The 72,089-nt window shown below is 33.1% G+C and overlaps 1 protein-coding gene, 1 long non-coding RNA gene and 2 pseudogenes across 2 annotated transcripts; 1 reads left to right on the top strand and 3 right to left on the bottom strand.

The window, feature by feature from the left end:
- Nucleotides 1–34,431: 34,431 nt before the first annotated feature.
- LOC120125034 lies at nucleotides 34,432–36,886 on the top strand (annotated as a pseudogene).
- A 903-nt stretch (nucleotides 36,887–37,789) lies between these two features.
- On the bottom strand, nucleotides 37,790–42,658 carry LOC120124877 (annotated as a pseudogene).
- A 9,204-nt stretch (nucleotides 42,659–51,862) lies between these two features.
- On the bottom strand, nucleotides 51,863–53,780 carry LOC120124848. The gene is made up of 4 exons (XM_039143421.1): nucleotides 53,638–53,780; nucleotides 52,981–53,165; nucleotides 52,178–52,415; nucleotides 51,863–51,944 (listed from the first exon to the last, which is right to left on the bottom strand). Exons 1-3 carry the CDS (start codon nucleotides 53,771–53,773, stop codon nucleotides 52,353–52,355), a joined length of 384 nt encoding a protein of 127 aa, XP_038999352.1. The 5' UTR covers nucleotides 53,774–53,780; the 3' UTR covers nucleotides 51,863–51,944; nucleotides 52,178–52,352.
- A 218-nt stretch (nucleotides 53,781–53,998) lies between these two features.
- LOC120124849 lies at nucleotides 53,999–54,680 on the bottom strand. Its single transcript, XR_005516307.1, has 3 exons — nucleotides 54,605–54,680; nucleotides 54,429–54,520; nucleotides 53,999–54,324 (listed from the first exon to the last, which is right to left on the bottom strand). It is a non-coding gene; the product is annotated as an uncharacterized LOC120124849 (long non-coding RNA).
- Between the last annotated feature and the right edge of the window lie 17,409 nt (nucleotides 54,681–72,089).

Raw genomic sequence — 72,089 nt, 5'->3', positions numbered from 1 at the left:
TTAAATTTTGACTTGTATAAAAAGTGTCAAGGTGAGTGCAATGCATACATAACATGAAGCATGAATGTTTTATACATTATTATGAAGACTTGCGATGAGTCGAACTTATTTATATTGTCATGATATATATGTCATTTATCATGTATTTAACATGTTCTAGTTATGTCAAAAGTTGAATATAAATGCATGGATCACTATTTTATATATGATGTTTATCATGAATGTTATTTCTGGTATGAATTGTCCAATGTTAAATTATGTTGATATACTTTGCCATGGATAAAATAAATATAGACTATATGTCCAAGTATTTCATTGAAGGACAACGATATAATTGGCATGCCATAGAGTCTAGCAACAGGTTGCATATTTGAATTAGCATTATAGTGTATATAAATGAAACATGGTGTATATGGTAGGCACAACCTTGTGTGTATTATGGTGGGCACAACCTTATGTGTATTAGCACTTCGATGCATATTTTGAGTCGTATACTCAGGGTTCTCATAGGCTTATATTTGGGATATGGTTATCGGTTAATAAATTATAAATATGTGAAAAAGCTTATGAGCTTTTGGAATGAATGACAAGTATATTAGTAAGAAATTTTATATATAATTTATATCATGTTAATATATGGTAACATTACTGAAATATAGGTAAAGTGATCATAATGAATTAGGTAATGTTATTTATTTATATTTATATGTTGTATCATTGACTATTACTATGATTGCCTCACTAAGTGTATACCTGCATGTGATGATTTTCATGTGTAGGTAAAAAGCAGGAATTGTAGTAAGGAGTACTTGGTATCCTAATTATCGAGGAGTATATCTATGTATCAATTATGGCATCTATCTGATGTATTGTGATTTTACTAGTTGGCATGTATACAATAGTAATAGATTATCATAAACTAGTTTAGACTTAGTTGTAATAGTTTATGAATTAGTTTATGTTATTAAAATGAATGGAGATAGTTATATTAGTGTTGAAAATGTTTAAATGGATTAAAGGTATATATTCAGTAAAATATAATAAAAATGGAGAAACCATTTAAGGTTGAAATTAGGCAGTTTCTGAACTGCTAAGTTGCTGCTTGAAATCGAAATTAGTTTGAAAAAAATAAAACTGATATTACTCGATTAATAAATAAATTATTAATTGTAATTTTTCAATAAATGAATTCTAGTGAATGTTAGTAAATCAATATGTGACATTTTGAATCGTATTTAGGAATTATATAGGGTAAGGGTGTTACATTAGGAATGCTAGAGGGGTGTGCAGTCCGAGATGCAGAACCCTCATCTACACTATGATATCTACCTCAGCATGTCATATCAGCATTGTATGTCGTTATACCTATGGCACTTGCATGCTCATTTAGTGGTTCCTAGGACCCGTGGGATAGAGTTAGTCAAGCTCTATACGTGTACATGCCTCTAGAATGTCAAGAGTACTATACAGATTAGAATGACGATATTAACCTCTATTTCTTTCTAATTTTAGAGAAAACCTATTGTAGATGATCCATAATACAGTTAGGACTGTAGTGACAAGATTCATGCATCTTTAGCAGCCAACATCGGTGACGAGTTCGTCCCGGACACGGACCATCATGATGTACTAGTAGATGCATGGGTCAAGGAGGAAACCTTCTTTAGGAACCTTACCTCACCCCTTGGGTAGATAGTAAGGGCTATAACCAATGCAATTCCCCATTTTTGGTTAAGGACTAAAATGTAAGTTTTAATAGTTTAGTGACTAAAGTATAAACTTTGTGAAAGTTTATGGACCAAAAATGTAAAATTGAAAAGTTATATATTTTAGCCTGTAAATGAACCGTTTGGCCTAAAACAAGAATTTTTGTGGGAATCATATTTTTGGTACGAGATTCGTATTAAAATCTATAAAGCGATAAAGTTCGATATAGAAATCGGGTAATTGAATTGAATCAAAATTTCACGAAAATTTGACGGTACTATACAAAGGTTGGAAATATTATTTCCATACTTTAGATTAGTGAAATTTGGCATTGATCAGTGGAATTGAAGTCAATTTGTTGATTTGGCCGAACAATGGAAATTCAATGAATAAAATGCAATTTTTGAAGATTGCATGGCTAAAGTAGAAATTCAAAGACAATTTGGTTCATACATAACTAAGGAATATTTTAATGGAGGATATTGCAATGGTATGGTTGAAATTATCAAGTTTTATTAATAGTAAAATGGTAAACTAGTTATAAATGAATTTTAAATTCATTTATATTATTGTAAAGACGTGTATTAGTTAATTAATATAGAAAAGTCAAGAATTGTTCTCTTCTTCTCTAGAAAACCGTGAACACCATAGCTAAAAGACGTAAAAAAATTCAAGTTCATTTTTAAGTTTATTCGATTGATTTTTGGATTAAGCTATAAGATAGAGAATTAATCCTCTTGAAATTCTTTATCATTTGGTATAAAAATTTCATGGAAATCATGCTTTTATGATGAGTTTTGTGATTAGGATTTATGAAGAACATGTTTAATTTTGAAGATTTAATGGAAGATTATTATGCTTTTGATATTGTAGATTAATTTCCAAGTATGTCTAATGATTAAAAATCAAGTGTAAAGTTCTATAAGACATTCGACCATAACAGGGTTTATTAAGAATGATTGGATTTTGATTTAATTTGATGTTGTGATGATTGAAATAGCATGAATTTGATGCAAGAAAGTTGAATTCATGCTTGAAATTGAATGTAAATTAAGCCCTAGATGACTTGGGACATTCAACTATAAAGGGAAATTTAGGGCGGAATCTTGAAAAAATTCCTATGATTTAGAATTGATATTAGATGTGTCCTACACGCTTTGGAGATCAATTTGAAAGCTTGAAATAGAAAAAGGACTATTTTACAAGTTTTGAAAATTATGAGATATTATTGCATAATTGTGCTAATTGGGGTGTTCAATTTGAATTTTAATACTAAAATACTGGAATTTTAAGTTAGATTAATTGTTGAGGGTCAAAATGCAAATTTGGATAAGTATGATTATGGAATTCGAATAGTCTCAATAGATAGGACTTAATTGTGAGTTTTTAAAAGTGATAATATTATTTTGTTATGAAAATTACAATTCTGAAAAATTTATTAGCATGCTGATTTTTAGAGTTAAAATATTATTTTAGAATCAAATTGCAAGTTTATTGAAGTAGGTGGTTGAATTAGAAAAGTCTAAGGAAAAAGAGGATGAAATTGCAAGCCTTTGAATGTTGAGGTATTAAATTGAGTACATTATCAAGGTGCTGGAATTTTAGTAAATTATGTGAAATGATCATAATGGTGAAGGATCATTATGAATTAAATGGAAAGGTTGATATGAATTCTAAAAGAATTCATAATTAGTAATTTGAATGCAAAGTTGGTAAAAGTTGAAGTTTATGATGATAAAAATATTTATAGAATCGAATGAGTATTTTGAGAAGTTTGAAATTTATGATGGAAATATGATTGTGTTTTATATCTATTAAGTATCGATTTTATTTCTATAGACCTTTATATTATTAAGTTTAGATTATGTTAGTACGATACTAACATATAATTTGAATATTTTATGTTATTATATGATGTTGTCATACCACGATCAATCTAGTGACCCAAGTGACTTGAAAGTGAAGGAAAAAGTGTGGGATTGAGAAGATTATCGTAGGAAAAGTTCGATAGTGAGGCAAAGGTGAGTGCATATTTATTTTTTATTTATGTTATCGAACAAACATTGGCTTGAATGAGCCAGTGACGGAGTTACTATGGTAAGAAGTGACTCATAAATATTATGAGACTTGTGATTCATGTATAAAAGTCCATTTGGTACGTTAATAGAATTATGGAATAAGCTAAGGATGTTAATTAAGGAAAGTTGCCTAGAAATTATGATTTGAATAAAAAGTTTAGAAAATCATCATAATTTATACATAAGTGGTTAGAGAATGATATCTATACCGTTGGATTTTTATATCAGTATAATTTCATTTAAAACAAACGGATATTGATTTCGAGGTGTATACAAAAAGATATGAATTTTTAATCGAGGATAGGTCAGAAAATAGGGCAACAAATTATTCTCAAAACAGTTTCTGTAAGTCAACTTTGCAAATTCGCTATAAATTGTACAAGTTGAACTAGAAGAAGTAACTTATATGGTTAGATTTGTATTCGAGTCTAGTTTCCAGTGGTATAAATGGAATAATTTTTAAATATGTATATTAATACAGAATAATACTTCTTTGAAGGTAGTGCAAACTGCTAGATATTGAAATTTCGATAAATTTTGTAGTCGAAGCAATCGAAAACAAAGGATTAAACCTAAAGCTTAGTGAAACTTTTATTTTGATTTATAAATAAAGTTTCAAAATGAGTACAATTAGTTTATTTAATTAATTTGATTGAGTACGACTTGTGATAAGTCAATCTCGTATTATTTAAAGTATAATATCAATTTTAAATATTAATTATTTACACAGTGTTTGTATAAAGTTTTGTGGATGATTTAGGGTATGAACTGACCACATTCTATTTTGATGATGATGAAGTAAAAAATTGATTTGAATTTGAAATAATGATTATGAAGCAAATAAGATATAATCTGAAAGCCCATTTTATATTGCATTGAGAGTCGTAGGTACAATTGGCATGCCATGAGGTGGAGTGATTCTGATTATGATCTGGTACATTTGTGTACATTATGAGTAATATCGTTGGTGCAAATTATATAAATGCACATGGAGTGCATTATTCTGATACGATGATATCATCGTGGAGTGCTTATTTCGCATACTTATTTGACTCACGTAGTACCTTGTATTCTCTTGCATATACATTGGGCTATGAAGGTAAATGTGGGAGTGATGATAAGTATATGAAAGAAAAGAATATGGAAAATGGAATATAAAAGTTCTGAAGTATGAATGAAAAGAATATAATTGTTTATTGTATTTGATGTTAGTTTACATGATTGTTGATAAAATCATGAGATGATGATTTTCAGGTTTTCATGAGGAAAACAGCTTGAATAGTTCGGTTTGAAAGTTTAAATGTTTTTAATTAAATTATACATTTATGGTTTAAAGTATTTTATGATAATTATATTTTATCTTACCTTAGCTATGTTATTGCCTCACTAAGTATTTCTTAGCGCGTGATGATTTTCATGCGTAGGTTCGGATAGAAAAGGAACGTGAAGTGAGGAGCCTCTTGAGCATCTTTTCAGAAAATCATACCTAATATAAATAACAGTAACACATCTTATCTTTGACTTATTAGTGGCATATATATTATATATGTACGTTGCTTTATTGGATTTGTTTTTAAATGGTCTATAATTCTAAATTAGGACCACTTTATTTTGGTTAGTCTAGTTATGTTTGTATTTATGACTGAATAGTGTGTGTGTGTATATATATATATGTTTTAAATGGTTTTCTAATTAAGTAGTGTTTCATCAATTTTATACAATTTATGAAACAACAGCAAACTGCCTAATTGCTGCCTAAAATTAGATTTGTTTTAAGTGAAAAATTATTATTTTTATGACTTTACGCGATTAACGAAATAATTTAAAAGTTGTTAAAGGGATGTTTTGTAATGAAACAAAATTTTAAGTGTTTATCATCAATGAATGTCTATAGTGTTAATGTAACATCTTTAACTCGTATCTCGAGAAGTATACATGTTATGGGTGTTACACCCAACGCCTCAGCTACACCACCTCCCTCACCAGTACCTCCATCCCAATCAATAGTAGCATCTTAGTAGTCCCATTAAAGAGACTCTACGGATAAAAGATCACTGAGTTCTTTGGTTTAGGGGATAATGATCCCATAGAAGTAGATTAGTGGCTTAGAGAGACCCTCCACACCCTCCAACAATAATATCTTAACCCTAATAGTAAGCTCGAGTGCCTCATCGTCCTATTCAAGGGTGACACCATTGACTGGAGTGAGATGATAGAGTTGGCACTAGAGCCAGTGAGGTCGTCTTGGGAGATGTTCTTGTTTGAGTTCCACCAGAAACACGTAGGAGAGGCTCACACTGGTAATCTGAGGGAACAATTTATATATCTGGCTCAAGGGGATCGTATCGTGATAGAGTACAAGCGAGAGTTTCTCAAGTTGAGTAGATACGTTCCTGAGTTGGTTTTGATAGACGAGAACTACTTTCGTAGATTCAGAAAATACATATGCCTTGATATTTTATCGCTCCTTGCAGCTAACTCTCCTAGGGTCTGTGCTGAGTTGTCCTTCAAGGTGAAGGAAATCGAGAGGGTCTTGAGTAAGAGGGCTAGATAGTCCAGTAAGAATGTGGCACGGTCCAAGAGAGCTACGCAGTCGATAAGGCCATCATAGACTCTATCTAAGAGGCTTAGAGATAGTCAGGGTATGTGGATACCCCCAACAGTGCAGTCGAGAAAAGCTAGTCAGAGTTCAGACCACAGAGGTAGGTTTGAGTTTATGAGGAGACCCCTGATGTTAGTCTCTGGAGCAAGCATCATTGATTTAGTGAGAGTCTTCACTCGTCATATATGTTCTCAATATGGAAGAGGCACCCATGGATGTACCAGCATTGATCGAAGGGTTGCTTCAATTGTGGCTACTTTGATCACTTCATCAGAGACTGCCTAAGGACTCAGGAAGTAACTCTAGTAGTGACTCAGAGGTCGGCTTCGTCTGTGTAGAGTGGCCGAAGACCAGTGAGGGGTAGTAGTACTACATCTGAACAGTATAGCATATGGATAGCCAGATCAGTGGCCAATACAGATCTGAAGGTAACCTCCAAACAGTATATGGTGAGAGCCTGTGAAGAGTGTGATGCAACAGACATGATATTAGGTATATTCATAGTGTTTTTCATTCCAGTTACTGCATTGATAGATCTCAGTTCCACTCACTCCTATATCTTCTCCAACCTAGTTCAAGAGATGGAAATCCCAACCAAACACTTAGAGGTAAAAGTTTGAGTATCGAGCCCTCCAAATCTAGATGTTCTAGTAGATAAGATTCATCGGAGATGTCTAGTAGAAATTCAAGGTCGGACCTTCCTAGCGGACTTGATGAAGTTACTATTCCGAGAGTTTGACATAATCTTAGGTATGGATTGGTTAATTAAGCAAGATACCAGTTTGAAATAAAAAACCAAAAATGATGGTAATAAGATAGTAATGACTAGTGAGAAGTCGGGCCAATCCAAGATCGTACTAGCTATAAAAGCTCAACAGATGATCGATCGGGGATGTGAGGCCTTTTTAACTAATGTGGTCGACACTCAAATTTCAAATCCAACACTCGAGGATATCTGACGAGTGCTAGATTTCCCCAATGTGTTCCTAGAAGAATTATCGGGTTTACCACCCAACTGTGAACTAGAATTTGGCATCGAGGTAATTTCGGGTTTGCCTCTAGTGTCTATTACTCCCTATTGTATAGCTACAACGGAGTTGAAGTAGTTAAAGGCTCAAATTCAATAGTTATTAGAGAAAGGCTTTATATGACCGAGCATCTCTTTGTGGGGAGTGTTTGTCTTGTTTGTTAAGAAGAATGATGGGTCGATAAGGTTGTGCATTAACTATAGGCAGTTGAACAAGTTAACCATCAAGAACCGTTACACACTTCCTAGGATAGAATATCTCTTCGACCAGCTGAGGAGAGCATGTGTGTTTCCCAAGATTGATTTACGGTCAGGTTACTATTAGTTGAAGATGAAAGATACCGATGTGTTAAAGACAACCTTTAAGATGATGTATGATTATTATGAGTTATTCGTAATGTCATTTGGACTTACCAACGCTGCGACGGTATTCATGGACCTGATGAATCGAGTCTTTCACCCCTATCTAGATCAATTCATAGTGGTCTTCATGGATGACATCATTATGTATTCTCGATTAGAGGAGGAACATGGTCATCATCTTCGCATCATCTCGACTAGAATTGATTAAGGACTTCATAGTTTTTAGTGACGCTTCATTGAATGGTCTTGGATGCGTCTTGATGCAGAAAGGTAAGGTCATAGCTTATACATCTAACCAACTTAAACATCATGAGTGCAATTACCCCACCCACAACCATAAGCTAGTAACAGTGGTGCTTGCCTTGAAGATTTCGCGATACTACCTTTTTAGCGAGAAATGTCACATTTTCACTGATCACAAAAGTCTTAAGTATCTATTAGCATAGAAATAGTTAAAATTAAGACAACATAGGTGGGTCGCGCTGCTTAAGGACTATGACTGTATGATATAATATCATATGTGTAAAGAAAATGTTATGATTGAAGCCTTGAGCAGGAAGTTGATGATAGAGTTGCAAGCTCTCCAAGCACGATTGAGTTTGACTAGTGAATGTTGGTTGTTAATTGAGTTGTGAGTTAATTTAGAGTTAGTAGGCGAGACCAAGAGGCTACAGAGTTCAGATGATCAGTTAAGGGCTTAGTTTGAATAGGTTCGTCGAACCGAGGCTTCGGGCTTTGAGTTGCGTTATGAGGGTGTGTTATACTTTAAGGGTCAATTATGCATACCCACAGACGTTCATTTGCACAATATAATTCTTCACAAGGCACATTGCATTCCACTTTCAGTTAACCAATGCAGTAACAAGATGTATTAGGAGCTTCGACAGTTCTATTAGTGGACGGGTATAAAAAGGGAAATATCAGAGTTTGTCATTAGATGCTTAGTGTATCAGCAGGTTAAAGTGGAACACCAAGTTCATTCAATATTGCTTCAGACATTCAAATTCCTCAGTGGAAATGGAATAGGGTGACCATGGACTTCATGACCGGGTTACCCTTGATTAGACAGAGACATGACGCAGTTTGGATCATAGTAGACTATTTAATCAAATCAACTCATTTCCTCCCATTTAGATGGATTATACCTTAAAGTGGTTAGTTTACTTGTAAATCCGTGAGATAGTGAGGTTGTAAGGAGTACCAACTTCCATCATATCCAATAGAGATCCTCGATGCACTTCTCAATTTTGAAAAGCCCTTCATGAATCTGTAAGCACCAAACTAAACTTCAGTTTTTCTTTTCATCATTAGACAAACAGTTAGATAGAATGTGTCATCCAGATATTAGAGACATGCTTAGATGCACCATTATAGATCTCGAAGGTAGTTGGAGGGATCAATGGTTATTATTGGAGTTTACGTATAATAATAATTTTCAGTCGAGCATTCAAATGGTTCTGCTTGAGGCCCTGAATAGACGCAAGTTTAGAACTCCACTAAGTTGGAAAGAGCTCAGTAAGGGTAAGATAGTTAGTCCAGACTTGATCAGAGAAACCGGTAAGAAGGTTGGATTAATTCATAATCGATTAAAAGAAGTCTAATACATACAAAAATCGTATGAAGACCTGTAAGGACATAGAGTTTGAAGTGGGGGGAAATGTACCTCAAGGTTTCCCCATGGAAGAAAGTGCTTCATTTTGGGAAGGAGAGAAAGTTAACTCCGCACTTCATAGGACTTTATGAGATACTAGAGAGAGTTGGATCGGTGGCTTACCGGTTAGCCATACCGCCAGAGCTGGAGCCCATTCATAATGTTTTCCATGTATCCATGCTTATGAGATATCATTCCGATCCATCTCACATCATACCACTAGAATAGACCGAGTTGAGCCTAGACATAACCTAAGAGGAGGAACTTATCATAATCTTAGCAAGAGTTGAAAAGAGATAAGGAATAAGAGGATTCCTTTAGTAAAAATGTTGTAGAGGAACCATGGCCTTGAAGAAGCAGGTTGGGAAACCGAGGAAGACATGCAGATTTAGTACCTTCACCTCTTATATCTAGGTAAATTTCAAGGATGAAGTTTCTTTCTAGTAGTGGGAGTTGTAACGCTCTGAATCCTAGATAAATAGTTTCAGGTTAATCTGAGGGTGTGTTAGATAAGAACATTAGCCTTATAAGAAAACTTGACCCATGTAGTGCAAGTTTGGGCTTGGGTTGAGCCTAACTTGTTATAAATGGGGACACCTTTGTAATGGGGTTAAGACTTATGGGACCAAAGAAACAAATTTCCCATCACCTTTCTCAAAAGTTGAATTCCCTTAATATGGGATGATGTCAATGTGGAAGAGTTTTGTCACTTTTTCTCCACCCTTGTCTTCATCCTTCATCTTTCTCTCATTCTTCCTTCCTCTTTTGATCTTCAAAGGTGATAAATTAGTGGACTTCCAATCCTATTTTGTCATTTTAAATGTAAGAATCATAACCTCCACCATAAAGGCTTCAATTTAAGCCCTCAATCTCTTTATTTCACCATAGTATCCAAAATATGGGTTTAGTGGGGGTTTAAAAACCTAAGTGAAACCAACTTGTTTTTTGAGAGATTCAAGCCTCAAGAAACATTCTAAACTCTTTTATAAACTCCCCACCAATGTTATTAACAATTGTGATTGGTTATTGTCTAGTAAGAGAAGTTGGATAAAGCTCCAAAGCTAAGTGAAAGGAAGAGCTAGTGCTTGGTTGAACCTTGGGTGTTTCCAACAACTTAGGAATTCAAGGTAACTCACTTCTAACTCAACTATACCACATGTAGGACACTAGGTATGCTTTGGTAGCTTGCATGAGTCATGAAGCATGTTCATAATAGATTTCATTGTTTGGTGTTTTCAGCATGTTTATGGATTAATATGACCCCCTTTTCTCATACATAACACTTTAATAACATTTGGGTACCTTAGTAGAACTCATGTGAGTGTTGGAGGGGCATTTTTTTACCCAAAACAGAGTATTTATTTGCTTGAGTATCGGTACTAGAAGAACAATATCGATATTGTTCTTGAACTAGCCAAAAATAAGGGGATTTTAGGATAGAAGTATTGATACTATAATGGATATCGATATTGTAGGTAAGGTATCAATACTCACAGGGTGGTATCTATACCAAGTTCACTTAGTAGATTCTAGTAGCCATGTTTGGTATTGGTACTCATGGAAGTATCAATACCGATGGTAGAGTATCGATACTCTCCAATATGGATATCGATTCTTAGGTATTTTTTAGAACATCGAAGTCAAATTCGATATCGATACTCATGAAAGTATTAATACCACATATCACGAGTATCGATACTAGCCCTTTTTCTATCAACCTTCAATAAGTTAGTAGTATCGATATCTAGGGGTTAGTATTGTAATGCCCCAAATAGTAGGTCAATGACTAATTTGAAAGGAATTAAAAATTTGGAGGACTAAATTGAATAAAAGGGTAAAGTATATGAAATGACTTAAGTAAGACCAATGTGTAAGAGATAGAATATTGAAAGGACATTTTGGTCCTTTTAAGTGAAATGAATTTAAAATCCATTTAAATTCTAGGGATTTAAATAAAAAGGGGAAAGTAAGCTAAAGAAGCTATTCTTCTTCTTCTTCCTTCTTCCCCGTGGGTTTGCTATTCTCCATAGCTCTAAAGGTAAACTTTAATTATTTGATTTTTCCCTTTTAAAACTATGAAATGAAGGAAATATGGTAGATTTTAGAAAATGAGTTTTGAAATGATATGTTAGTATATTGGTTTGATTCTTAGAATTGAATTTTCTTGAAAGATTTTAGAGGTTTGATTATTAGAATTGAATGTTCTTGAAAGATTTTAGAGGTTTTAAGAGGCTAAATGAAGGAAAGTTAGTAAGGATAAGTATAGAAGAGTTAAATGGCATTGTTGGGTAAATATAAAGAAATTTGACCTCATTTGGCTAAAAATCGGGTTAAAAACTAGAAAATATGGGCAAGGGTATCGATACTGATAGAACAATACCGATACTATAGGCTAAAATGAGATGAATTAACTGACTAGTATCGGTATTGATTCAATCAGTATCGATACCGAAGAGGTAGTATCGATACCATGATAAGTGTATCAATACCAAGCAACATCGAATCAAAAATCGGTATCGATACCGTAAGGGGGTATCGGTACCATAGTATAGTATTATCGATACCATAGTAACAGTATCGATACTAGGGAACATCAAACCTAAAATCAGTATCGATACCAGAAGGGGGTATCGATACCATAGTATAGAAGTATCGGTACTAGGGTAGTAGTATCGATAATATAAAGTCAGAAATGTTAAAAATAGGCTGATATTGTTATAGAAAGTTAATGGTATGTCCTTTTGAGTATTGTTTAAGTTAATGGTTAGAGAAAAATACTAACTTTAGGTTTGGTGTCTGTTTTAATGGATGCTTGTGTAGATCAGAACCAAGCTCCCAAGAAAAGTAAAACTAAGGGAAAAAGGCAAAGTACCGGAGTAATAAGCCTTACGTTTTGGATACATAGCAAGAAAAGTCAGGTGAGTACATTTAATTATGTATGTATATGTTACGGTAAGCCTAGTTGTATGATTTATTAATGTAAGTATGGTGATTACCAAATGGCACTAGGTGTGCAAAAATTTAAGAAATTCATACTAAGTGTATGAATTTCTGTATGGGCACTTTGGGTGCAAAAATGAAAAATTCATACTAAGTGTAGGAATTTCAGTATGGGCACCATGGGTGCGAACTGAGAAATTCATGCTAAGTGTATGAATTTCCGTATGGGAAATAGATGTGAAATGGTAAAAAGTTCCTAATAGAAAGGTAAATTGTTGTAGTTGTAGTGGATAAGTAATCCATGTAAACTATAGAAAAATTGTGGTATTATTGCACTGGCATTATGAGTATAATTCATAGATTGTATAATAATTGAAAAGGTAAAATTGTATTAGGAATGATTATTATAGTAGAGTCTGCTCTAAAATAAACGATTATAGGCCTAATTGTGCAAATGACAGAAATGTGTCATTTATGCCACTTAGATGAAAGGCTAAGTGCCTTTGAGGCCTAACTGTGCAAATGACAGAAATATGTCATTTATGCCAGTTAGATGAAAGGCTAAGTGCCTTTGGGGCCTAACTGTGCAAATGACAGAAATGTGTCATTTATGCCAGTTAGATGAAAGGCTAAGTGCCTTTGAAGCCTAACTGTGCAAATGACAGAAAGGTGTCAATTACGACAGTTAGATGAACGATTGAATACCATTGAGTAAAAGAATAATGGCCTATCTGTGCAATTGGCAGAAAGGTGTCAATTATGTCAGTTAGATGAATGGTTAAATACCGTTGAGTAAAAGAATAATGGTCTAACTGTGCAATTGGCATAATAGTGCCAATTATGCCAGTTAGATGAACGGCTAAATACCGTTGAGTAAAAGAATAATGGCCTAACTATGCAATTGGAAGAAAAGTGTCAATTATGCCAGTTAGATGAACGTTAAATACCGTTGAGTAAAAGAATAATGGTCTAATTGTGCAATTGGTAGAAAGGTGTCAATTATGCCAGTTAGATGAATTGTTGAATACCGTTGAGTAAAAGAATAATGGCCTAACTGTGCAATTGGAAGAAAGGTGTCAATTATTCCAGTTAGATGAACGGTTAAATATTGTTGAGTAAAAGAATAATGGCCTAACTGTACAATTGACAGAAATGTGTTAACTATGTCAGTTAGATGTACGGTTAAACACTGTTGAGTAAAAGAATAAGGGATTAGTTGTGCATTTGATAGGAAAGTGTCAAATATGCAAGTTAAGTGAAAAGATAAATATCTTTGTGAAAAAGAATAAATGAATTAGAATGTAATGTGATATGAATGGTATATAAGTGATATGAAGGGAATATATATATATATATAATGTTCAAAAATGCATAATTAGTATGAAGGGATGTTATAAAGGAAAAATGTAAACAAATATAATGGGTATGAAAGGATACCCAAATGAAAATACAAACCGGTGTATTAACAGTATTTAATGTGCCACCATAAGGATTATAAAAAATATATGGTCAATGAGCACCTTGGTGAAATACATGTATAGTACTTTCACATGTAATGTACACTGGCAAATAAAGAATAAAGGGGGATAATATACAAAAGGATAAGTATGAGAGATATAATATGAATAATTTCCATGATGGTATGAAAGAATTATGGTTGAACTGAGGATGACTTAATTGGTCCTTATAAATAACGAAATTAAATTCTTTATTCAATATTCATAAGATACTGTTGTATAATTGTAATATCATTGCATTATTATGTCTCACTAAGTAATTACTTAACGTGTGATTATTTCACGATAGGTAAAGTCAAGGATTAGTTGTGTAAGGAGTGTAGCTATTGCAGCAGCTTTCATCAATTAAAGGTTGACTCACCAGTAACATTATGACAATCTTATTCATTTTGAGAACTTAGTTGGAATGTAATTAAACTATAGTAAATATTTTGTAATGTACTAAAGTGATAGTTTTAGTATGTTGTCTTTATAGACATCATGTTTTGTAGTTGATCAAATTGAAACAAATTTTTACGGGTTTTCAAATGACAAAAAAATTTATAACGTGATGTGACCTATGTATCTCGTGTACGGAAAGGTATACGAGATATGGTTGTTACAAGTATCGATACCCATAGGTTAGTACCAATACTGAGGGGCTTAGTATCGATACCTATGAACAGTACCCCAGGGTTTTAAGGGATATAATTGAGGGACCCAATAATGCCAGAATGCCATGAAAAAAACTACAAGTTCAAATACTTAGAAACAATAACAACTAGGATGAAATAAAACTAGCCTTGTTTGATGCTTGGGAAATAGTCAGGACACACGAGTCACTTTAGTAGACAACGATCGTTCAGTTCGGATATATCTCATTCAGTGTCAATATGCTTTAGATGCCAACTAGGTGTAGGTACTCCAAGACTCGACAGAATAAGTTGATCGGGTGTATGTTTTCAATGTAGTTTCGGATCTCACCCCAAATACCTGAGGTTATTTTAGGAAGGCTAGAGGGGTGTGCACTCTGAGATGCATAACCCTCAGCCACACCATGATGCCTACCCTAACATGTCATATTAACATCCTATGTCTTCATACCTACCACTAAAATGCTCATTTAGTGAATGAATTAGTATAATACATTTATTAGTGTGGCACTGAGCTCATAAGCTCAACGTTCAGAATGTGTTTCCGTGTGCAGGTTCTTAGGAGACCGTCCGTGGAGCGTTATCGTCGCCAAATATTCTAGCTCAGCAAAAATACTCAAAGTACGTCTTGATTTGTATTTTAGGGCATGTACTATTGTATACCCTTTTGTACTCAATTGTAACTCTATTTTGATTTAAACTCAGTGCATTATTTGGATGATTTAGGAGCTCCCTTGTATTGTAAACTCAAATTTATTACCTTTTATTTTATAAGTGTATTATTTGGATGATTTAGGAGCTTCGTTGTATTGTAAACTCAAATTTATTACTTTTTATTTTATATTGTTATGGATGACTTTTTATAACATGGAATACAACTCTTTTAAAAGAAATTTTTTGGGTTAGCCACTTTGATGGTCCCATGTGGAATTGTAATTCGTCGTTCTTCGGTCGGACTGGATTAGGGTGTTACATAACTATTCATAATGTTCCAAAGTTGTCCATTTTCTTTAGAATATTTATGACAATTTGAACTTTATTTTAATATGTTCTCTGAGATATGATAGTAGTTTGAGATTCTAGGATCAAATTTCATCATAACTCAGACAATAGATTAACATCCAGCTTAGACTATCGTCAATTTTTTAACAAAAATAACAAATTTGAAACATAATGAATTGTCGGGTGATCTTTTTGTAACTTTTAATAGTCGAGGGACTCAACAGAGCAATACGTCGAGGGATGATTTTATAACTTTTGATAGTTGAAGGACTTAATAAAATAACACTTTATACTCAGAGACCATTTGTGTACTTTACCCTAAATATAAATCGTCTTCACGAGGAATTGTGATTCATCATGTTCCATAGTGTTTTCCTTAAATATAGTGCATGGTGCAATCCAACCTTTGTTCGTGGAAAGTGAATTTTTGCACAAAACAAGGTGATTAAAGTCGAATTATTTATTAACTTTTTGTTCTAAAACAATGGAGGAATTATTGGACGTCTATTTGATTGTAAACGTAACGCATAATATATATATATATATATAAACATTTCTGACAAAAAATATTTCTAATATCTGAATAAAAAAATTAATATACTTTAAATAGTTGTGTGCTATAAACTTTTTATTTAAAAAAAAGAAAAACAAAGAAAAATGATCTTATTATTACAAGAGGACAACTGCAAAATATAAAAGAAACAGAACTTTCTCACAGGTCCTTGTTCTTAATTTATTTTACTTTTTTATTTTAAAAAAATTAAATTTTTGTCAAGTAAAATTTAGAGGGGTAAACTATGCATTAAGTACCTGAATTATAAGTTTTGAACCGTTTTAGTATCTAAACAATAAGTTTTGATCCATTTTAGTACCTAAACATTTAATTTTTTTTCAAAATCATACCTGATTTCAATTTTCATTTTATTTTAGTACTATGTCGTTAAAAACTTAAAGCGTTTAGTGCCTAAACTATCAGTTTTGCTCCGTTTTGGTATGTAAACTTTTAATTTTTTCAAAACTTAACGTTTAATTTTGCACAAATACTAAAATAAAACAAAAGCTAAAGTTTAGGTATGGTTTTAAAAAAAATTGAAAGTTTAAGTACTAAAATTGACTAAAATTAATAGTTTAGATACTAAATAAATAATTTACCAATTTAGAGTTTAAATTTTAAAGTTTAGAATTTAAGATTTAAGATATATGTTTCGTAAATGTAATTTCTGCTACAATATGGTCCAGTAGAATTATTTATACTTTTTTTATTTTCTCTCTCTTTTGTCATGATTCAAAAAATACATAAATAATAAGATTAGATTATATAAATTTTCAAATTGTATGTTTGAAAATATTTTTAAAACTAAAAGTATACTTTTTAATATTTTAACATTAATATTAAATATTTAAATCTTAAATCAAAAAATTGAAAAATCACTTTCTCACATCAATTTTCTACCACACTAAATTAATCTTAAATTTACGAGTTAAACATAATACATGAATTAATAATATAATTTAACTTAATAAATGTCCTTATGATTTGTAAATATAATTTACGAGCTTAAGAATGGATTAAAATATTTAAAAATTTAGAGATTAATTTAAAATAAAAATAATATTTTGGGGACATATGACACAATTAATTCAGTAGTTAACTAATGATATTATTATTTTTAAATATAATTAATAATAGTAATAACTATTATACATCATACCAAAATTAAAGTGAAAAGAAATGAAGGTTCACATGAATGAAAGGGTATGGGACCACATATTATTATTATTATTATTATTGAATGGGAGCCAATACATCATGAAACTATACGAGAGTAAGGCGGCCGTGTGAGTCTCTAAGAAGAATTGAAAGCAGACGATCCGGAAAAGGGTCGACTTTGACAGTTGCATCTGAGGGAAGGTCATCGAACTTAGCTAGAAAATCAACAGCCATATTTGTGTATCTATAGATTTTCCGAAAAAGAACAACCCAAGTTTGGTCAAGAAGGTGAGCGATAGCTCCAACAGCAACAAACGGACTCGAAGCTGACAGCGGTGAAAGAAGTTGGATGGCATCCTCACAATCGCTTTGAACAATTACTCTTTCAAAACCAAATTGCCAAGCTGAACGGAGCCCTTCATATATGCCCCATAATTCTGCTTCAAGAATTGTTGATGTCCCTAGCGATTTGTGAAAAACACCTAAACAATTCCTCGAATGATCCCTGAAGATACCCCCAATCAAACTTAAACCAGTTTGGGGTGACACAACCCCATCGTTATTAAGAGAGACCCACCCCAAATCCAGGGGGCAGTCTGTGTGAACTCCGAATGGGCGCACAGTCATCGTAAAGTTTGCTCCAGGATATGCTGACTTGAAGTATAGCTTCCGAACAAGGAGCGGCATCTTGAAAAACGAGAAGATTTTGAGCCTTCCAAAGCTGCCACAGCAATGAGGCGAAAAGAACGCACCAAGGGTCATTTGATGCGGCACAGCGGAAATAAGAACTGAGATTTTCCATGAGCCAAGCTTCACGATCGAAATCGAAGAAAGAGGGAAAAGGATAAGCTTGGAGGAGTCTCTGCCAAATGCTCCGAGCGGTGATACAATCTCAAAGGATATGGAGCAAAGTTTCATTCTCAACTCGACACAAACAACAAGAGGAATCATTTCCCAGACCTTGTCGGCATCGGTTAGAGTTGGTGAGCACTCTATTTCTCTTGGCGAGCCATAAAAAAACTCCTAATTCGTTCCGGAACATGTAAACGCCAAATTACAGACTAGCAACGATTCGTAGCGGCCCAAGAAGAGGAGCATAAGGATTTATAAGCACTTGAAACAATGAAAATCCTCTTTGGTGAAACCAACCAATAAACAATATCCGAACCAACCGTAAAAGATGGAGCAATAATATTTCTCATGTGATGAATAGCTACCGGGTCCAAGAGAGTGTTCAAAAGATCCCAATCCCAGCAACCATCTGAAGACACATCAGAGACAGTTAAGTAAACATCCATTGAAATGTTAGTCTTTGCAACGTTGAGGAGTGAGCCAATCGGGTGAACCCAATTATCAGTCCAAAAATTAATAGAGCGCATGTCCCCCACTGACTAAGCCAAATTGGTGTAGAAAGAACGCTATACGTTTGCAAAACTACGCCACAGATTAGAACAAGTGGAACGGTAGATCGAAAAAGGGCATAGTTCAATGATCTTATATTTCTCTCTCAGGAGGGAGATCCAGAAAATCGAGGGGGAGAGAATGAGATCATTGTAAATTTTGAATATGAGAGAAATGTTCTGAAAATTTATTCGAAGGCCCAGACCGCTCGTATGGAGAGGTTGACAGAGGTCTTCCCATTTAACTAGAGGAATGGGATTAGTCGAAGAGGAGGAGCCCCAAATAAAGCGCTTGACCATCCGCTGGATCTCATTACAGAGAGATGTCGGCAATTTACAAGCTTACATAATGGAGGGAATACAAAGAATAACTGATTTTGCAAGAGTGACTCGTTCGCAGAAAGAAATAGTTTTTACAGACCATCCATCGAGTCTTTAGCGAATTCTGACAAGGATAAAGTTGTAGAGGCTTTTAGTGGCACCAGAATGTCGAACTGGCATGCCCAGATACTTCCTCATATCTAAAACTTCACGAAAACAAAGCCTGGAATAGATCTCTTCTCGTGAGGCGAGAGGTGTATTCAGCGAGAAGAAGATGGTCGTTTTTTGTTTGTTCACGGAATGCCTTGAGAGATAACCAAAAGTAGCCAGAGTTGAGTCGATGGTGCAAGCATTAGAGATGTCCACCTTAGCATTTAAGATGAGATTATCCACAAAAAATAAGTGAGAAACCGGAGTGTCATGGCGGGACATCTTTATAGCGAACCAATTCCCAGAGCGATGTTGTGACTAAGCTTCTCCATGGTTAAATTAAATAAATAAGGGGATAAAGGGTCCCCTTGCCTGATGCCTCTTGCTGTAGAGAACGGGGAACTAAGACTTTCATTCCATTGAACCTGAAGCTTAGAAGATGTCACACAAAGCATAATAAGGTCAATAAGAGATTGGAGTAGACCGACTTCGATAAGAGTGTTGGAAATAAAATTCCATCTAATTCTGTCAAAATCTTTTTTGAGGTCCACTTTTATAGCCATCCACCCGGTTTTATCTTTCTTCAAATGCATAGACCACCTCCCGGTTGTAGGGGTGTAAAAAACTGACCCGACCTGCAAAACTGACTGAAACTGACTCGAGTCAAAACTGTTTTTGACATGCGCTGTGGCAATCCAAAACTGACTCGAGTCGGAACTGGTGTTGACCTGAACCCGAGTTGGACCTGGAAATTGTGGATCTGAACCCAACCTGCATCCGACCTGAGAACAATTTGAACCCGAATTGAACCGAAAATATGATACCTGAACCCGAACTGCATCCGACTGATATGAACCCGAACCCGAGATTGACCTGGTAAATAACTGGTATTACCCGACCTGTTTTCAACCTGATCTGTTTTCAACCTGACCTGTTTTTAACATGACCTGTAAATGATCCGACTTGTTAATGACATGATCTGATATTTACCTGACGTATATATTACCATGGACGAAATTATAAGATTTTAATAAAATTATGAGTTTTTTAGTTTTTGATGTAATTAAAAAATTAATATGATTACTTTTTAAATGTTATAATAAAATATTTATTATGATAATTAAATTAATAAATAGACCTATTATATAAAATTATTTAATAAAATAATAAAATTATTTAAATGTAAATTAGATAAAACATGATTAATAATGAAAAGGAAAATTAATATAGTTTAATTTATATAAATTATATAGTTTAATTTATATAAATTATATAGTTTAATTTATATAAAGAAAAAATAATATTAATAATGAAAGTATTTATTATGTAATATATATTAACGTTTTACATTATTAATATAAATAATTTTGGCAATACATTAATTTACATAGGCCCAATACATAAGCCCACTCTTTTATTACAAAAATATATGGATTAGTGCTAGTCTATTTACATTAGGGTTTATGGTTTAGTGTTTATTGTTTATGGTTTAAAGTTTAGGGTTTAGGGTTTAAAGTTTAGGGTTTAGAGTTTTTAGTTTAGGGTTTAGAGTTTTTAGTTTAGGGTTTAGGGTTTCTATAAACTATATACTTTATTACTTTATATAGTTTATGCATAGTGTTTCTATAAAATATATAAGTAATTTACTTTATATAGTTTATATATATATATATATAGGTTATATATATAGAGTTTATATATACTATACACGGTTTATACATACATATTATATAAAATTATTTAATAAAATTAATAAAATTATTTAAATGTAAATTATATAAAACATGATTAATTAGTTGTTAAATAATTAGTATGTCACATTGCATATTATATGGTTCATAAATAGTAGTACATGTCATATTAATTTCATTTGCATAATTATTATTTTAGTTGCATGTTAGGTTAATTCACATTAATAGCCCATTTATTTTGTTGTTATGGATAAGTAATAATAAAACCCAAAAATAAGTCCATTTGCAATAGTGCTAGTCCATTTACATTAGTTTACATAGGCCCAATACATAAGTTCACTCTTTTATTACAAATATATATGCATTAGTGCTAGTCCATTTACATTAGGGTTTAGGGTTTAGGGTTTAGGGTTTAGGGTTTATGATTTAGGGTTTCTATAAACTATATACTTTATTACTTTATATAGTTTATGCATAGTGTTTCTATAAACTATATAAGTAATTTACTTTATATAGTTTATATATATATATATATATATATATATATATAGGTTATATATATATATATAGTTTATATATACTATACATGGCTTATAGATACATATTATATAAAATTATTTAATAAAATTAATAAAATTATTTAAATGTAAATTATATAAAACATGATTAATTAGGTGTTAAATAATTAGTATGTCACATTGCATATTATATGATTCATAAATAGTAGTACATGTCATATTAATTTCATTTGCATAATTAGTATTTTAGTTTCATGTTAGGTTAATTAAAATTAATAGCCCATTTATTTTTTGTTATGAATAAGTAATAATAAAACCAAAAAATAAGTCCATTTGTAATAGTGCTAGTCCATTTACATTAGTTTACATAGGCCCAATACATAAGTCCACTCTTTTATTACTAATATATATATGCATTACTGCTAGTCCATTTATATTAGGATTTATGGTTTAGGGTTTAGTATTTATGGTTTAAGGTTTAGGGTTTAGGGTTTATGATTTAGGGTTTAGGGTTTAGGGTTTCTATAAACTATATACTTTATTACTTTATATAGTTTATGCATAGTGTTTCTATAAACTATATAAGTAATTTACTTTATATAGTTTATATATATAGGTTATATATATATATAGTTTATATATACTATACATGGTTTATACATACATATTATATAAAATTATTTAATAAAATTATTTAAATGTAAATTATATAAAACATGATTAATTAGGTGTTAAATAATTAGTATGTCACATTGCATATTATATGGTTCATAAATAGTAGTACATGTCATATTAATTTCATTTGCATAATTAGTATTTTAGTTGCATGTTAGGTTAATTCACATTGATAGCCCATTTATTTTGTTGTCATGAATAAGTTATAATAAAACTAAAAAATAAGTCCATTTGCAATAGTGTTAGTCCATTGACATTAGTTTACATAGGCCCAATACATAAGCACACTCATTTATTACAAATATATATATGTATTAGTGCTAGTCCATTTATATTAGGGTTTAGGGTTTAGGGTTTAGGGTTTATGGTTTAAAGTTTAGGGTATATGGTTTAAAGTTTAGGGTTTATGATTTATGATTTAGTGTTTCTATAAACTATATACTTTATTACTTTATATAGTTTATGCATAGTGTTTCTATAAACTATATAAGTAATTTACTTTATATAGTTTATATATATATATATAGGTTATATATATATAGTTTATATATATTATACATGGTTTATACATACATATTATATAAAATTATTTAAATGTAAATTATATAAAACATGATTAATTAGGTGTTAAATAATTAGTATGTCACATTGCATATTATATGGTTCATAAATAGTAGTACATGCCATATTAATTTCATTTACATAATTAGTATTTTAATTGCATGTTAGGTTAATTCACATTAATAGCTCATTTATTTTGTTGTTATGAATAAGTAATAATAAAACCAAAAAATAAGTCCATTTGCAATAGTGCTAGTCCATTTACATTAGTTTATATAGGCCCAATACATAAGCCCGCTCTTTTATTACAAATATATATGCATTAGTGCTAGTCTATTTACATTAGGGTTTATGGTTTAGGGTTTAGTGTTTATGGTTTAAAGTTTAGGTATTAGGGTTTAGGGTTTCTATAAACTATATAATTTATTACTTTATATTGTTTATGCATAGTGTTTCTATAAACTATATAAGTAATTTACTTTATATAGTTTATATATATATAGGTTATATATATATATATATGGTTTATATATACTATACATGGTTTATACATACATATTATATAAAATTATTTAATAAAATTAAAAAAAATTATTTAAATGTAAATTATATAAAACATGATTAATTAGGTGTTAGATAATTAGTATGTCACATTGCATATTATATGGTTCATAAATAGTAGTACATGCCATATTAATTTCATTTGTATAATTAGTATTTTAGTTGCATGTTAGGTTAATTCACATTAATAGTCCATTTATTTTGTTGTTATGAATAAGTAATAATAAAACCCAAAAATAAGTCTATTTGCATTAGTGCTAGTCCATTTACTTTAGTTTACATAGGCCCAATACATAAGCCCACTATTTTATTACAAATATATATGCATTAGTGCTAGTCCATTTATATATATAAAACTATATATTTTATTACTTTATATAGTTTATTCATAGTGTTTCTATAAACTATATAAGTAATTTACTTTATATAGTTTATATATATATAGTTTGTATATACTATACATGGTTTATACATACATATTATATAAAAATTTTTAATAAAAGTTTTTAAATGTAAATTATATAAAACATGATTAATTAGGTGTTAAATAATTAGTATGTCACATTGCATATTATATGGTTCATAAATAGTAGTATATGTCATATTAATTTCATTTGCATAATTAGTATTTTAGTTGCATGTTAGGTTAATTCACATTGATAACCCATTTATTTTGTTGTTGTAACCCCCTCAAACCGATGTGATTAACTCGATCCAATCTGGAGTGTCACATTAGGGCCACCGGAGCGACCCACTGTAAAAATAGCGGAAAATTTAAAACTTTTATTAAAACATGTAACTTATAAATTGATTTATCAGCATTTAGAAATAAAACAGATTTTCAGACTCGTATATAAAACAAAATACAATTACATGCCCCCTAAACACATGTACCATACTCTGCAAGCGACGCCGGAAGAACTCCCTTACTGATGTCGATAGCTGCGCTGGTACAATTATTTTAACCTGCAACGGTGAGTAATAGAGTGAGCTTCGGAAAGCTCAGTAATACAAAACTACCAATTGATGCTACAGGACATGCAGATAACTGAAAAGTCATATAATTTCCTTATTGAATCAGACGTATTCCGGTTTACAGGATATAAATCTGGAGCTCCACTGGTGATTCATCAAGTAGAAGTCATGAAGATCTTAGGTCATAGGAAGCATTCATAGTATGACATTTTCAAGAGATCGAATAGGATGTCTAGTGTGTTCCAACAGTACAATAAAATCATAATAGGTACACTTATCAAATGATAGTTCAATAAATCTCATAAAATCATAATGAAGTTTAACTTTTGAAACTCGTAGTTTAAATCATTCTCTTGTTCACCATCTGCAGTTCCCAGAACTGCGTCCATAGGGCTTACCTTAAGCACACAACAACAAGGAAACCAACCTAAGGATAGGCTTTGGGGCCTGTATCCTTAAGTCCGTAAGTCTGTAGGGCTTACCCTAAGCACACAGCAAAGGGAGCCAACCTAATGGAGCATCTTGGGGCCCGTGAGCCTACCCAAGAGTCACATTAGGTCTGTAAGGTTTACCAACTTGATCAGAGCTATACTCCGTAATTCAATCCATCCAAAATCAGTATTTCAAAATACAATTTATGCAGTAAGCATAATTTCCATAGATCTGTAATCATCGTTATCATATATCAGTGAAAACCAATAATCATATATTAGTCATATTCCATAAACCATCACCGGTAAGTCGGTGTATCAATAAACAGTAAATCATAGATTTCAATGTACCATATTTCAAACCAGATAAAACAATTATGTAGTACATAGGGAACACACTAGAGGATCCAAGTATTTTCAGAGGCCATTGTAGTTATCAGTATGTGTCGCAACCGTCTTTCGGTTGGGCCCCGAAATTGGGCTTCGACTTGAATTGATTGGGTTGGAGTCGCCACCGATCATTTATTTTAAACAAAATAGGTTAACCAGATACTTTATTTCTTACCTGATCTGTATCGTGCCAAAGATGTGTCGGATTCGGGAGTCGGTTACAGTCAAGGAAGGGTTAGCACCCTTGAACTGCCCTTTCGGTACTACGTAATTTCCAGTTGTCTTAAATTAAGAATGTTGAAAGTTTAAATTAAAAGGTAAAATAACGATCCAAATCTTACCTCTGATTTGATTGAAAATGTACCCTTAAAAGATCGAGAAATGTGTTAAAAAAAGGTAGTGAAAATAAAGAAAATATGAAAGATGAAATAAAAATAATCGAAAATGAAACAAGGTAAAGATAAAATAAAGTAAATAGATTACATAAAACAAAGAAAAAATAGAAGAGATTGAAATACAATAAAACAAGGTTAAACCTAAAGAAAATAAATCAGAAAAATATAGTAATATATATAATTAACACACACAAAATAATAAGTAAATGAAACACAAAGAGGTGAAAAAAAATATATATACACGGTAAATAAATAAAAATGGAAAAATACATCTATACCTATATATATAACAAATAATGATATAATATATATATATATAATAAAAATATAATATAAATAAAACAAAAAACAAAAAATAGAGGGATATAGAAAAGAAAAAGAAAAATATACTTAAAGTTATATATATACTAATATTAATAATAATATTAATAATAATAAAATAAATAAAGGTAAGAAAATAAATATATACATGTATAAAATGATAAAACATAATATTCAAATTAAAAAAATAGAAATAAAAATAAAAATAGTTCAAAAAATACATATATATATATAGTAAAATATTTAAATAAAAGTAAGGGAAATATCAGGGGACCGAATCGAAATAAAATGAAATTGGGGGCTCAATTCGAGAGGATCAGGGGGTAAGATGAAAGCTGCAAAATGAAGGGGGGACTAAAAACGGGATTTACCCTTTTCCCTCAAAAACACGCGGATCCCCTGGGGGATCCGCTCGGGTCATCGGGTCGGGTTGTGGGCTTACTCTAAAATCCAAAAAAAAATAAACTTCATTCTTCTCTTCTTCACGCAAGCCTCCCCTCTCTTTTCCTTCAAAATGCTCTCCAATGTTCTTCAACAATGAAGAACAACAGCTCCACTTTCCAGAAAAAGACCATCGGCCGCCCCCGCGCCGCCTCGCCGCCGTCGTTCATCGGCGGCGAAAATGTTTTTTTTTCTTTTTTTCGAAAGCTTCTCTTTTCCTTTCTTTGAAAACCAAAATATTTTTTAAAAAAACTTGGCCTCGGGGGTAGATATGAGAAAGAAAATTTTGAAAACATACCCCCCCGGTTCATCGGCCGAATCTCCTCTTAGCTTCCTTTCGAACCAAAACGCAAATAAAATGACCCACAACACACATGCAAACGAAGAAAAATAAATAAAGGTAAGGTCTTTCACCTTGTTTATTGCTTTTCGAAATGTATTACAAGGCTTGGACTTCTCTAGTTTCTCATATTTTCGGTATTACTTGCGTAGATCCTTTGTGTTTTTTTTCTAGATTTGTGATATGTGTGTCCTATTTATAGTACAAAATACCCTAAGTTTAGCCTATTTGATTCCGAGTGAAACTCGTTTTTGTTGTTGTTGACTAACACACGACTTTCACATGTCCACGTTCGTTGGTGGTGAGCGAAACGGCCGGCGAGTTGCGTGTTTGGTGGAGACTGTTGCGAGGAGGGAGTGTGCTGCGCGAGGGAACCTTGATCCAGCATTGCGGCGCTAGAGTAAGGTGTTTTCTAGGGTTTATGGAAACCCTGATTTGGGTTGGCTTGTTGGGCGTGTGGTGCCTGCTGGGCCGTGGTCTGGGCCAGTAAATTGGTCTTGTAACTTGGGTCGAATATCAGGCCTGCAAGTGTAATAAAATAATGAATAAATATACACATATATATACGTTTAAATAAACATATATATATATATATATTATAAAAAATGTGGGATGAAATAGTGTGTTCACAGTATGGATAACACGAAACTTATGAAATTTGATCGGATTCCAGGAACGAGGTCATATTGAAGAGAATCGATTAATAACCAATCTAATCAGACATTTAAGATTGATACTTTCGAATCCCTCTATGATTCATATATCTCAGGAAAGTGTTCAAGTATGACCAAAGTAATTTGAGTTGATAAAGTAGAAACGAAGATTCAGGGCACTTACCATCCATGTCAATCTATCGGACTATCAACAACTCCTAAAACTGATGTATTTCAACTGGTCAATTCATTTCCCTTCCAGGGTATTCACACTTTAATACCAACAATTCTTGTTTATAGATCATATTCAGAATTATCGCTGAATACATATAAAGGAAGCAATAGAGGATCCAAATAATCTTTATTTCTATCCACATGGCAACAATATCACGAATTGTCAACGTATTTAATTCTTGGTTCATAACCCATAGTAATCATACATCATGCAATATCATTGGAGTTCTCAGACTCATTCAATCACTTACTAAATTCTCAGTCATTAAAGTTACTCGGTTCATTTAGTAGTCAAATCAATATCCCAGTTACTTCAGAGTAATTCAGATGCTTCTGAGTTTCGGATACATGTTGTACTTCCGTTTAGTTCACTTTGTTCATTTACTAAAATCATTATTTTGTGTTCGTGGTTAATTTATCTCACGAATATCCACTTCTTAATATCGAATGCGCTCTAGCGTTGAGCTTAGTTGAGTACTTCCATAATTATCATCGAGCCAAACTTGAGAAGACGAACACGCATTCCAGTAATATCTATGTCATTCAGGTATTGACATAGCTTTAGGGTTGATCTACTCACTTAAATTATGTTTCATTACTTTTAAAGGTAGTCCAACACCTATGCTTATTTGGATTCCTTAATTAATCCAAGACATTTACTTAGTTTAGACCATAAGGTTATTTTGGTAATTTTGGTGTTCAATTTTATTCTATTCATTTCAGAGCTCGAGGATATCCAATTATTCCTGAGCTTGGTGATATTCTTGGGTCATTTCCATTACATGGGTATTCTGGTCATTCTACAGATCTGATGTATTTCAATCATTTCCTTCCATCCTGTCTTATTATTTAATTCCAATTTATCATCTATTTCAGTCCTTTCGAACAATTCTGATAAATGAGTACCCCGATAAATTGTTCTTCAGGTATTTACTCGTAACTCTGATATTTTCGGGTCAAGTGCCTTTTCAGATTTTTACCAACGGAATATCAAGAATTTTTTGCACTAAGTCAGGATCTTAACAATCAAATTCGTACTTAATCGAGTTAAGTACAAATCCTCAAAGTATTTTCTCATTCAGGGTCAACTCGGACTATTTTACCTCTCAGGGTATTTTCGTAATTTATTAACCAGATAATTTCAGTATTAACTCTTAACAAAAAATAATATAATATACAGATCCTATGATTAATTGCTTTCTTGAACATTCTCTGATCTTGAAATGATTCTCTTAATAGACTTCTAGTATCTTGCACAAACCCTTTTGGGGTTAAAAACTGATTATCCATATTTTCTAAGCAAACTAGCATTTCTTATACACATCTGTAGTTTTATCAGATCAATAAGTCTTTTAAGAGTTATTAATCAACTTCCAGGGACAATTCTTATCATTTTACAACATAGGGGTATTTTCGTAATTTTACCTAATCGAAATATTCTCATACCTTATCATCCAAATACCTTTAATGAGATAAATTATAATCTACATATCCATGGTTGATTCCTTTATCAATTAATTCCAGAACTTGAAATTTAATTCAACTGTTCCTCATTTCTTATAATAGTCATCTGAGCCATATTCAGTTACCTACTTTCTACCGCATTCATATCGAGTGTAGAACTTCATTAATTACACATATGAGACCAAACATTTCCATTCATGCATTTACCAATACCAACATGTTCTATAAAGCATAAAGAGGTAGTAATGTATTACCTCGATTTCCGTGTCATACTGATAGACCATAAAAATTCCATTCGAATGCCCTCGATCCTTAATTCAGCTTCTCATAACTCCTCAAATACATAACAATAAACATTTCATCAAAAACGGGGATTAATTCCAAAAAAATGGATCGAATCGGGTGATTAATCAGTGAAAACCAACTTATCAGTTTCGAATTTGACGAAACGGACCCCAAAAACGGATTCAGGACGTCGAAAAACGTCAGAATAGGTATACCCGGTCAAAGTCAAAGGTCGTTTAATGCCCGGTCAATGCCGGTCAAAGTTCTGGTCATCTGTGGTCAACGCCAGTCAACGGTCAACGCAGGTCAACGGTCAACAGTCGACCATTTTACAAAAATATCACCCTAACATAACTTAATTACAAAATTAGCCACATTAAGAAAATATTTACGAAACTAACACCCGAATTTTACACAAAAACACCCAAACAGAAATTAATTACAACATTAACACCCAGACGATTCCCACTCTCGGGGGTGGTGCGTGCGGCGAGTGAACAGCGATACGATGTCGGATAATTCCCGAAAAAATTCTTAAAAATTATGTTAAGGCTTTTAAGACACTTATCAAACTCGTTTCACAATTTTGAACAGCGGAGAGCTCGATTCCTAAACGTCAGAAACTTTGACGGTCTCACCCCTCCACTCACCGGCGACGACGTAGAAACGGAGGACACCGGTGGATGCGGAACGATGCAAGGAACACGATGGTGCGGGAGGTGTCGTAAATGGATGGCTGAATCGACAAAAAACCAACGAAAATCGAGTTATCACCGACGATACTTCTGACTGAAATTAACGACAAACAACGTCGATTCATAACGAAACGTTTGAGGGTTTTTGTTCTTCGGTCGACAAAGAACACGATGGTGGTTTCGGTTCGTTGATCGGAGGTCGGACGGCGAGTAGATCGGAGTTTAAAGGAGGGTTAAGGAGAAGAGAAAATGGAAACTGAAATCTGCAAAACTGATGCCCGGGGGAGAGATTTTAATTCTCTCCAAAATAAAAATGGTTAAATTAATAGCTTAGCCACTGAATTTCCTGCACTTTATAAAACGGTATTCTAACTTTTAGATTTTACAATTTAATCCTCAATTTCTTCCAAAATACCAATTAATTCCACCACTTTATAATTTTTAAAATTTAGCCCCTAAATTGGGGTGTTACAGTTGTCATGAATAAGTAATAATAAAACTAAAAAATAAGTCCATTTGCAATAGTGTTAGTCCATTTACATTAGTTTACATAGGCCTGGTACATAAGCACACTCATTTATTACAAATATATATGCATTAGTGCTAGTCCATTTATATTAGGGTTTATGGTTTATGGTTTAAAGTTTAGGGTTTAGGATTTAGGATTTAGGATTTCTATAAACTATATATTTTATTACTTTATATAGTTTATGCATAGTGTTTCTATAAACTATATAAGTAATTTACTTTATATAGTTTATATATATATATATAGTTTATATATACTATACATGGTTTATACATACATATTATATAAAATTATTTAAATGTAAATTATATAAAACATGATTAATTAGGTGTTAAATAATTAGTATGTCACATTGCATATTATATGGTCATAAATAGTAGTGCATGCCATATTAATTTCATTTGCATAATTAGTATTTTAGTTGCATGTTAGGTTAATTCACATTAATAGTTCATTTATTTTGTTGTTATGAATAAGTAATAATAAAACCCAAAAATAAGTCCATTTGCATTAGTGCTGGTCCTTTTACTTTAGTTTACATAGGCCAAATACATAAGCCCACTCTTTTATTACAAATATATATGCATTAGTGCTAGTCCATTTATATTAGGGTTTATGGTTTAGGGTTTAGTGTTTATGGTTTAAAGTTTAGGGTTTAGGGTTTATGATTTAGGGTTTAGGTTTCTATAAAACTATATATTTTATTATTTTATATAGTTTATGCATATTATTTCTGTAAACTATATAAGTAATTTACTTTATATAGTTTATATATATATATACTATACATGGTTTATACATATATGTACTATAAGTTACATATATAGTTCAGGGGTTAGGGTTTAGGGTTAAGGGTTGAAGGTTTAGGGTGTAAGGTTTAGGGTTTTTATAAACTATATATTTTATTACTTTATATAGTTTATGCATAGTATTTCTATAATATATATATATAATCTATAGATTACTTATATTAGTTATACATACATACATATATATATATATATACTATATTAATATAAATTATAATTTATAAACTATATATTTTATATAGTTTATACATATATAGTTTATATACACACATACATACGTATATATATATAGAAAATTAAAAGTAATTAGAATGTATACAGGATTAGATTGCATCGAATTAAAAATTCAAGAAGATATTTACAATTAAACCATGACTAAAATGAAAAAAATCAAAAATCAAATACAAGTGAAAAAAATGATGATTGTTGGAGGAGCATAAGCCTAATTAACCCAAAATATCTTTCCAAATAAAATCTCAATTCTCAATTTCCCTCCAAAATTTTCTATTCCCTCTAAATTTCCCAATTTCCCTCTAAATTCTCAATTTCTCTATATTCTCAAAATTTCTAAATTTCCTCAAAATTCCTAAATAAAATCAAAAAAATTCACACAAAAAATATTTATTTTAAAAAGTTTTCTCCCACCACTCACTTTGAATAATATATATATATACATACTATATTAATATAAATTATAGTTTATAAACTATATATTTTTTATAGTTTATACATATATAGTTTACATATATAGTTTATATATATAGTGCATATAAACATAATTTATGTATATAACTTATAATAATTATATAGTTTATAATATAAATATAGTTTATATATATAGTTTATATATACACTTATATTATATATATATATATATTATATTTTTTTCAATTTTTTTAAATGAATGCAATTTATTATATTTTTTATTATTTCTTCACGTTTTGCATTTATTTCGATTTAATTTTTTTTGTTTTTTAATTTATTTTAATTTTAAGTCTTTCACTTTTATATGTATTCAATTTAGTCCTTAAATTTATATTTGCATCTTCATTTGACCCATTGTTAGTTGTTATTTATATTTTTGTAACTGGCCATAACTTTTTAAATGTGTTTAATTTAGTCCTTTTTTATATTAATTTAAACCTCACATTTTAAATTTATTTCAATTTAGTTCATTACCTATGTGTGTTGTTTAATTTATATTTTAAAATTTTATTTGTAATTTTACATTTCTTCAATTTTGTCCTTAAATTTATATTTTTTACAAAATTGATCCATGTATATTTATTTTTTCTCTTAATTTACTCGAAATCATATACAATTACAACTTGCAATTCAACAATCACGAAAGATGACAAAATAATTAATCCAAAAATAAAAACGACCCGACATGAACTCAATCTGTATCCGGTAAACATCCGACCTGAATTTTATCTGTCAATGATGTGACTCGATCTGAACGAGATCCGACTGAAGTCCACCCGAACCTGAATTAACCCGGTCTTTATTTGCTTTGGACTGAACTGTTTTGACCTGAACTGAAAATGACCTGACCTGAACCCGATATGGATATGGTGTCAAATCAACCTGAAAATAACTCGAATTGATTTGACCTGACCTGAACCCGATTTGGATCTGGTGTCAAATAAACCTGAATTGACTTGTACCTGATTTTACTCGACCTGCCAAGATCCGACTGAAACCTGTCCGATTACCTGATTTTACAACCTTACCTGGTTGATGATAATGTTCTCGGTTATGCTACGCCCCTTTAAGAAACTAGTTTGGTGATGACCAATAAGCAATGGGATGACTGATTGAAGCCGTATAACTATAATCTTAGTTATTAGTCTGTACGACATCGAGCACAGACTAATTGGCTTGAAGTCTGCGAAAGTTTCCGGGCAAGTCACTTTCGGGATAAGGACGATGATAGTACGGTGCAGGCTAGCATCAATAGAGTGGTGAAGAAAAGCCGATTGGACCATGGCACAAATAGAAGGATGGACGGTATCCCAATTATTTTGGAAGAAATGAGCATGAAGGCTGTCAGGACCCGGAGCCTTCAGTGGACCCATTGCAAATAAAGCAGATTTAATCTCATCTTCCTTAGGCGGAGTAGATAAGCCCGATAATAAACCACTCGGTAATAATGGAAAAGCGCCAGTGATGGGGTACGGTTCCGAGGAATGCACATCATTGGCAAAAAAGGCGGGCGAAGTAGGAGGCTGCTTCATTCCTCAAAACCTTCTTATCCTCACACCATTCATCATTTTCGATTTTGAGACAACGTATTGAGTTTTGGCGACGGCGGAGAGTGGCGAGGAGTGATGCTTGACTATTAATAATTATTTTATGCATTAATTTTTAGGTCACGTTTATCTTTCTCTGGAAACATAGTTCTATATAATAAACACCTGCAAAAGAGTGAGGAAAATGGAACCTTTATCTTTCTCTCTGAAATGGAACTTTCATGGATTCATAAAAATGAAGTTTTTGCTCTGGAAATCAAATATAAAGATTCTTACCCTCACATCCTAAGATTTAATTTTTAGGTCACGTTTAGTATCTAAATTATAAGTTTTTTTTTTAATACCTAAACTTTCATTTGTTTCAAAATATACCTAATGTTTATTTTTTGTTTCATTTTAGTACCCACCATTAAAAAAATTAATTGTATAGCATTTTTATGGGTAAATTACATCATTCATCACTCAACTATCCTCTCACTCTTATTTTGGTCACTAAAGTTTAAAATATTCAATTTAGCTACTCAACTTTCAAATTGCTCTTATTTTAATCACTCTAATTTATTTTAATAATAATTTATGTGACATGACATTTTTATTATTATTTTATTAATACATAATTAAAATAAAAAATTAAATTTGAAAGTTAGAATGATTAAATTAGGAGCAATTTGAAAGTTAAGTAATTAAATTAAAAAAATTAAACATTAGTGACCAAAATAGGAGTGAGAAGGTAGTTGAATGATGAATGATGTAATTTATCTATAAAAAAAGTTCCATGTACAACTCATACGTTAAGTTTTTAACGGCGATGTACTAAAGTGAAACAAAAAGTAAATGTTAGGCAGGATTTTGAACCGAATGAAAGTTTAGGTACTAAAACAAAACAAAACTGATAATCTAGGCACTAAGTATGTAGTTTATCATAATTTTTAAAGCAAAGATTCCCAATTTTAAAGGGTCATAAACATTTGTTTCAAAGCTTGAAATTTGAAGCTTTTTAAAGAACACCCAATTTATTATGCAAGATTTGTTTTGTCCCTAATAAAAAGGGTTACCCTTTGCTTAACCCTTTGCTCCCATAGTGTGAAACAAAGGTTCCCATAATACCAATGGAGAAGAAGAGTAGTCTTGGTAATAGGAGTAACTGGAAGACTAGGTTACTATTTAGCTCAATACAGCCCTCAATTTGGTCACCTAACTTTTATTCTCATGAGAGACTCCTCTCTTAGTGACCCAAACAAAGCTCAAAAGCTCAACTTTCTCTACACTGCTGGGCCCATTCCCACCAAGGTCACTTCTTTTTAGATTTTTTCTACACTTCTTAATGATTTATTGATACCTTGATTTTTAGTTTTGTTTTCCCCCTCAAATTGGGTTTTATAAGGTTCACTTGATGATGAGAGGAGTCTAATTGAAGCTGTGATGCAGGTGGATGTGGTTATCTGTTCAATCCCATCAAAACATGCTCTTGATCAGAAACTACTCATTAAGGTCATTAAATTATCTGAAATATAAAATTACATAGATGAATTGTTCTAATTTAATTCTTAAAACATGATTATAAATATATATCATTAATAATATCATAATAGTTATGTTTAAAATTAGTTACTTGAATTTGAATTAATTAAATTATTTATTAACGTTATTTTAAAACTAAATTAATTTAAATTTAAATTGAATTTTTCTCATATCTAAAATTAACACGATTAATTTTAAATTAAATTTTTATATTAACCTTAAGTATCATAATTATATGTTTATTTATTATTATATAAATTTTGTATAAGAGAAGAATTCACTTTATAATATTGTAATAGTATATGTATTTTATCTATTTACTATGAAACTATAAAATTTTATCTAATCTATAATATAAAGAATAAATAAATAAATAATATCATAAATAAAATAAAAAAAAAGAATATATTCCTTGACAAAATAAATAAATAATATTATAAATAAAATAAAATTCAGCTACAAATGATAATGAAATTAGTGAATCATCTCATAGTTCTTATTCTTACCAACCAAATTCATGTTATCCACCTTACCTTGAACAAAATCCAAGTTATGGATTTTTTTGTCATCATTTAACATACAACATGTTTCCTACCAATGATGAATCTTATGATACACATAATGTGATGTCTTCTTCACATAGAATATGAAGGAAATCAAAACCAAGACAATGACGAAGATGAAAATGCTTTAAATCTGTCACATCATTCATTTTGGTGATGAACTGTAAGATATATAATTTTTTTATTTGTAGTTATGTATTTTTTTTCTTTTATGTAAAATGAACATTTTTATGTTACCATATAAAAAATTTGATATGAATTTAGTGATATTGTTTATATTTTATTCATTAATATTATAGTTGTTATTACCCATTATCCAGTATGATAGAACTTCTATAGTTTATATTTGTTTTTAATAAGTTTTTATCTATGAAATTAAATTTTTATTTTCAATATAAAATATAAAAGAGTATATTAATATTAGTATATTAAAAGATAAATGTAAAATGTATAAATATAATATTTTAGACGTATTTTGATTTTTGAGGAAGAGATCACGTCCGCGACAGCCGCAGCACGTTACATAACGTCCGCAACATCCGCAACTGCGACACCGCAACCGCGACACCACAACCGCATTCGCAAAAAAAATCGCAACCGCAATTTGATACTATGATTGGTTTGGGACTTTGGGAAAGGTTTTGTAATGCCATTGTGATTTGTGGATATCTTGGATTAGCTAATAGTAAATTATCAATCCTTGCCAATGAGGCCTTAGCTTAGTGGCAAGGAGGACACCCCGAGAACTTGGATGTTGAAGGTTCAGATCCGACCAAGTGTCGGTTTAATCGGCAGAAATTTTAGCGAGTTGGTTTAGTGCTTGTAATAGTTGATTCTTATTGGAATTGTTGATATAGTACATCTTTTTGGAAGATAAGCTCAGTACTCTTATTCGAACTCAATATTTGTAATGGCATTGGCAACAGTTCATTCCATCCGAATTCGGTGTGGATCCTGATAAAATTCAGATAACCGATTTGGATAATCAGTTCTATTCTCAAAAGTCCGAGATTAGGCGTCTTATAGAAGCTGAAGGCATTCCTTATACTTACATTTGCTCCAACTTGTTCATGAGTTATTTACTTCCATGGCTAGCTCAACCTGGTCTAAAGTCTCAACCGAGGGACAAGGTCACCATCTTTGGAGATGGAAACACCAAAGGTCTGCGAATGACCCACTACGGTTAATACGTTTATATTTCAATATGGAGATTAGGACATCTATTAAGCAATGTGCTTTTTTGGTCCGGTTGTTCTTGCAGCTGTCTTTGTTAAGGATGTCGACGTTGCAGCATGCACCATCAGTGCCATAGACGATCCTCGAACACTAGACTTTGTATCTGAGACCCCCGGGGAATGCATGCTCCATGAATCAGCTGGTAGCAATGTGGGAGGATAAAATCGGTAAAAAAACTCGAGAAGATTTATGTACAAGAAGAGGAGATTCTTCGGAGAATCAAAGGTACACGTAATGCACCATAAAATTTGAACCGTCTCATATCAATTCGTTTTAATTTGAGTCATTTTTTAGATAACTTATTTGGTAACTTGCTTATTTCTATATTTTTATTTTAATCATTTAATTATTAATTTTAAAATTTTATTTAATATATCGTTTCTGTTTTGATTATTCGGTATTAATGTCACTTGTCACGCTCTTAAAATGTATTCTATGAAATGTGTGATTTTAATATTTTGGGGCGTTTCTTGATCAATTATGCGCCTAATAAAGCTTTAAATCATGCATTGTGAAAATATAAATTCACTAAATACTAGAACAAACCCTCGAGGTTTCAAAGGATGCATAAGTTTTAATACCAACATGGCCACTCTAATCATTAAGGTTAGACAATATTATAGTAGTGTAAACACTATCATGACTACTCTAGTCACCAAGAGAGACAACAAGTATGAAGAAAATTAAAAACAAGAGAATAAAGGGACAAAAAGAATAAAATAAATGTCTTTAGATAATAAAACAAATTGAACAAAAATAATAATATATCGTAACATAATAATAATTTTAATCTTAAAAAATTATACATTTGATAAGTTAAGCCTTAATTAAAAATAATTCCTTGGCTTGAAAGTTTGAGGAGCTGGTTGGAACAAGTCGATGTCTAAAATCACATTACAAATATTTCTTTTAGGTCCACGCCAAAGCAATGTGAAACTGTTTTAAAAAATACGTTAATTGTACCAAACGTTTTTTAAAGGGTAAATTACACCTATGGCCACTTTGTTATGGGTATAGAATATAATCGAGATTCATTTGATTATCGAGCATCTATCGAACATTTATGTAAGGTGCAATTTAATAAACTATATGATTCCACAACACTCGGCCATTGTACTTAATTTTAATGAATCAATGGCAACAAAAGAAACAAAACAGTCCTAACATTTCTATTAATTGTTTAATTTCATCCAAAATTGTGCCTTTCAAAACTTAAGTTGCTTCAGTCATGCATGCGCGCTCCTTTGTTTCCCTTGCCCCCTGAAGCCTTGACAGATCCGTTCTTTCCCTTCTTCGAACCACCTTTTCCTGGTTTTCCAGTTCCTCGTGCCCGGGCATCCTTTTTCATCCGACGATCAACAAGGACTTTCCCCTTGCCGGCCATCACTTGAACCCCTTCCCTCGCGACCACGTATTCCTTCTGGGGCTTTTTGGGCGTAGCCTTCTTGTAAAGTTGTTCGATTTGCTTCCCTTTTGACAGCTCGGAGATGTCGGCTTGGTCTGATATGCTGTTTGCTTTCTGGCGGACCTTGTCTAGCTTTTTCATTGCAATCCGCTTCTTTCGAGCCTTTGCCTCTGCAACTTTCTTAACCGGTCGAGCATTGATCTCTTTGAATTGTGCTCGCATTGCAGCAATTTCTTCCTTTGTAACAGGCTTAATTGGTTGACAATGCCTCTTTTCCTCATCTAAGAACCACTTGGGTAGACCATCATCATGAAGCATATATTTACCATACGCATCGTCGAGAATTTGATCCCTTTGCATTTTACTGAGCATCTTCTTAGCACAAGCTAATACCTCAGCTTTCGTCTCAACGTCATCATCTTCCGAGTCATCTGAGGACGAGTCATCACTGGAATCAGTAGCTGGAGCCAGGACAATCTCAAAATCATCCTCTTCCTTCAAAGCCTGGAGTTTGGTGCTTTTGGAGCCTGCAGCATTGTTTGCTTTCTTTTCCTCGGCCTTGTTCGGAATATTGAGTTTTTCATCCTGTTTTTTCTTTACTTTGGACCTCTCTGGAGTAGCTGCCGTTTCCTGTCGTTTATCGGTCTCCATTTCATCATCACTGTCATACTTCCCTAAATTCCCTTGCCTTACGGCTTCAGCAAAAATATCCTGACCGAACCACCTGTTTGTAATCTCCTCCTGAGTTGGTCCTTCCCCGTCATCTAGCGGTATCATAAGAGGATTTGCTTCAGGATCAGCCTCTTCCATATCCGAATCAAGATCAGAAAAAATAATATCACCATCACCACCCTGAACAGCCATGAACGGAAATTCAATAAACAATATTTGGCTTTTATAAACAACTATTCGTCATTATCTATTAAAAGCATAAATAAATAAGGGAATGATACTAGCACCGCAAAAACAGGATTTCTATTAACAAAAGAGAAGCATAGGGAAGTAGTACTTGATGCAGAAAAGAGGAGACTGCTAACACTTATTAGTTAAAGTTGCTACAAAAGATCAAATATTTTTTAGTTCTAAATTCTAATACACACTTTAAGAGCTTCATACCTCTAACTTGTCATAGGCTTCCTCTGCTTCGTACTTCCATCCTTTTTCGACACATACTCTTCATACGCGTGATCAAGGATCTCTTCTATTTTTTCATCATATCTAGCATTAAAATTACAAGGTTAACAAACAGAGAATGTTAGAAATTATATATATATATATATATATATATCAGTCATGAGAAGCAGATACTAACCTTCTGCGTTCTTCATCAGAATCGATATCACTGGGTGACTCATCCTCGGTGCTTTCTTCTCGGTTTTGTTCATCTTCGCTACCCCTCAGATCAACGTTGCCACCATCATACTCGGTGGAATCAACTGCCGCAAGATCTTTCTTACCCTAAAGATAGTAATTGACTGACATCAATGAATGTTTCTACCAAAGTAGAAAGCTTAAAAGAAAACCTAATAACTTTTCAGGAAATACCAAAGAACCACAACTATAAGCAACAGTTTAGTATTGCACAGTAACGCATGCCAGAGCATTGTTTCCATTAACAAAGAGTAAGTAAACCGAAACGATGTTAAGAATAAAACTTCTCAGTTCAGAAACAGTAGATTAATAATCAATAAGGTTAAACATCAACTATGCCCCTGGTTCAAATGACATAACTGCAGCCTTGTGATGAGTGTCGGTTTTGGTCGTCTTTTATACTTGCAGTAATAAATTGTATTTTTACTAGTTACAAACATTATTGGAGTTATCCAGTTCGCAGCCTTGGTAAAACAAACCTTAATGGAAGAAAGAGAGAACAACTCATGATCAACGTAACCATCTTCCAGGGCATCTATTTGCATTCCTGTTGCCTTCCGTGATTTGTCCTGAAAAATAACAAGGTAACAAATCAGCAAATAAACGAGTGCGCATGGAAACATCCTACAACAAAGTGGAACACCATAAATATCTATCACCCCGATAAGACGGAAGCGTAATTCTTTCAAAAAGATTACCAGGCATCATTTAATCACTATATTGTAGATACATAATCATTGGTACAATCACAAAATTCGTTCCATTCATGATTTGTTGCATGGTAACATGCACTAAGACATAAACATAGGGATCACATTTTTCTTAATAAGGCAATAAACCTTTGCTCGTCTTTTTGCAAGAAGCTTCTTTTCTCTTTTCTTCTTACGCTCCATGGCATATGTGAGCTCCTCCATCTCATTGAGTAATTTATCATCTTCGTTCTCCTCATCCCCTTTATCATCATCTTTAGCAGTGGTAGGAGTCGGAGGAGTAGCCTTTTCTGAAGGAGACTGAACTTTTCTCAATTGCATCCGCCACCTAAATCAAGGTAATCAATACACGTCACATTCATGCACATAAATCTAACATATTTTCATCTGATGAACAATAGGAATTCAAATCAAGCTGCACTCAAAAGATCATGGACCCAGTGAACTGATTATATCTTTACTTTCACGGATTTTCATATTACCACAAATTGTTTAGACAAAAACTCAAAAGGGAAAATCTGAAAAGGAATATGTTTCTTACTTCAAAAGATGCTTGAAATCCTGCTTTCGTAGAACTCGCAAATCATCACAAAGAGCTTTGACCTGTCAATACAGCAACAAAGAAGTAATGACAAGTATTAACGAAGGTAATGAATAGCAATACTGTAAAAGATAATCACCTCTTCTGTGGTAGAACTGTGATCCTTAATAGGCAATGAAGCTGGATCCCCAAAGGTTATGGTAGTAACTGAACCGAGGATTTCGAGAGGAGAATCAGATCAAATGAAATCAACAGCAGTAGACATCTTCTTTGAGATTGTCTCCCCGTCTTCATAACTGAAATTGGCATGTACTTAGAAACAAAGCATAACATAAACCTTAAAACCAGATAGCAGAGGAATCAATTCAATAAAAATGTTCAATCGTTATCAACAAAGCAGTAACATTGTTGTATGATAAAGGGAAAGCTTACCCATTGACGCCAGACAGAATAGTGATTATCCTGCAGGCTAGCTCCAACAGATGATTCACAAGATAAAATTCGCCCAAAAACCAGAGAAAAAGTCTCTAGGGTTTATTAAAATATTATAAAATCAAACAATGCCAAAATCAGTCCACAAGCCGGACTGTTATAGCCAAAAATCTTGTTTATCGGAATTTTACCAAAAATAGCAAAATTCCGAAAATCACTATTAATTGAAATTCAAAATAAAATAAGCAATCTGCAAAAAATCTGGCCGAAATCGGATTTAAAATGACTTCCTAATTGACAATCGAATTATTACCATAAATAGTAAAAAATATCTAAATCTAGTGATTCGAAGAGGAAAACGGCAGAATTTGAGGTCGAAAAAAAGGCCAGAGGGAGCGTAGCTCAATGTGGAGAGCATGCGTGTCGAAAAGAGCTTTCCAGATTGGGGTCTTATGCGCGATTCTGGCACCTGTAGCCAAAGTTATGGCCAAAAGACTGAAACACACTCAAAACGGTCCCAATGAGGAACATGTCACAATCAATTCCCGCCTTTGCGCTGATCTGCCAACTCATGGTATCTCAGCGCCATCAAGGTGCAATCTTACAGCTCAGCATCATCTGTCTCGGATCCCCCTGCATCACCTATCACGGTGTCTCTTCTGTTTTGTTACCCTAAGTACATCAATCACCTACATCAAGTATGTGGCAGAAAGAACAATAATGAGCAGAGATACAATCAATAGGAGAACAAAAATAGTCATTTAAGAGATTCTGAAACCTAAAATGAAATTAAAAAAACCTTCTTTTGTGGTTCTATCGATCCCTGAAACAGATGTTTGAAATCAAGAAGACGTGGATCAATCTTTGCAAGGGCTTTATACCTTAGCCCCAAAACATAAGTCTCAGCTGATTCTGAGTGGCTAGCATGTGGTTCCCAAACTTTAACCTCCTCAAATAGCTGCAGACAAAACCAAACGAGTGTCAAAGGAAAAAACAAAACTTCACAGAGAGATATATCATATGGTTTTGTTTATCACCTGCTTGAGACAATATAGAACGGAACTGTAATCTTGGGACCTAAAAACCTTGGTGAAAAATGTGCCTTTAGGAGCCAAAAACTGGGTAGCAGCTTAACATAATCAATAACCAAAGTATTTTGGCTCATTTTTTCTTGAGCCCAAGCACCACCAACATTAGGGGACCCATCATGCAAAACGACATCAAAAGCCATAACCATGTGCTCTTCCATGACTCGTTTAACCTTGGACTTGCAATCGGATTTGGTTATGTCTTGTTGGAGAGCGATGGCACCTTGTATAGGAGCAATGGGAACAAGATCAAGACCGAGTACAAGGCTGCCGATGGGTGTATGCTGCACATCCACTTGCATCCAACCACCGGGGGCGGCACAAATGTCGAGGACTGCATGCGCTGATTTTAGAAATTTGAACTGGTCATCCAGTTGTACTAACTTCCATGATGCTCTGGAACGGTAGCCATGTTCTTTGGCTAACTTATAGTAGATATCTAACCTATGTTTTCCTTTCACTTTACCCATATCCCCTCTTCAATCGAATCCAAATTAAACGCTAAACAGCTGGTGGAGAAGAAGGAAAAGGGAAACATGGCACGTTAAAATATATTTTTTTTAATTCTCCCAAACCCAAAGGCCTAATCCCCTAAATCAAAAATAACTAAACTTATAGCTTTTAAAAAATATATTTTCTCAACAAAGCAAAATAAAACAAAGGAAGACAGTAACAAACAACATCATCAAAAAAATAGAAAATCAAATATAGCAGAGCAATGCATTAACAGAGGCAGAAATAAAAAAAGGACCATAAATCAGATATACATCCAAGAATAAGGGGATTCGGAGAAAGCATTGGAGAGAGGAAAACCATTCAAACAGGAGCATTCGAACCAACAAAAAAATATATCGAAAAAAAGAGGGCAGAACAAGAGCGTTCGAACAAAAAAAAAAGCATCCCAAAATACACAACCACCATTTAAAAAAAGAAGAATGAGAGATTTACCTTTTTTTCAAAAGCTCGAACTGGGAAGAGGATTTTCGGTATTCAAAGGTAATTATCCCTGAACCTTTTATGGGGATGCTTAGGGAACATTGAGTGGTGGATCTAAGGCTCGGGTTTATCTTTTGATAGTGTTAATATTCAGCCAAAAGGGGGGTAACGGTGGCTGTTTGGGAAGTTTGAGGGATTTCTCTGAAACTCTCCTTTTTTTATTTTGGATGGCTGAAGCAAATGACTATTAGGGTGTGTTTGGTTGGGGAAATGTGAGATTCTCATGGGAATGAAATCCACATTCCCCCGTTTGGTTGGCCGGGAATGTCATTCCCGGTAATCTTACATTACTAATAGTGGATTTTTTGGGTATATTACCGGGAATGTCATTACCTCCATTTCCTTAGGTATTGTTGGATTACCGGCGTTTTAGACTAAAATGCCCTTAAAAAAATTCTTTCAAAAATATCCTTATTCTGTCATTGAATAATAAAAATTCTACGAAGGTTAAATTACAAATTTATCCTTAAACTATTTTAGATTTACAAAAAAATCTATAATTAAAATTTTATATGAAGTTCAGGGGTTAAAATAAAATTTTACCCTTTCATTAAACCTTTTTATATTTTCAATTTTGTAAAAAAAAATATATATATAAATTTTATGAATTTAAATTTTTTAAAGAAAATATATAAATATTTTCCAACTTGTTAAAAAAACAAATATATAATAAGGATAATTTGGTCAAATATACATTCCAATAATCTTTTATTCCTTTAACCAAACACGGTAATCTTACATTCCTACTAAACCAACCAAACACAAAATACAACATTCTCAGTAATCCTATTCCCTGATAATCTTTTATTCACACTGGTAATCTTACATTTCGTGAACCAAACGCACCCTTAGGGTTTCAAAACCCTTAAAGATGGTCTTTATATAAGACCCGTATGATGCCGTTTTGGTTATTGGAGAATTGCTTTGCTTTGGAAAAAGGGGAAATTACGTTTTAGATCCTTGTTACTCTTGTAACTTTGTTATTTGGTCATTAAATCAAATTTGAATTGTTTCGTTCGGAGCCCTTGATTTCTTACTGTTTTTATTCTGATTCATTCCATATGTTTGCTCCTATTTTTGTGTTGTTCATACTTTGGATATATTGTTTTGTTTTTATTATTCGTTTTAGTCCATGTTGTATTTCTAAGCATATATATATATATATATATATATATATATATATATATATATATATATATATATATATATATATATATATATATATATGAGTGCATGATATATTATACATAGTATAGGTCTAATTAATTATATAACGTTAAATATATTTTATACTTTGCTCATTTCATTACATACATGCGTGATATTATACATAATTGTTTAGGTGTGTTTCAATTTTATACTAATGTTCGTAGCGTAATAGATATTTTACATAATTTATTACGATATTATTTTGATAGTATTAAGTATACGCGTATTTTAGAAATGTATTGTTTGAATATTTTCAAGAACTGTATTTGTAGAACGGGCGTGGAAAGTATCACTTGATCGAAGTGGTACAATCTGATACGACGTTCAAACGAAATGGGGATTGAAATAAATCTAGTTTATTTTACTAATTATTTTTTTATGATTCAATGCGTTTTTATGTAGCAATTTATTTGGTTGTTTGCAAATTGTCGATATTCGATTTATATTTTATTTGCGCTTTTTAAATCAATGAGGAGGAAATATTCTTTTAAGAAAGAAATGAGAAGAGATAGTCTTCCCGTCGAAGGATGAGCGAATTTCGATATTTCTTTTCGAATTAAAGAATTTTCTCTAATTAATAATTAAGAAGAAATCAATTAATGTTCAATGCATGGATCATACTTTAACTTTATATTCGATTTATAATTTCCACTACTACGACAACGTGTAAGCGATTGAGTACCAATTTTGGGCGTTGTGGGGGTGCTAATCCTTATCACGCGTAATCGACTCCCAGACCTGTTAAATCAGATTTTTGGTAAACGTAGACCATTTTTTTTTGTCTTAGAAAACGAGTTTTCTTAAAATTATTTTAAAAGACGTTTTTAGGTATTCAACCTACCTAATCCAAAGGTCGATGACGACTCTTATTCAAATTAATTCAAAATCGTCAATTTTTCAAATAAAGTCATAATTATTTTTTAAACTTAATTGTTTTTTTTAAATGGTTATTACAGTTGTAGTTCATGAATTGTTAATAAAAATTTCTAAAATTGAAAGATTGAAACTAATCTAGTCCTTTTTGCTCTGTATGTGAGATTTGAGAAACATGGTAAGAGTCATTAGTATGCAGCTACAAAGAGATAAGTTTTTAGAATACGCTTTGTTCTTTGGATGATTTTTCGTATTTCATAAAATTCATTCATTTTTAGAATTACTATGAAATAAACTGAATTTGAGAGGTCACCTTCGTCTTTGCAGTAACTAATTTAGATTAATTGATTGATAAATCAAATATCGATGACTATAAAAAAATGATTAGCTATATATTTAACTTCCATGGATTATTTTTTAAATTTTACTTTTTATATAAAATCATGTTCAAATCTAAGAAATAATTTTTAAATTTATTAATAATAAATTTTAATTAATTAAAATATTTGAAATAATTAAGTTCAAAATTTAAAAGTTTTGAACATCAAAAACCGAAGTAAAGGCCAATTTAGCTAAAGAATTAGCTGCTCGGTTTTCATCCCCTGTAACATAACGAAAATGAACAACTTAATTACGGTGTTTCAATCCAACAACGTGAGACAACAAGGAACTACAATCAAAATGGTTTTGAACACCAGCAATAAGGTTAATCACAGTTTTGCTGTCAGACTCCACAATAACTCGCCTAAATCCTTCACACTAAACACAAACATAGCTTTGACACAACCCCACAATTCCGCATCAAGGATAGAACATGAACCAACAAGTTTAGTGTAACGAACAAGCTAAACTCCCTTATGATTCCGGATGACGTCACCACAAAAAACTTGATTATTATTCGAACACCACGTCCCATCAAAATTAAGCTTTACACCCTCCTTCGAAGAAGACCAACGACAATGGCTATCTAGGGGTGTGGACCAGTGGCGGATCTAAAAAATAAAAAAATTTGAGGTAGACATAAATATTAATAACACAACTTTTAAAGATAAAAATACTAATAATATTTTAATTATAATAAAAAATCTTACAAAAAAAAGTACATCTGAAAATAATTTTTACAACTGTTCCCTTATAGGCTTCATGTTATGATATCGTTGTATGATCTTTTCATTGTCTACATTATCAAATATATCTTTCTCATTAAAAACAACTAAGAAATCATTCAATGATTCATCTTCTATACGGTTGCGCAACCGATTCTTAACAAAATGCATTGCAGAGAATGTTCTTTCCACTGTTACGGTTGCAACCTGTAAAACCAAAACTATATTCAAAAGTAAATACACAAGTGGGTACATAACATGTTTCATCGTCTCAACCATCTTGTCAGATAAATCAGAAATTCCTTTTAGATTACAAAATCTTTCATCTGAACGAACATCAATAATATAATTCTCAAGCTAACAATCAAGCAGCATAAAATCTTGTGTAGAAAATTCACAATGATAAAATTCAACAAAAGGAATCAATTTTTTCTTATCAAAAGAAAGCCACACAAAGAAGTAACTCTGTACTTGTCTAAGAAAAAACGATTATTAAGCATTCACAATGTCTTGATCACTCCGTTGCAATGCTTGAGATAATTCATTAATGACCCCTAATATATTTTCCATCAAATGCAAATTAAATACAAACTCAAATGACCGTAAAAAACTCAACAACATACAAGCTTCAGCTCTTTGCTCTGAGTGTGTTCCATCTTCCTTAATAATTTCAAGTACATCCATCACAAAAGAAAACATAGTAATCAAGCTAACAATAGTTTTATAATGTGAACCCCAACGAGTATCTCCAGCTCTCTTTATAACAGTTTCTTGATTTAATCCACGACCACTAAAGGTTTCACCATTTTGTAATTTTTCTCTTACTTTAATCATTTGACTAGATTAAAGATTTTTTTCTCTTACATGAAGCACCAACCACATTAACCACACCAGCAACCAAATTAAAGAGAAGGCAACCTAAACTTGTTTTTTAACAATTGCAACAAACGCTAATTGGAGTTGATGTGCAAAGCAATGAACATAAAAAACATTTTCATTGTCTCTTAGAATCAAACTTTTAAACATTTTCATTGTCTCTTAGAATCAAACTTTTAAACATTTTCATTGTCTCTTAGAATCAAACTTTTAAGTCTATTAAATTTTCCTTGCATATTACTTGTCCCGTCATAACATTGTTTTCTTATTCTTGAAAAACATAATCCACGAGTTGAAAAACATTTTCATTGTCCCCGTCATTACTGGCGGGGACCATGAATAATGCTCAAACCCTACAAATCAATCGAAGCCATAGAATCCATAAAGTCAATTGGAGTCGAAGTAGATGCAGTCAAGTGGAGAAGACAGTAACTACGAACAAGCACCAAATCAGTTTCGTCGATGAGAGACTAGAAAAAGGTTATTTTATAAATCAAGTTATTATTAAATTTTCATAATCAAATATTTAACAAAATTCCTATTTATGTGTTTATTTTTATTTTCTATTTGTTCTTAAAAAATAGGATAATTTTATTCTTTTCTATTATGTGCTTTAAAAATAAGATAATTCTATTTGTTTTCTATTTTTTGCTTAAAAATTAATATAAATCAAATGATTTTAGTGGTTAAAATGATCAATTTTATCCTTAGAAGTCTTATATTTGAGCATAAGCGATTGCAAGATAACGTTCATTGTCAAATGGTTGATAATCTTTTAGAAAAAAAATACTATCACTTATAATCACTCTAGATTAATAAAAAAATCAAATTAAAGTTAAGGGAAAATTATCTATTTGGTATCCCATTTATTTTCATATTTCTCTTTTGGTCACTCAACTATTTTTCAAAAAAATAACAATATTGAAATTTATATATATTTTTTATTTTGATATCCTACGGTTAAGTTTAACTATTGACTAAGCAGAAACAATGATGTGATATAATAATAAATTTAGTCCTTAAAACATAAACATTCTATCAAATTGATCATAATTCAAAATAATTCAATAAATCCTTAATATTTTAAAATCCTATCAATTTGATTCTCATTTAAAATTGAAATAATTTAATAACAATTTATTATTAATTTAATAATAATATTTAAATATTAATAATTTATTAAATTACTTTAAATTAAGACCAATTTGATAAACTATATAAATTTTAAGATTCAAACTATTATTATATACAATATTGCATCACTATATCAGTTAAATCAACGATTAAAACTAATAATATGATATCAAAATAAAAAATAGAATATTAATTTGAATTCTAAAAATAGTTAATATGAAAAACAAATAATTTAACCAAAATTAATTGAGAGTCGAATTAAAATAACGATCATCACCGACCAACGATCACTAAATCGTAACTGAAAGAGACAACATGCCCGACACTTACGTGGCTTTCAGCCACGTGAGACCCAACTCCATTACACGTGTCAGCATCCGCATTGCCTACAAACCTAGCCACGTGTTCGCCTACCCTCAAGATCATGTGGGTCTCATCCCTTTTTTTTCACCCTTCAGCCTAAAAGGCTAAAACTAAAAACCCTAAATGTTAGCGACCTATTATATTATATTAACCAATAAAATAATAAAAAGTAAACTTTACAAATGGTCACTAAGGTTTGAGTAAGTTTTCATTTTCACCACTTATATTTTAAAAATCACAAATTGGTTACTAACGTTATTGTTTAGTACAAATTAGTCAGTCGGCGTTAACAACCATTACTGAAGATAACAGAATGCTAAAGATAATGGACTCAACTCAGCTTCTACCCCACATTTCTCAATAATTTAACGAGAGGCGTTCATTTTTCGGTTTAAATCGAATTGATTGACCAAACTAAAATTTAATTCGATTATTCAATTGGTTAATTTGATATTAATTCAATTAAAGACTGATTTTTTTTTTCAAAATTCAATTATCGATTAATTCAATTCAAAATCAATTAATTAACTAAATTAACCAAAATTATTATATATATATTAAGCTCAAACCTTTAAGAAATGATCCTAAATATTTTTTATCATACTAGACCTATCAAATTTTAACCTAAATAAAGAAAAAATATCTCCATTGAATTCGGATTAATTTAACTAAAAAGGTTTACAAAATATTTCAATTAATTTGGTTAACCGACCAAATCAACCAAACTTTGTTCGGTTCAATTAAAAACTTTCAAAAATTTCAATCCAGTTAATGTTAAAAATACATATATTACGGTGAATAAATTTTAGGTAGTTCAATTCGTTTGGTTGATTGAACAACCCTAACATTTAATCGAGAAAGCATGAAAGAAAAAGACCCTTGACGTCATTATAGTCTCGAGAGTCGAATGAAGTTTCACTGTCAGGTCTGTCGTGGGCTACGATAGGGATGACGAGCAGTGTGATATCAAGACTCAAAGAAGTGGCCAAATCGATGAAGTTCAATGTGAAGAAAAATGTGTAAAGTATGAGATTGGAGGGTCAAGAATTTGGTTTATAAAAAGAGGAGTGACATGGACAAAGGGCTCTTAGCGTGGCAAAAAACTTAATCCAAGTAGGAGGTTAACGTGCCACGTCAATTTTCATTACCTATAGTAATGACAATTAACGGCAAGCAACTAATTTGTTACTTTTAAAACATCAGTGGAGAAAACAAAAATTTACTTAAACATCAATGACCATTTATGTAGTTTACCCTTAGTTAAAATCAAATAATTCTTATGAAAAACATTGAAAATGAACTTAGATTTGACTCTTTGTCCAATGAGTTTTACAACAGCTTTAGCTTTCTTGGCCGCACCATATTTAAATTAGCAGAATAAAATCAAGCATTTTAAAAGTAAATTATATATTAGAAACTTTTATATTTATGTTTTAGGACAAGGGCAAATTATCTATTTGGCCATTTAATTATTAGTGTGTTTTTGTTTTGATTACCAAACTACACAAATCTTTCATTTGCATCAATATATTATCGTTGTTTCAGTTTTGATCATATTACATTATATTATATATGGAAATGATAACATGTCATGGTATATTAACACATTTAACTATCAAATTTTATATATTTTATCAATTATGTCCTAATATGGAATTATCAAATAAATTTAACACTTCATATTTATAAATTTTATCAATTTAGTTCTCAAGCACACCACCATCGTCATTCCTCATCAACCATTACAAACTTATCGGTTAGAATCGAGTGGATGATGTAAAATTTTCGGGTTAGGTCAGATTGACCGAAACTCGACCCGTGTCCGTCCCTAATCGTGACTTTGTTTACCCCGACATATTATCGTGAGGAGCACTAATGTTATTCATTAAGAAGAAAGGTCGATGAGGTTGTGTATTAACTATCAACAATTGAATAACTATGGAGAATATGTATTGGCTTCTTAGGGTTGACAACTTGTTTGACCAACTTAAAGATGCTAGAGTGTTCTCTAAAATCAACTTGAGATTAAGATAATATCAGTTAAAAGTCAAAGAAGCAGACATTTCAAAGATAACCTTTTGAATCAGATATAGTCATTACGAATTTTTTATGAGGTCGTTTGTTCTCACTAATGCACCAAAAAACACTTTTCCATCGTACAATTAAAAAACAATGTTAAATTAGTTACATCGTACAATTTTGTGTTTTGTTTAATTATAATGTATGATTAATATATGTTACAATTATATAATAATATATGATTAATATATATAATAAGTTCAAACCTTTAAGGATTGGATACTCCTAAATTGTGACCGAGAAAGCCTGGAAGGAAAATACCCTTGATTTCTGTGAACGTGAAAATATCAAATTTTACAAAATACAACTTTCTCCAAGGTTGGTTTTTCTTTTTTTTTTTCTTTTGCTACAAATGTAAACTGTAAATGCTCACTATAACCCAAGCAATGGGTAAAATCTAAGGTTGTCGAGGAGTATATGACATAAGCACATAAACAGTGCTATAGGGATCCCGTTCATTTGCAGTTAAGCTACTGTTGCCACGTCCAATATCGCCATTGTCAAATATTCCGACCACAGGGATCCCAGGAAAGTTATCCAAGAATGGGAAGCTCTCAATGTTATGTTGACCAAAAAATGGTCCCACATGGCTCATGTTACCAAAGACAAAACCTCCGAAAGGTTCCATTTTACCACGGACATTAGCAACTGTTGAATCCCATTCCAACTTCAACATTCTAAAGGCAGAGGAGACATCTTCTCTTGAGGATGATGCAATCCTCGGATCTGGAATGTAAAATTGGAAAGAGTCACCAGTTTTGATACCTACAGCACCGACCTGAAGGTACTCCTGCGATTCTTCACCGTTGAAAAAACAAATAATTCATTCAATTAGATAATAAAACAATCATTCCACTAAAATTTCACCACTAGTATAAAAAATAGTTCTCGTGGATCACTATGGTCGACCGGAAACAGGAAAACAAAATAATGATAGTGAAATTCTCTTGATCCAGCCCTACACATTAATCCATGCCATATATTTTATTTTAAACCAAACAAAGACGGGAAAAATGTTTCAAAGTCTTACTCTTCAACTTCATGGAATTGCAAGGTTGTCTGCCCACGCCTATATGAGCCAACAGAATAGTTCTGTGGTCTTGTAACCGCAATGTGAAAACTAAGAGGGAAGAAATTATTTTCTATCAGCAAGGGGAAATTGTTGAAATAATGCCTTTGAAAAAAAAACATTTAAAGTAATCCACCTCCAACATTATTTAAAAAAACATTTACCAAAGTAATCCATCTCCAACATTATTTCCCAGATTAGGCCTAATGCTACAGTACTTTAGAATACTCCAAGAGCGCATGGAGTCTTCACTTGAAGACTCCAAGAGTGCTATGCATCTTTACCTTCGGAAAAATTGAAAACGTATGGATTACCATGCGTCTTCACCCTGAAAAACTCGCACGGTGCTTCTGGCGTCATCCTCTTTACACTGTAGTTAAAAATGGTGAGAGCCTTATACAGGGAATTTTTTTCCCCACTGCTCTACGTGAGCAAGGAAGCCTTTCACAATGCAATTGGTCAAAACTCTAGTTGAAAGGGATGAAGCTTCAAGACAAAGGATCGATTAGGGGCACAAGATATCTGCATTAAACATTCAGTTCGAGCTGCATCAGCATATTTTCAACAAAAGTGCCTCAAGACCCTTTCAGGCCAGGCCCATTTGGTCAGGCACACGCTAGTGGTCCTACGAACACTTTTTTGTCAAGCGATAGGCATAAAAGAGCCTACCTGGTTGAATTTCTCCTTAATTTCTTTTACTTTTCACCTTTTTTTTCTCTTTCATTTGATATATCTATACTAGTACCCATACTTTGTAATATTTGAGCATTCAACAACAAGCACTGACCACAAGGAGATCAGACATATTAACCAATAAACAAATTGCATGTTTTGTAGATAAACTACACTATAGTTTAGAGATTATTATATATCTTAAGCTTCTTTTTGTTGTTGTGTGTGTATATAAAAGCTCACATATACATATTGCGCTTTGCTTTACTCAGGCTAGCACATCTTTGTGCCTAGCCCTGAGGCAATGTAAGGGTTTAAGCACCTAGAGTGCACATTTCATCCTTGACAACATTGATTTTAAATACTTCGATATGTTCATGCTTTCTTATATACACACTGAAGTGCATGGTCATACCTCATAGTCATTGGTAACTTCTAGCATCTGTTGAGCACCAAGAATCTCCTGCTCTCCTTCTCTTCCGGCAGCAAGCTCAGTAACATAGTAATCCTCTTTCTCTGTTCTGGATACAACCTTAAACTTTGGTCTGATTGCTGTGGAACCATTTGACGCTGCAAAATGAAATTCAATATTCCCTATACCTGACAATTTAACATGCATCAACCTATGTTACCAAACAATAAGGAGAAAAAGTTAAAAAAAATCCATAGAACCACATAAAGAATCCATAAAGGGGCATCACATGATGCACTGTATGGTTCAACACCAACCAGAAAATAATTGAACATTATGCATCGTAGACAACAACAGGAAGATTCAAGAACAAGTCCTCAGAGAATTAGCATGTAGAAAATGGGGAGGGAAGATTGAGTATGAAACCAGGAGAACAACTTAAAAAAATGTTGCAACTGCACATGTGCTTCTTGACATGCTAGAATTGAAATGTAAGACAGTTCATGCGGAATTTATCGGGAATGAGATGAATGAGATCACACTATATTATCCTATTACACTTGCAAAGGGAAACATACGCATGTGTAGTGATTAAAACAGTTAATAAGTTTCATAAAATTTGAGAAAAATTAATAAATACAGAATCATAGGAATAGTTACCATGGGCTTTGTTGCTTCTATCTCTTGCAAAAACAAGAGCAACAACATCAGTTGACTGTTCGACATTTCTTGAAGCATTACTTCTATAAACATACTGACATCTTTCCTCGCCCACAATGATTGTTTCCGTAGACATTGTACGATCTGAGACAAACAGGATTACCAAAAACAACAATAAACATGCACAAATCTTCTGAATAACATAAAAGGAGGAGAAAGAGAAAATAGGGAAATGGAAAAACTTGCCTAACATCTTAAGGACAGGTTCCAGGCGAGTCACTATATCCTACAAAATCAAAATGCCACATGTTAAAGTGCCGCCAATTAAAAGACCCTAATTTAGCAGCTTACCCCTATCAATATAATTGTTTGCGGTGATGTGGAACCGGACACAGGGGATGTAAAATTCTTAATATCTCTCACGAACTTGTAAACCATTGGCATTGAACAATTGGGTGGCTGATAAAAAGGTAAAGATTTCCTTCCTTTGATATATCGAAATTAAGCACCACTTTTTGTTAGGATTTCCATGTTCTAGAGTTTCAGTAGCTGAACAAATTTCACCTCTGCCTCAGAGCGTCGTAAAAGAGGGATCACGTCGACCTTAAGTCCCGGAACGAATCCAACAGTCAATTCATTGCCCGTATTTACAGTAATTTCCTCATCAGTATTTTCAGTCCACACAACCTGCCATTTCATGAACCAGAATTCAAAAACAAAAATATAAAAGTTTAAGCATCACAGTGATACAGAATAGGAAAGTACTTAATAATAGAAAAGAAAGAACAAACCTCCCTAAATTCTTGAGTACGTGCATCTCGTCCAAGAATTCCTTTAGCACAAACTACAATAATCGGTGTTCTTGACCAAAATTTTTTACCATCTGCCCAAGGAGCAAAAAATTTAAAAATTTCTGGAAAGTAAGTAGCTAAGAAGGAAAGAAAGATTATGTTTTTAGACTTCATACGAATTGGAGAATGTCATCGAATCCAGATTCAGTACCAACACTCGCCATAACAAAATGGGGTCTAATTGGCTCTGACATAACCTTTTCAAAAAGCTCTTGTAGAGCATCCTACACCAATGTTTACAAACAAAAATCAGCAAAAGAATATAAAGAATTACTTTTCTTTTGAATTGGGAATTAAAAGAAAAAATGAAGAGATTGTTACAAGAGGCACAGGGTTGAAGGAGACGGCGGAGGAGAGCTTAGGTCGGGAGAAAATGCGAGAGCAAGCGGCGTTCCAGTCGTTACAGACGGCGGCAGCGGAAGCGAAAGACTTGGCGGGTAGCCTTGAAAGTATGTTATCAAGATCATTGGTCAGCAAATAAAACCCAATGTTCTCCATCGAAGGGCTTGTGGAAGACTCAATACCAACTCAAGTTTCTCGTTTGCTTCTTTTAAAAAAACAATTTATATTTAAAATTTTAAAAAATATTTTCAAAAATTTTAAGGGTAAAGTATAGTAATGGTCACTGAACTTTTCTAAATCTTTCATTTAGGTCCCCCAACTTTAAAAACTTGTAATACAGTCCCTCAACATTTAGTCCGTTTTCAATATGGTCCCCCAACAGTTACGTCGGGGACCATATTGCAAACGGACTAAATATTGAGGGACCATATTGTAAACGGACTAAATGTTGGGGGATTATATTGCAAGTTTTAAAAGTTGGAGGACCTAAATGAAATCTTTAGAAAATTTCAGTGACCATTACTATGCTTTACCCATATATATATTGTCACCATTGCTAGGCTCTTCTATCACCTAGCTCAAACCAATCTAGCAAACCCCACGAGTCCCACCTACCGTTTCCAGTTCCACAAAACCAAGAAACAATGAACGGATACTCATATTCCAAGATCAAAGTTGAAGTTGCAGGTAATGAAAGTTCCATATCCATGTTGTCTTCTTCTCCCTCAGATCTTCAGCCCATCCCTGAACCCGAAACCCACTTTAAACCCAACCCCAAAACCGACCAAAAACTCGAACCCCGACACCCAATTTTCATCGGAGAAAGAAGACGACGTCGGTGACGGTGGTGATCGAGCCGAGGGCAACAACGACGGCGGTGGTGGTGAGGAGAAGATGATGTCTTCGATCCCACACTGATACGAAACAGCTCGGTTTCTTCGGCTTATGCGCTCCAGCTCCAGACCGCCGTGAAGAGAGCGTTCTCGATGCGAAGATCTTGCTCGGTATCGGAAAGTTATTGTAGGATCCATGACCAGCGTGTTACTTTAACATCTCCCTTGGATGAAGATCAAGTACCAGGCATTAGTGGAACTGAAAGATCTGTGAAGAAGAAGAAGAACACAAGAGACAAGATCCCATAGTATAAAATAGCGGTTGCGACATCTATCGCGGTTGCGGTGTCGCGGTTGCGGATACTGCGAACGTTACGTAACGTGTTGCGGCTGTCGCGGACGTGATTTTTTAACGTGTTGCGACTTTCGCGGGCAGTTACATTGCGTTAATATTGCGTCGAGATGACCTTCAAAACCGTTACAATGCGGTCGTTACACTGCGTTGCAGCCACAATTTAATACCATGCAAGATCCTTAAAGCATGGAAGAAATTATTTAGACTCTAGTGTCGTTTAATTACTATAAATTTTTCATATGCTTTGCAATTTTCTTTTCTTTTTTAATTATCGTTTAATTATTACATTTTTCCCTTTTTAAATAGTATTGCCTTAATTTCATATACTGGAATACTATATAATAAAGTAAAAATTATTATTTAATCTCTCAAGATTTCTTTATTTAAATTAGATTTTTTCTCCTCCAGTTCCAAGGTTTAGTCATGATTAATTTGGAGCGACCGGGTCACACACCTGGTTTTGGTGGGTGAGTCTCTCAGCGGAGATTTTCTGTATACACAGGAACTCAAACCTGAGACATTGCTTAAACGATATCAAACTGCTTACGAGTTGAACCAATCTCTGTTGGTAGTTAAATTAGATTTTAATTATATCTAAAATTAAATAGGAATGAATTTTTAAAATAAAAAGAAGGTAAATTTTAAATTCGATGTCTTATTTAAGAAATATTAATTTTTTTATTCAATCCAATATAATTATCATATTTTTAATATTTTTATTTTCAGAAAATATATAATTACTTAAAATTGTTTTTTCTAGCATATGAATATTTGTTTATTGATTTATTGTCTCATAATAAAATATTTAAATCTCATTATAAATGTGGTTTAAGTGATTGAAAAATTATTTATTCGTTAAAAAACAGAAAATGCAAATGAGAATCGAAGGGACAAGACAAGACCATCAATAACACGTGGATTTTATTTAGACACAATAAAAGAAATTTATTTTTAGCGTAAAGTATACTAATGGTCACTGAAATTTTCTAAAACTTTCATTTAGGTCCCCCAACTTTTAAAACTTGCAATACAGTCCCCCAACATTTAGTCTGTTTGCAATATAGTCCCCCAACAGTTAGTCAGGGACCATATTGCAAACTGACTAAATGTTGAGGGACCATATTGCAAACGAACTAAATGTTGGGGGATTATATTGCAAGTTTTAAAAGTTGGGGGACCTAAATGAAAGCTTTAGAAAAGTTCAGTGACCATTAGTATACTTTACCTAAATTTTAATTATCAAATAATGAAATTATTATTTTTATTAAGCACTTAACTTTTCTTTAAGAAGTTTAAATTAAAATTAAAAGATGATATATCTAGAAAATTAAAAAAAATACATCTAAACTTAAATACAATTAAAACGTTTGGGAAGGAGAGTTCAGCTAATGGTTACAGAAAAATTGCAATTCTAGAAGAGTTGGACAGGAGGACATCGCCTGGGGAATTATATTATCATCTACACTATGAAATTTATGGAAGGAGAAAAACAATTCTACTTTCAACTACAACAACAGGAACCCAATGCAGATTAAGCATTACAGTATAAATCTGGCTATAAAAATAAAAGCAGCTTTTGAAAACTCACATAACCAGATGATCAAAGATCCCCAATGGGTTAAATGGAAGAAGCCGCCTCAGGGTCACTGGATTCTTAACTCGGACGGAGCCTGCAAAACAAACACTGGCCATGCAACGGCAGGAGGTTTAATTAGAGACGAAGATAGAAAATGGATCCAAGGATTCATGGTAAATGTAGGGAAAACAACCATGGCCGAAATTTGGGGAATATGGCAGGGACTCATTCTTGAGAAATCCTTGGGAGCGAGAAATCTGATTGTAAAAGCCGCTGCAAAATGGATGGCCAAAACCCTAAATCAAAACAAAATGGATGACATCCAGAAAGAAATTGTTTTTAAAGAGTGCATGAAACTAAAGGAAGAATGATGGGTCTCGAAAATTAGGCATACGTGGAGAGAAGAAATCGAAGGGCTTAAGTGGTGGAAGACTCTCGATACCAACTCATGTTTCTCGTTTGCTGCTTTCAGGGGGAAGTTTCTCGTTTGCTGCTTTCAGGGGGAAGTTTCTCGTTTGCTTTCGGCTTTTTCACTCTATCTCCTAGTTTTCCTTTATATCTCTAACTTTTTGCAGCAATCAATTATAAGAATGAGCAAATCGAATCCCAGATCAAGACTTTGAATCTTGATTATTTACAAATGAAATAAAACTTACCCATGCTCTTTCTCCCGCTCTTTCTCATTCTTCCAGTCTTCATCGGTTACAAATTTCAAACTTAATGGTGAATTACAAATTACTCACTATACGTTTAATTTTTTTTTAATTTAATCATTAAATTTTATACATTATATTTTGGGTAAAGTATAGTAATGGTCACTGAACTTTTCTAAATCTTTCATTTAGGTTCCCCAACTTTTAAAACTTGTAATACAGTCCCTCAAAATTTAGTCCGTTTGCAATATGGTCCCCCAACAGTTACGTCGGGGACCATATTGCAAACGAACTAAATGTTGAGGGACCATATTGCAAACAGACTAAATGTTGGGGGATTATATTGCAAGTTTTAAAAGTTGGAGGACCTAAATGAAATCTTTAGAAAATTTCAGTGACCATTACTATGCTTTTCCCATATATATATTGTCACCATTGCTAGGCTCTTCTATCACCTAGCTCAAACCAATCTAGCAAACCCCACGAGTCCCACCTACCGTTTCTAGTTCCACAAAACCAAGAAACAATGAACGGATACTCATATTCCAAGATCAAAGTTGAAGTTGCAGGCAATGAAAGTTCCATACCCATGTTATCTTCTTCTCCCTCAGATCTTCAGCCCATCCCTGAACCTGAAACCCACTTTGAACCCAACCCCAAAACCGACCAAAAACTCGAACCCTGACACCCAATTTTCATCGGAGAAAGAAGACGATGTCGGTGACGGTGGTGATCGAGCCGAGGGCAACAACGACGGCGGTGGTGGTGAGGAGAAGATGATGTCTTCGATCCCACACTGAGACGAAACAGCTCGGTTTCTTCGGCTTATGCGCTCCAGCTCCAGACCGTCGTGAAGAGAGCGTTCTCGATGCGAAGATCTTGCTCGGTATCAGAAAGTTGTTGTAGGATCCATGACCAGCGTGTTACTTTAACATCTCCCTTGGATGAAGATCAAGTACCGGGCATCAGTGGAACTGAAAGATCTGTGAAGAAGAAGAACACAAGAGACAAGATCCCATAGTATAAAATAGCGGTTGCGGCATCTGTCGCGGTTGCGGTGTCGCGGTTGTGGATACTGCGGACGTTACGTAACGTGTTGCGGATGTCGCGGACGTGATATTTTAACGTGTTGCGGCTTTCGCGGGCAGTTTCATTGCGTTAATATTGTGTCGCGGTGACCTTCAAAACCGTTACAATGCGGTCGTTACACTGCGTTGCAGCCGCAATTTAATACCATGCAAGATCCTTAAAGCATGGAAGAAATTATTTAGACTCTAGTGTCGTTTAATTACTATAAATTTTTCATATGCTTTGCAATTTTCTTTTCTTTTTTAATTATCGTTTAATTATTACATTTTTTCCCTTTTTAAATTTTAAATAGTATTGCCTTAATTTCATATACTGGAATACTATATAATAAAGTAAAAATTATTATTTAATATCTCAAGATTTCTTTATTTAAATTATATTTTTTTCTCCTCCAGTTCCAAGGTTTAGTAATGATTAATTTGGACCGACCGGGTCACACACCTAGTTTTGGTGGGTGAGTCTCTCAGCGGAGATTTTCTGTATACACAGGAACTCAAACCTGAGACATTGCTTAAACGATATCAAACTGCTTACCAGTTGAACCAATCTCTGTTGGTAGTTAAATTAGATTTTAATTATATGTAAAATTAAATAGGAATGAATTTTTAAAATAAAAAGAAGGTAAATTTTAAATTCGATGTCTTATTTAAGAAATATTATTTTTTTATTCAATCCAATATAATTATCATATTTTTAATATTTTTATTTTCAGAAAATATATAATTACTTAAAATTATTTTTTCTAGCATATGAATATTTGTTTATTGATTTATTGTCTCATAATAAAATATTTAAATCTCATTATAAATGTGGTTTAAGTGATTGAAAAATTATTTATTCGTTAAAAAACAGAAAATGCAAATGAGAATCGAAGGGACAAGACAAGACCATCAATAACACGTGGATTTTATTTAGACACAATAAAAGAAATTTATTTTTAGCGTAAAGTATACTAATGGTCACTGAACTTTTCTAAAACTTTCATTTAGGTCCCCCAGCTTTTAAAACTTACAATACAGTCCCCCAACATTTAGTCTGTTTGCAATATAGTCCCCCAACAGTTAGTCAGGGACCATATTGCAAACTGACTAAATGTTGAGGGACCATATTGCAAACGAACTAAATGTTGGGGGATTATATTGCAAGTTTTAAAAGTTGGGGGACCTAAATGAAAGCTTTAGAAAAGTTCAGTGACCATTAGTATACTTTACCTAAATTTTAATTATCAAATAATGAAATTATTATTTTTATTAAGCACTTAACTTTTCTTTAAGAAGTTTAAATTAAAATTAAAAGATGATATATCTAGAAAATTAAAAAAATACATCTAAACTTAAATACAATTAAAACGTTTGGGAAGGAGAGTTCAGCTAATGGTTACAGAAAAATTGCAATTCTAGAAGAGTTGGACAGGAGGACATCGCCTGGGGAATTATATTATCATCTACACTATGAAATTTATGGAAGGAGAAAAACAATTCTACTTTCAACTACAACAGCAGGAACCCAATGCAGATTAAGCATTACAGTATAAATCTGGCTATAAAAATAAAAGCAGCTTTTGAAAACTCACATAACCAGATGATCAAAGATCCCCAATGGGTTAAATGGAAGAAGCCGCCTCAGGGTCACTGGATTCTTAACTCGGACGGAGCCTGCAAAACAAACACTGGCCATGCAACGGCAGGAGGTTTAATTAGAGACGAAGATAGAAAATGGATCCAAGGATTCATGGTAAATGTAGGGAAAACAACCATGGCCGAAATTTGGGGAATATGGCAGGGACTCATTCTTCAAAAATCCTTGGGAGCGAGAAATCTGATTGTAAAAGCCGCTGCAAATGGATGGCCAAAACCCTAAATCAAAACAAAATGGATGACATCCAGAAAGAAATTGTTTTTAAAGAGTGCATGAAACTAAAGGAAGAATGATGGGTCTTGGAAATTAGGCATACGTGGAGAGAAGAAATCGAAGGGCTTAAGTGGTGGAAGACTCTCGATACCAACTCATGTTTCTCGTTTGCTGCTTTCAGGGGGAAGTTTCTCGTTTGCTGCTTTCAGGGGGAAGTTTCTCGTTTGCTTTCGGCTTTTTCACTCTATCTCCTAGTTTTCCTTTATATCTCTAACTTTTTGCAGCAATCAATTATAAGAATGAGCAAATCGAATCCCAGATCAAGACTTTGAATCTTGATTATTTACAAATGAAATAAAACTTACCCATGCTCTTTCTCCCGCTCTTTCTCATTCTTCCAGTCTTCGTCGGTTACAAATTTCAAACTTAATGGTGAATTACAAATTACTCACTATACGTTTAATTTTTTTTTAATTTAATCATTAAATTTTATACATTATATTTTGGGTAAAGTATAGTAATGGTCACTGAACTTTTCTAAATCTTTCATTTAGGTTCCCCAACTTTTAAAACTTGTAATACAATCCCTCAAAATTTAGTCCGTTTGCAATATGGTCCCCCAACAGTTACGTTGGGGACCATATTGCAAACGGACTAAATGTTGAGGGACCATATTGCAAATGGACTAAATGTTGGGGGATTATATTGTAAGTTTTAAAAGTTGAAGGACCTAAATGAAATCTTTAGAAAATTTCAGTGACCATTACTATGCTTTTCCCATATATATATTGTCACCATTGCTAGGCTCTTCTATCACCTAGCTCAAACCAATCTAGCAAACCCCACGAGTCCCACCTACCGTTTCTAGTTCCACAAAACCAAGAAACAATGAACGGATACTCATATTCCAAGATCAAAGTTGAAGTTGCAAGCAATGAAAGTTCCATACCCATGTTGTCTTCTTCTCCCTCAGATCTTCAGCCCATCCCTGAACCCGAAACCCACTTTGAACCCAACCCCAAAACCGACCAAAAACTCGAACCCTGACACCCAATTTTCATCAGAGAAAGAAGACGATGTCGGTGACGGTGGTGATCGAGCCGAGGGCAACAACGACGGTGGTGGTGGTGAGGAGAAGATGATGTCTTCGATCCCACACTGAGACGAAACAGCTCGGTTTCTTCGGCTTATGCGCTCCAGCTCCAGACCGTCGTGAAGAGAGCGTTCTCGATGCGAAGATCTTGCTCGGTATCTGAAAGTTATTATAGGATCCATGACCAGCGTGTTACTTTAACATCTCCCTTGGATGAAGATCAAGTACCGGGCATCAGTGGAACTGAAAGATCTGTGAAGAAGAAGAACACAAGAGACAAGATCCCATAGTATAAAATAGCGGTTGCGGCATCTGTCGCGGTTGCGGTGTCGCGGTTGCGGATACTGCGGACGTTACGTAACGTGTTGCGGCTGTCGCGGACGTGATATTTTAACGTGTTGTGGCTTTCGCGGGCAGTTTCATTGCGTTAATATTGTGTCGCGGTGACCTTCAAAACCGTTACAATGCGGTCGTTACACTGCGTTGCAGCCGCAATTTAATACCATGCAAGATCCTTAAAGCATGGAAGAAATTATTTAGACTCTAGTGTCGTTTAATTACTATAAATTTTTCATATGCTTTGCACTTTTCTTTTCTTTTTTAATTATCGTTTAATTATTACATTTTTCCCTTTTTAAATTTTAAATAGTATTGCCTTAATTTCATATACTGGAATACTATATAATAAAGTAAAAATTATTATTTAATATCTCAAGATTTCTTTATTTAAATTATATTTTTTTCTCCTCCAGTTCCAAGGTTTAGTAATGATTAATTTGGACCGACCGGGTCACACACCTAGTTTTGGTGGGTGAGTCTCTCTGCGGAGATTTTCTGTATACACAGGAACTCAAACCTGAGACATTGCTTAAACGATATCAAACTGCTTACCAGTTGAACCAATCTCTGTTGGTAGTTAAATTAGATTTTAATTATATCTAAAATTAAATAGGAATGAATTTTTAAAATAAAAAGAAGGTAAATTTTAAATTCGATGTCTTATTTAAGAAATATTATTTTTTTATTCAATCCAATATAATTATCATATTTTTAATATTTTTATTTTCAGAAAATATATAATTACTTAAAATTGTTTTTTCTAGCATATGAATATTTGTTTATTGATTTATTGTCTCATAATAAAATATTTAAATCTCATTATAAATGTGGTTTAAGTGATTGAAAAATTATTTATTCGTTAAAAAACAGAAAATGCAAATGAGAATCGAAGGGACAAGACAAGACCATCAATAACACGTGGATTTTATTTAAACACAATAAAAGAAATTTATTTTTAGCGTAGAGTATACTAATGGTCACTGAACTTTTCTAAAACTTTCATTTAGGTCCCCCAACTTTTAAAACTTGCAATACAGTCCCCCAACATTTAGTCTATTTGCAATATAGTCCCCCAACAGTTAGTCAGGGACCATATTGCAAACTGACTAAATGTTGAGGGACCATATTGCAAACGAACTAAATGTTGGGGGATTATATTGCAAGTTTTAAAAGTTGGGGGACCTAAATGAAAGCTTTAGAAAAGTTCAGTGACCATTAGTATACTTTACCCAAATTTTAATTATCAAATAATGAAATTATTATTTTTATTAAGCACTTAACTTTTCTTTAAGAAGTTTAAATTAAAATTAAAAGATGATATATCTAGAAAATTAAAAAAATACATCTAAACTTAAATACAATTAAAACGTTTGGGAAGGAGAGTTCAGCTAATGGTTACAGAAAAATTGCAATTCTAGAAGAGTTGGACAGGAGGACATCGCCTGGGGAATTATATTATCATCTACACTATGAAATTTATGGAAGGAGAAAAACAATTCTACTTTCAACTACAACAGCAGGAACCCAATGCAGATTAAGCATTACAGTATAAATCTGGCTATAAAAATAAAAGCAGCTTTTGAAAACTCACATAACCAGATGATCAAAGATCCCCAATGGGTTAAATGGAAGAAGCCGCCTCAGGGTCACTGGATTCTTAACTCGGACGAAGCCTGCAAAACAAACACTGGCCATGCAACGGCAGGAGGTTTAATTAGAGACGAAGATAGAAAATGGATCCAAGGATTCATGGTAAATGTAGGGAAAACAACCATGGCCGAAATTTTGGGAATATGGCAGGGACTCATTCTTGAGAAATCCTTGGGAGCGAGAAATCTGATTGTAAAAGCCGCTGCAAAATGGATGGCCAAAACCCTAAATCAAAACAAAATGGATGACATCCAGAAAGAAATTGTTTTTAAAGAGTGCATGAAACTAAAGGAAGAATGATGGGTCTCGGAAATTAGGCATACGTGGAGAGAAGAAATCGAAGGGCTTAAGTGGTGGAAGACTCTCGATACCAACTCATGTTTCTCGTTTGCTGCTTTCAGGGGGAAGTTTCTCGTTTGCTGCTTTCAGGGGGAAGTTTCTCGTTTGCTTTCGGCTTTTTCACTCTATCTCCTAGTTTTCCTTTATATCTCTAACTTTTTGCAGCAATCAATTATAAGAATGAGCAAATCGAATCCCAGATCAAGACTTTGAATCTTGATTATTTACAAATGAAATAAAACTTACCCATGCTCTTTCTCCCGCTCTTTCTCATTCTTCCAGTCTTCGTCGGTTACAAATTTCAAACTTAATGGTGAATTACAAATTACTCACTATACGTTTAATTTTTTTTAATTTAATCATTAAATTTTATACATTATATTTTGGGTAAAGTATAGTAATGGTCACTGAACTTTTCTAAATCTTTCATTTAGGTTCCCCAACTTTTAAAACTTGTAATACAGTCCCTCAACATTTAGTCCGTTTGCAATATGGTCCCCCAACAGTTACGTCGGGGACCATATTGCAAACGAACTAAATGTTGAGGGAACATATTGCAAACAGACTAAATGTTGGGGGATTATATTGCAAGTTTTAAAAGTTGGAGGACCTAAATGAAATCTTTAGAAAATTTCAGTGACCATTACTATGCTTTTCCCATATATATATTGTCACCATTGCTAGGCTCTTCTATCACCTAGCTCAAACCAATCTAGCAAACCCCACGAGTCCCACCTACCGTTTCTAGTTCCACAAAACCAAGAAACAATGAACGGATACTCATATTCCAAGATCAAAGTTGAAGTTGCAGGCAATGAAAGTTCCATATCCATGTTGTCTTCTTCTCCCTCAGATCTTCAGCCCATCCCTGAACCCAAAACCCACTTTGAACCCAACCCCAAAACCGACCAAAAACTCAAACCCTGACACCCAATTTTCATCGGAGAAAGAAGACGATGTCGGTGACGGTGGTGATCGAGCCGAGGGCAACAACGACGGCGGTGGTGGTGAGGAGAAGATGATGTCTTCGATCCCACACTGAGATGAAATAGCTCGGTTTCTTCGGCTTATGCGCTCCAGCTCCAGACCGTCGTGAAGAGAGCGTTCTCGATGCGAAGATCTTGCTCGGTATCGGAAAGTTATTGTAGGATCCATGACCAGCGTGTTACTTTAACATCTCCCTTGGATGAAGATCAAGTACCGGCATCAGTGGAACTGAAAGATCTGTGAAGAAGAAGAACACAAGAGACAAGATCCCATAGTATAAAATAGCGGTTGCGGCATCTGTCGCGGTTACGGTGTCGCGGTTGCGGATACTGCGGACGTTACGTAACGTGTTGCGGCTGTCGCGGACGTGATATTTTAACGTGTTACGGCTTTCGCGGGCAGTTTCATTGCGTTAATATTGTGTCGCGGTGACCTTCAAAACCGTTACAATGCGGTCGTTGCACTGCGTTGCAGCCGCAATTTAATACCATGCAAGATCCTTAAAGCATGGAAGAAATTATTTAGACTCTAGTGTCGTTTAATTACTATAAATTTTTCATATGCTTTGCACTTTTCTTTTCTTTTTTAATTATCGTTTAATTATTACATTTTTCCCTTTTTAAATTTTAAATAGTATTGCCTTAATTTCATATACTGGAATACTATATAATAAAGTAAAAATTATTATTTAATATCTCAAGATTTCTTTATTTAAATTATATTTTTTTCTCCTCCAGTTCCAAGGTTTAGTAAAGATTAATTTGGACCGACCGGGTCACACACCTAGTTTTGGTGGGTGAGTCTCTCAGCGGAGATTTTCTGTATACACAGGAACTCAAACCTGAGACATTGCTTAAACGATATCAAACTGCTTACCAGTTGAACCAATCTCTGTTGGTAGTTAAATTAGATTTTAATTATATCTAAAATTAAATAGGAATAAATTTTAAAATAAAAAGAAGGTAAATTTTAAATTCGATGTCTTATTTAAGAAATATTATTTTTTTATTCAATCCAATATAATTATCATATTTTTAATATTTTTATTTTCAGAAAATATATAATTACTTAAAATTGTTTTTTCTAGCATATGAATATTTGTTTATTGATTTATTGTCTCATAATAAAATATTTAAATCTCATTATAAATGTGGTTTAAGTGATTGAAAAATTATTTATTCGTTAAAAAACAGAAAATGCAAATGAGAATCGAATGGAGAAGACAAGACCATCAATAACACGTGGATTTTATTTAAACACAATAAAAGAAATTTATTTTTAGCGTAGAGTATACTAATGGTCACTGAACTTTTCTAAAACTTTCATTTAGGTCCCCCAACTTTTAAAACTTGCAATACAGTCCCCCAACATTTATTCTGTTTGCAATATAGTCCCCCAACAGTTAGTCAGGGACCATATTGCAAACTGACTAAATGTTGAGGGACCATATTGCAAACGAACTAAATGTTGGGGGATTATATTGCAAGTTTTAAAAGTTGGGGGACCAAAATGAAAGCTTTAGAAAAGTTCAGTGACCATTAGTGTACTTTACCCAAATTTTAATTATCAAATAATGAAATTATTATTTTTATTAAGCACTTAACTTTTCTTTAAGAAGTTTAAATTAAAATTAAAAGATGATATATCTAGAAAATTAAAAAAATACATCTAAACTTAAATACAATTAAAACGTTTGGGAAGGAGAGTTCAGCTAATGGTTACAGAAAAATTGCAATTCTAGAAGAGTTGGACAGGAGGACATCGCCTGGGGAATTATATTATCATCTACACTATGAAATTTATGGAAGGAGAAAAAAATTCTACTTTCAACTACAACAGCAGGAACCCAATGCAGATTAAGCATTACAGTATAAATCTGGCTATAAAAATAAAAGCAGCTTTTGAAAACTCACATAACCAGATGATCAAAGATCCCCAATGGGTTAAATGGAAGAAGCCGCCTCAGGGTCACTGGATTCTTAACTCGGACGGAGCCTGCAAAACAAACACTGGCCATGCAACGGCAGGAGGTTTAATTAGAGACGAAGATAGAAAATGGATCCAAGGATTCATGGTAAATGTAGGGAAAACAACCATGGCCGAAATTTGGGGAATATGGCAGGGACTCATTCTTGAGAAATCCTTGGGAGCGAGAAATCTGATTGTAAAAGCCGCTGCAAAATGGATGGCCAAAACCCTAAATCAAAACAAAATGGATGACATCCAGAAAGAAATTGTTTTTAAAGAGTGCATGAAACTAAAGGAAGAATGATGGGTCTCGGAAATTAGGCATACGTGGAGAGAAGAAATCGAAGGGCTTAAGTGGTGGAAGACTCTCGATACCAACTCATGTTTCTCGTTTGCTGCTTTTAGGGGGAAGTTTCTCGTTTGCTGCTTTCAGGGGGAAGTTTCTCGTTTGCTTTCGGCTTTTTCACTCTATCTCCTAGTTTTCCTTTATATCTCTAACTTTTTGCAGCAATCAATTATAAGAATGAGCAAATCGAATCCCAGATCAAGACTTTGAATCTTGATTATTTACAAATGAAATAAAACTTACCCATGCTCTTTCTCCCGCTCTTTCTCATTCTTCCAGTCTTCGTCGGTTACAAATATCAAACTTAATGGTGAATTACAAATTACTCACTATACGTTTAATTTTTTTTAATTTAATCATTAAATTTTATACATTATATTTGGGTAAAGTATAGTAATGGTCACTGAACTTTTCTAAATCTTTCATTTAGGTTCCCCAACTTTTAAAACTTGTAATACAGTCCCTCAAAATTTAGTCCGTTTGTAATATGGTCCCCCAACAGTTACGTCGGGGACCATATTGCAAACGAACTAAATGTTGAGGGACCATATTGCAAACAGACTAAATGTTGGGGGATTATATTGTCAGTTTTAAAAGTTGGAGGACCTAAATGAAATCTTTAGAAAATTTCAGTGACCATTACTATGCTTTTCCCATATATATATTGTCACCATTGCTAGGCTCTTCTATCACCTAGCTCAAACCAATCTAGCAAACCCCACGAGTCCCACCTACCGTTTCTAGTTCCACAAAACCAAGAAACAATGAACGGATACTCATATTCCAAGATCAAAGTTGAAGTTGCAGGCAATGAAAGTTCCATATCCATGTTGTCTTCTTCTCCCTCAGATCTTCAGCCCATCCCTGAACCCGAAACCCACTTTGAACCCAACCCCAAAACCGACCAAAAAACTCGAACCCTGACACCCAATTTTCATCAGAGAAAGAAGACGATGTCGGTGACGGTGGTGATCGAGCCGAGGGCAACAACGACGGCGGTGGTGGTGAGGAGAAGATGATGTCTTCGATCCCACACTGAGACGAAACAGCTCGGTTTCTTCGGCTTATGCGCTCCAGCTCCAGACCGTCGTGAAGAGAGCGTTCTCGATGCGAAGATCTTGCTCGGTATCGGAAAGTTATTGTAGGATCCATGACCAGCGTGTTACTTTAACATCTCCCTTGGATGAAGATCAAGTACCGGCATCAGTGGAACTGAAAGATCTGTGAAGAAGAAGAACACAAGAGACAAGATCCCATAGTATAAAATAGCGGTTGCGGCATCTGTCGCGGTTGCGGTGTCGCGGTTGCGGATACTGCGGACGTTACGTAACGTGTTGCGGCTGTCGCGGACGTGATATTTTAACGTGTTGCGGCTTTCGCGGGCAGTTTCATTGCGTTAATATTGTGTCGCGGTGACCTTCAAAACCGTTACAATGCGGTCGTTACACTGCGTTGCAGCCGCAATTTAATACCATGCAAGATCCTTAAAGCATGGAAGAAATTATTTAGACTCTAGTGTCGTTTAATTACTATAAATTTTTCATATGCTTTGCAATTTTCTTTTCTTTTTTAATTATCGTTTAATTATTACATTTTTCCCTTTTTAAATTTTAAATAGTATTGCCTTAATTTCATATACTGGAATACTATATAATAAAGTAAAAATTATTATTTAATATCTCAACATTTCTTTATTTAAATTATATTTTTTTCTCCTCCAGTTCCAAGGTTTAGTAATGATTAATTTGGACCGACCGGGTCACACACCTAGTTTTGGTGGGTGAGTCTCTCAGCGGAGATTTTCTGTATACACAAAGAACTCAAACCTGAGACATTGCTTAAACGATATCAAACTGCTTACCAGTTGAACCAATCTCTGTAGGTAGTTAAATTAGATTTTAATTATATCAAAAATAAATAGGAATGAATTTTTAAAATAAAAAGAAGGTAAATTTTAAATTCGATGTCTTATTTAAGAAATATTATTTTTTTATTCAATCCAATATAATTATCATATTTTTAATATTTTTATTTTCAGAAAATATATAATTACTTAAAATTGTTTTTTCTAGCATATGAATATTTGTTTATTGATTTATTGTCTCATAATAAATATTTAAATCTCATTATAAATGTGGTTTAAGTGATTGAAAAATTATTTATTCGTTAAAAAACAGAAAATGCAAATGAGAATCGAAGGGACAAGACAAGACCATCAATAACACGTGGATTTTATTTAAACACAATAAAAGAAATTTTTTTAGCGTAGAGTATACTAATGGTCACTGAACTTTTCTAAAACTTTCATTTAGGTCCCCCAACTTTTAAAACTTGCAATACAGTCCCCCAACATTTATTCTGTTTGCAATATAGTCCCCCAACAGTTAGTCAGGGACCATATTGCAAACTGACTAAATGTTGAGGGACCATATTGCAAACGAACTAAATGTTGGGGGGATTATATTGCAAGTTTTAAAAGTTGGGGGACCAAAATGAAAGCTTTAGAAAAGTTCAGTGACCATTAGTATACTTTACCCAAATTTTAATTATCAAATAATGAAATTATTATTTTTATTAAGCACTTAACTTTTCTTTAAGAAGTTTAAATTAAAATTAAAAGATGATATATCTAGAAAATTAAAAAAATACATCTACACTTAAATACAATTAAAACGTTTGGGAAGGAGAGTTCAGCTAATGGTTACAGAAAAATTGCAATTCTAGAAGAGTTGGACAGGAGGACATCGCCTGGGGAATTATATTATCATCTACACTATGAAATTTATGGAAGGAGAAAAACAATTCTACTTTCAACTACAACAGCAGGAACCCAATGCAGATTAAGCATTACAGTATAAATCTGGCTATAAAAATAAAAGCAGCTTTTGAAAACTCACATAACCAGATGATCAAAGATCCCCAATGGGTTAAATGGAAGAAGCCGCCTCAGGGTCACTGGATTCTTAACTCGGACGGAGCCTGCAAAACAAACACTGGCCATGCAACGGCAGGAGGTTTAATTAGAGACGAAGATAGAAAATGGATCCAAGGATTCATGGTAAATGTAGGGAAAACAACCATGGCCGAAATTTGGGGAATATGGCAGGGACTCATTCTTGAGAAATCCTTGGGAGCGAGAAATCTGATTGTAAAAGCCGCTGCAAAATGGATGGCCAAAACCCTAAATCAAAACAAAATGGATGACATCCAGAAAGAAATTGTTTTTAAAGAGTGCATGAAACTAAAGGAAGAATGATGGGTCTCGGAAATTAGGCATACGTGGAGAGAAGAAATCGAAGGGCTTAAGTGGTGGAAGACTCTCGATACCAACTCAAGTTTCTCGTTTGCTGCTTTCAGGGGGAAGTTTCTCGTTTGCTGCTTTCAGGGGGGAAGTTTCTCGTTTGCTTTCGGCTTTTTCACTCTATCTCCTAGTTTTCCTTTATATCTCTAACTTTTTGCAGCAATCAATTATAAGAATGAGCAAATCGAATCCCAGATCAAGACTTTGAATCTTGATTATTTACAAATGAAATAAAACTTACCCATTCTCTTTCTCCCGCTCTTTCTCATTCTTCCAGTCTTCGTCGGTTACAAATTTCAAACTTAATGGTAAATTACAAATTACTCACTATACGTTTAATTTTTTTTAATTTAATCATTAAATTTTATACATTATATTTTGGGTAAAGTATAGTAATGGTCACTGAACTTTTCTAAATCTTTCATTTAGGATCCCCAACTTTTAAAACTTGTAATACAGTCCCTCAACATTTAGTCCGTTTGCAATATGGTCCCCCAACAGTTACGTCGGGGACCATATTGCAAACGGACTAAATGTTGAGGGACCATATTGCAAACGGACTAAATGTTGGGGGATTATATTGCAAGTTTTAAAAGTTGGAGGACCTATATGAAATCTTTAGAAAATTTCAGTGACCATTACTATGCTTTACCCATATATATATTGTCACCATTGCTAGGCTCTTCTATCACCTAGCTCAAACCAATCTAGCAAACCCCACGAGTCCCACCTACCGTTTCCAGTTCCACAAAACCAAGAAACAATGAACGGATACTCATATTCCAAGATCAAAGTTGAAGTTGCAGGCAATAAAAGTTCCATATCCATGTTGTCTTCTTCTCCCTCAGATCTTCAGCCCATCCCTGAACCCGAAACCCA

The sequence above is a fragment of the Hibiscus syriacus genome, unplaced genomic scaffold (genome assembly GCF_006381635.1).
Source record: "Hibiscus syriacus cultivar Baekdansim isolate YM2019G1 unplaced genomic scaffold, ASM638163v2 tig00110429_pilon, whole genome shotgun sequence".
NCBI lineage: Eukaryota > Viridiplantae > Streptophyta > Magnoliopsida > Malvales > Malvaceae > Hibiscus > Hibiscus syriacus.
Note: the sequence above shows the minus strand (reverse complement) of the source record. Positions and strands in the feature narration are given on the sequence as shown.

Bases quoted from the DNA above. Each gene is read 5' to 3' on its own strand.
- LOC120124848 (XM_039143421.1), bottom strand. From the start codon at position 53,773: ATGTCTACGGAAACAATCATTGTGGGCGAGGAAAGATGTCAGTATGTT. The intron at 53,166-53,637 runs GTAACTATTCCT...TTAAATTGTCAG, and splicing joins TAGAAGCAACAAAGCCCATG to GTATAGGGAATATTGAATTT. The intron at 52,416-52,980 runs GTATGACCATGC...TGTTTAATGCAG, and splicing joins AAGTTACCAATGACTATGAG to ATATCTTGTGCCCCTAATCG.